The sequence below is a fragment of the Buteo buteo genome, chromosome 17 (genome assembly GCF_964188355.1).
Source record: "Buteo buteo chromosome 17, bButBut1.hap1.1, whole genome shotgun sequence".
NCBI lineage: Eukaryota > Metazoa > Chordata > Aves > Accipitriformes > Accipitridae > Buteo > Buteo buteo.
Genome location: NC_134187.1, coordinates 26,266,245 through 26,317,510, shown reverse-complemented (window position 1 = coordinate 26,317,510; position 51,266 = coordinate 26,266,245). Strand labels below are relative to the sequence as shown.

General features: G+C 43.6%; 1 protein-coding gene across 3 annotated transcripts; it reads left to right on the top strand.

Moving 5' to 3' along the window:
* The first annotated feature begins 11,653 nt into the window (after positions 1-11,653).
* ELOVL5 (ELOVL fatty acid elongase 5) lies at positions 11,654-50,178 on the top strand. Of its 3 annotated transcripts, none has more exons than XM_075049296.1 (8): positions 11,654-11,709; positions 33,216-33,284; positions 35,215-35,402; positions 42,458-42,535; positions 43,171-43,342; positions 44,906-45,030; positions 46,935-47,069; positions 48,542-50,178. In XM_075049296.1, the coding sequence occupies exons 2-8, from the start codon at positions 33,227-33,229 to the stop codon at positions 48,671-48,673; spliced, it is 888 nt and encodes a 295-aa protein (XP_074905397.1). In that variant the 5' UTR covers positions 11,654-11,709; positions 33,216-33,226; the 3' UTR covers positions 48,674-50,178. The 3 variants fall into 3 exon arrangements, with proteins under 3 accessions (XP_074905397.1, XP_074905398.1, XP_074905396.1); XM_075049297.1 differs by having other exon boundaries at positions 11,686-11,709; positions 33,219-33,284; XM_075049295.1 differs by lacking the exon at positions 11,654-11,709 and adding an exon at positions 20,991-21,152.
* The last annotated feature ends 1,088 nt before the right edge of the window (positions 50,179-51,266 follow it).

The following is a 51,266-nucleotide window of genomic DNA, read 5'->3' as shown; positions in this document are numbered from 1 at the left end:
TAAATAAGAAGAGCGATGCTTTCTGGCCATCTCCCAGCTGAGTTCCTGAGTTCCCGGGCATGACCCAGAGGTTAGCACAAGGAGGCATCGCTCTCCACCAAGAGGCTGTGTGTGGACACCCCGCTATGGGTGCTCACTCTCCAGTGAGCCTGACAGCGTGGGCGCGGGCATCCTCAGTGCCAGAGAACAGCCTGGGGCAAGTCTGATCCCCTCGTGTTGATGTAGCTTTCTGCAAATCTTCCTTGCTTGTGCTGGGTTAGATTCCAGCCAAGGTTCAGCCCCAAGATCAGGTGAATAGGAATGAGGGACATCTGGAACAAACGGCTGCAGAAAGTGATGGGTGAAGTAGCGGACCAGGCCTTTGGCGGCAGCCAGGCTAAGCTAACTGTGGAACTACAACCTGGAAAAAGAGGTCACAGGCACTGTTGAGGTGAGTAAGTGCAAGGCTCTCCAAAGAAGACCCCATCTTCTTGGGGAGAAAGGGATCAGTGGAAAGCAAAAGAGAAACAGAGAGATCAGATAGGCCAAGATATTGCAGGGATCTACTCCACAGCTATAAGCATACAGTTGCTTATTCCAGCCCCTCCTTAGACTTTCAGTTACCAGGACATCCATTAAGTTGTTAGTTTTCAAGGGAAGGGACCCATCTTACTGACCTGTGGTCTGCTTGATGCATTCTGGGGTTTACCAGGAATGAAAATCATGCACATACAGCCCATCAGGTGAAAACTGAGTTTAAATAGCCAAGCTTCATTTTTCTAGAAGTCTTTACCCCCTGTTTAAGCTAAACCAGGCTCTGGACAACAGGTGAACGTCTTTACTGCCCCCTACCCAGGCAGGTTGCTGGCACAGTTCTGCACGTGTGCTATTAGGTGCAGGATGCTGTACTGCGATCATGAACTAGGGATGCATATTTTATAAAGCTAATGTTATGCACGTAATCCATTTGGGGACCGTAAGCTTCCCCTGCTGATTCATGACAAAATACACGCTACGTCTTGTAGAGTATAACAGTGCAGTAAGAAACACTGATTAATGTACCTATTAAACACAGAACTAGTCCGTGGTGCTAATATACAGAACAGAGTGGAGTTCAAAGACTGTCAGTGCCTGTGTGGCCCGTCCTGCCACTCCTGGGGACAGACATCCTTTAAAGCTCGGGCACTGGGAACGCTAAGCCTCATCGTCAGAGCGATGCTCCAGCTGAAATTAGACGACTGCGGCTTTTGAGTCGGTCTGGCAGAGGCTAGGGTTGAGGAAAGGGCAGGGGAAAGGCAAGCACCGTATCTTGAAATGAAATGCAGGATCCAAGCGTAACAAAGCTATCTGCTGGAAGCAGGAGGGGCAGTTAATAATCCTGCCCCGGGTCACGGCCCATGGGAGCTTCTCGCCGATGGGGCAGGACCTCGCTGCAGCAGGCACGGCGCAAACGCGGCTGAGGAAGAGACGTGCCGTGTCAGCCCGCCTTAGTGTTCAGGCACTCGCAGGGCCAACGCACATTCCTGCTTCAGTGTCAGAAACCAGCCAGCTATTATTAACTGAAACCCACTTTCCCGCTTTCCTTTAAAGAAGACAACTCTCCACGATCAAAAGGGGGAGTTAGGCTCCGTTAGTCTGCAATTCTGATCTTAATGGGCTTCACGCTGTTGCTGTTACTAGACAAGCCTTTACCATGTGGGTGGAAGCAGAAAGCCTGCCAAGAGCTAGGAGACAAATAAGAAACTATGTGAAGAATGGAGGTTTCTGATGAGAGCCTCCGACGATGAATCCCCTGCTCCTATGCTCATGAGAATGGGGCCAGAAGTCTCAGCTCTGAGCTGCCTTTCCTCTGCCATCAGCTCTGTCACTGCAGGGTTGGAGCAAAAATGTGATGGTGATAAAAAGCGACATGGTCAATGATCCATACAAGGGATGTAACAAGGCAACTACCTTGTCAAAATGATATGAGGAGGAGCAGTTATAGCAAAAAGCAAATAGGCCTCGGTGATGCTTTTTTATTTCCTCATAAAAGTAGGTTGAAGAAACCAAGATACATTGAAGATGACAGTTTATTGAATTTGGCGGCAGTTCCAAGCCAGAACCTCATGTCCATGCTGTGCAAAGCTCGCACCTGCTACCTGCAAGAGGTAAGGGATGAGGAGCACAGACACCTCACACAGAATAAAGGAGTGAACTGATCATTCTTCCTGAGTTTCAGAGGATGATCTATGCAGCCCCCAACACAGAAAATAAACATATTCGGTGAAAAACTACTGTAATAAAATAACAAAACCTTGACACTTAAGGCTGGCAGGTGGCATAAAGGTATTATTTTTATTGAGCCTCTACTCCTTCTCCTGGTATATAATAAAAAGACAAGAAAAGCTGTTTACAAAGACCATCCATGCATGTTCCGTCCACACAAACAGCTCCGTTCAAGCGAAAGGTGAGGAGGGTGTGAGGATACCACCTATGCTGAAGCTAAAAGCTTCAAAGCACTTCTTCTCAGCAACAACTGCATCCAGAATTTAGCATATTTCAGCAATAAGTAGGAGCTCAGACAATTTTTAACTTGTCTAATTATAGCAAGTTGGTAGCGATACTATAATTATGAGAACACACACACTCTCATATATATGCCTAGAAGAGCTTCTGGTGCCAAGGAGAGCTGTTAGCAACCTAAGTGTCCCCAGTATACACTGAGCTAATTTAGTTCTTGTTATAAACATATGGGGCTCAGGCACCTAAGCGGTCCCTGCAGCTGAACAAGTCTCTGTGCAGAAGCAGTAGCTAAAAGCCCTCAGTCCCCAGCAAAAAGCAAAGCATACTAGCTTTGGTCTGCAACGATTTAGGCTGATGTGCTTCATTTCTCATTTCCAACAGGAAGTAAGAGCACAAACAACTTATTTCTGCGGTTGAAGTGATGTGGTAACTCATTAAACAGCAGTAACTTGGCATTTCTGAGTTCCAGCTGTTTTGTCCTGTCACAGAGAAGCCATCCCAGAGATGAAAGGGTCCGGGGACATCCCACAGCAGCCGTTGCCACACGGAGGCTGGAGGCAGCAGTGAATGAGCCCCAGCGACTGCTCAGAAGTTTTTGGTCCTTACCGTGTTTTCATGAAATACGTGATGACGAGGGGGCCTTAAGGAAGGAGCTTTACAAGGCTGACATGAGCTGAAGGTTCAGAAAGTCTGGGATCATCCAGCTGAAGTGAAGTAGACCTTAAGATAGTTAATATCCTTCTTATTTTAATAGACAACCAGAAACGGGAGAGAAAGAAACTCCTGTGAGTCTTCACCTTTGTCACATTGCAGGAGATAATGACACTAAATACAAGCTATTTGCCCTGCACTACTGCAAAATTCAAATAAATTGCCGATTTTGATATATTTGGGGTTCTTTAGTCAATTTTTCGGAGCACAAAAAACCCACTTCTGGTTTCTGTTTGAAAACACAAGAAAAACCTCAGGTTGGATAGATGTTGCTACTGTTTTCAATTTTAGAAAAATACAGTGCATAAAATCAACCCAACAGTAAAATAAAAACAGCTACTAGTCCAACCATACTAAATCTCTTATTTTTAAATGAGAAAAAGACAATTACAAGAATACAGAATTCCTTTAAATTTGATTACATAAAAACTTGGTATTTAAGGTTATCAAATAATAATGGTACAGCTATTAGACATGGATACAGCCAAACCAGAAAATGAGATCAAGTTCAGAAACAGAATCTTTTACCACAGAAATCACTGAAGAGATAAACCTTAAATGCAAGAGACAAAACTGTAACAGGACTCAGAAAGAGGAAACCTGCCTCATTTAAAATGGAGTTATGTGGGAGAAATAAGGACAGACAAAAAAACAAGGACTGGGTCTCATAATTCCAATATTTTCATAAAAGCAGCTGCTCACAGGTGTAGATGTACTAGCCACCTACTCAGGCAAGCAGTCAACACAACCGACATCACATCATCAGCACGCTGCAGCTAAGTAGGATGGATATTGGTGTGAGAGGCTAGCACATAGTTTCTGATTATAGTGTAATCATGCCATCCTCCTATAGCTTTTCAAATAAACCAATAAATGCCAGAAACCCTAATAATTGTTAGTGGGACTGTTCAAGTACTAAAGTGAAAGTTTGTGTCAAAAGACTGGAACCAAAGACTGCGGCAGACAAATGAACAGGTTTTAGCAGACTACAGCTTGGAAATGTTAGAAATGCAAAAAAAATTAAGAAAGCAGGAAGTTGGAATTAAGATTATAAATCAAATTCTGTACCAGAGGCACAGGAGAAATGGTAGGTGTCATCAAAATAAGTGTAAGGCTTAATGAAAAACTGTAAAACTAAAAAGGACTGAAATCTCAAATGCATTTGTTCATAAAAGAAGTCTTTGGAGAAATGTCACCTCAGCAGTACGAAGAAAAACACCTTTGGAAGCAAACCCAAGTATATTAAAGTACTGCTTTCATGCTGAAGTCATAAGTAGTCACTAGTTATTTTTAATTGTTGTTATTATTGGTATTTCTTTGGTTAAAAGACTTCTGAGGAAGGCAGTGGGTTCAAGAAGAAATTAATGAGGCTGACCAGGGCATTGTTTTTAATACAATTTATTTTCAAAAGTGTACATGAGGCTTGTTTCTTTGAACAACAGCAGTACTGTGCTCCCAGAGACAGCAGCCTCTGCTTGAACCAAGAACTTTTCTTCTTTCCCAGGACCCCACCATGACCTCCTGTGGACTTGAACACAACGCCTTGGTTGGCAGTCGCAATCTCAACTGATACACTTGGGACATGGTGATCTGTGTGGCTGGGGATGTTCGGTTTGGCTGCTTAACCTTGCTCAGCAGCAATAGTTTAGTATCTTTGGCTATGCTCAGGAAAACCTCACTGTGCCTAAAGGTGAGGGAATGGATTCGATCACCTTTAAGACCTTTCCTTACTTACAACCTCATGATGAGCCTGTGAGGCCTCTCTGGAGAGCTACCAAGACTGTACCGTCTTCCCTTAGAGCTCCTTGGGTCATTATCAAAATGACTGCAGGGGGTGCAGCATTTCTATACCCTTCTCCCATCTCCTAAATATTTGAGGTCTACTCTGCATGCACATAGTGGGAAAGAGTCCCTGCCCTGAGTTTACAGTGTAAGTAGTCAAAACAAGCAAAGGGTGAGGGAGGAAGAGATGAAAATCCATCTTTATTTATCTCAGTGTCTACCTATATCCAGCTGGGGAAAAAACGCATTTCTAGGAGAATAAAAGCCAAATCACCCCTCCTTCCCAGGGAAAACCAAACTACTTCTCATCTAACAAGAAGCAAGCTTATGCTAAAATACCCCCTACACAAAAACTGACCCAGATTGGTGGCTATATGACTCGCCAGAGATTATTCCCAATAGCTGGCAGGGTGCTGCTGGTAGCTTGCAGCTGGGGAACCCACCCAGGGTCCCCCCACAATTCTCCTGAGGTCAGCAGCAGGGCTGGAAACATCAACAGCAGCCATAGGTTTGGGCACCTCAATTTTCAGCTGCACATCTTCAGAAGGCCCTCTGAAGATGGTCAGTGAGAAGGTAAAAAACCCTCAAACACTGGTTATTTTGAATGTTTAACTTGGCTTTTTTTTTTCCAATTGCCCGTAAAATACATTCCCAGCCTTCTTTCTTCCCAGGCCGTGCACGCAGAGGTCCCAAGAAGGCAGCAGAGACCACAGGGCAAAGGCAGGTTCTGCCCTCCCAGCTGAGAGCTGGAACAATCCTTAGAAGTGAGAAAGGATATCTGAACGCTTTCTATCAGGCAGAAAGATTACTCTTGCCTTGGGACACGGGTTGAGCAAGTAACAGAGAGAGCCCACTGGATTTGCAGTGAACTGATCTCCTGGGAAGATAGGCAGGAGACGGCTCAGTGTTGTGTACTGAGGCTTTAGGATCCTGCAGCCAGGAAGGGAGGCTTTGGGCTGGTCTGCATACAATAAAACAGACTATTAAAATCATATGCAATAGTTTTAACTCAGGACAAATGCCCGGCTATAATGGTTTTCTCGAAATGCAGAAAAGATCTTCTGTGAACACTTAAGACTGAAAGAGGAAAGGAGCTATAGCAGGGTCTGAGTGCTCTGTAGGGAAACAGCCTCCTCAAAAACACGACTGCAGTAATGACTTAATAACTATCCTGACTACCAGGTCAGAGCTGGTGCCGCAAAGTTCGGCAACAAGGCATTTTGAATGGACTTAATAATTGAAAAATTCCAATGCAGAATGACAACCATTCAGATTAGTGGATGTGTTTTCAGATAGATCAGAGCATTTACAAAAATACTTTCCCTCATCTCTTCTTTTGCATTAAGACAGCGCGATTTACTGTTTGCTCTAAGCAGTGAGACAATGTTTTCTCTCAACAACAGGATTATCTCAGTTTACACTGGCTGTGATTAAAGAGAAAGGGATAGGGAGCATGGCACATGAAAAGGGAATGCAAACGCTGCCCTTAACTGCTCCTCCAGACCAGAACATCTAATACTTTTAATGGAAATACAGTGTTGTACTCCTCCCAGCTCCATTATACTGAGTAACATGACAGGTCCGAATCCCGGTCCCACTAGTTTTGAGATAAAGCAGAAAAATTGGTGACAGGCTGGAGTGGACAATGAAGGGTTTATGATGTTGTTTTGGAAGAACGAACATTGTTTTGAAGGATTAGATGTTGTAATCCATACACTAAGTCAACAAAAAGGCACCATAACAGGAAGAGGCAAGGAGCAGGCATCCAATTACTAATGCAAAATAATGCAGTTTATCCTTTATTCCCCTTACCATGATTGCCATTAGCTCTTATAAAATCACTCTACAGCAGCAGAGGCTGCTTGCTAGATGAAGTGACAACTCACTTTCCCCCTTGAAGAGCTTCTACTCTTAACTGCAGATGAGCCCAAATCATGAGGGGAATACCGAAAAGCAGTCAGGGAAAGTGAGCACAGGGCCGGGGTCCCGGGGCTGGCTGGGGTCACAGCAGAGCCAGGGGGACAGAGGAGTACCAGGGCGATCCTTTCATCCCACTCCATCCCTCGCACACTGCAACCATCAGCAAAAGCCATCAGATACAGACTGGGGAGGACCCATGGGCATTACCCACCTGGGTTAGCCGAGTACCTGTGCCTCTGGGTTAAGTGACCGCTTTCTTCATGCCCATTTTTAAACTACCTGCTCCTTTACTACTACTTTTAATTCTCCACGTGTCTCCTATTAGCAGCCCCAGCAGCTGCCAAGTGACAGCTGTCTAGCAGTGCCATAGGCGCAAACCAGCTAGTATATAGTGGCAAGATTCCCGGGTCTTGTTATTTTCTCAGCTCTGGGCAATTAAATCTTTAGCAGCCAATTGACGACACCAAATAAAAATGCACATATCCCAACTAAGGTAAGCAGCATTGACAAGGGTGGACTTTAATCAAATTTTCTCTCTGAGATGATGAGCAGCATGGTGAGAAAGAAAAACATACTAACACCAATGACAGAGAAGACTTCCTAATTATTTGACCTGTTTGGCAAGAAACAAAATATTTTGCTCTTGTGGGACACTATTTGGGGTAAACCTGGCTCTTAAAACACACTGCAAGTTTGGTGAGTTGGTGCAGGTCTTCAGTCCTATTTAATCATTTGCCTACAGCACTGCATACTGCAGGGAGATATAAGAAGAGGAAGAGAAAATGCAGAAAAGTAACTGCTGTTAATGTAAAATGCGTGAAATTGGATTAGGAACACAGTTAGGGCCAAAAACCTGCCTCCACTCTAGCTTGTGAGAATTTTGCCCTCGATGGCAGAGCGCAAAAAGCACCCTCGAAAGTTAATGCCAGTTTGTAACACAATCATACCTCGGAACAGAGTGTTAGTGTGTTCACACCAGTTTTGTGTTGGAATCTCAAAATAGCAGCTTCATCCAGCCACTTGCTTACGAGACCTGCCAAGTACAAAATTGTGAAGAAAACCTCGATTGGAAGCTTTTTCTATGAAGATCAAGTACTTAAAAGTTAGACAAAGTTGTACAAACAGCATGAAGCATTTGTGGTTTGCGCAACAGAAGAAAACGCTGTATTCAGGAGAGAGAGATGCTGAAATTTCAAGCCTGATACTTTAGTCCAGTGCCTGATTTAAAGACAACAGTAATCGCATCCCACTTACCTCACTGATAAAGAACATGGAGCTGCTACAGTCAGCCTGGAGGGAAGCCAAGGCAAACCCAGGAAGAACTGAAAATTCCCATTAAGATGACTGAGTGGCAAACAATGGTTATTTATTCTAATCAGATTGTTAATTTATTTCTGGAAAAAATGTATTAATTTGTTTCTAATCAAAACAAGGACCTATTCATTACAGTGTGTATGATGAACCACTACTAAATAGGCATAGCCAGGATTTGTAATAGATTTTTTTAAGACGACGACAGATTTGGTAGCTCACCCCTCCAAAAAGACCGTTCAGGCTCGTTTCCCTGCAACACACACTTTATCCAGGGTAATTTCAAACACCACATTGATGGACCTTCTACTCCAAACTCTTTCATCTCCCCAGTGCTGCAGCCCTCGCTGACTCTTCGCTCTGCTTTCCGTTGTTCCAGCTGTTCTCCTCCTGCCCGTACTCTCAAACGCTAGCATCTATTTAACCTCTTCCCTTTGCTCACCATCGATTTAGTGAGGATAAGCAGATCTGCGGAGGCCTCTTGTCACCTCTGCTGCTGCAACCTAGGCTGCCTCACTTAGGACTTGGCTTTCCGTAGTGCTTAGATTCTGCCTCTTCTCTCTCAAAAAGCAGGATTACAAGAGTCGTGAGACACAGGTAAAAATTAAATGCAACTTATTTTAAATCTGCCCTAACGATCTTTCTGTCTAAATCCCTAATAATGTTTAATTGGCCCTTCTCTGAACTCCAGCCTCATTGATCCCACTCTGATAATGAGGTCTTTGAAGCCCATCCTGAGCAAACAGACGAGCAATAATTTCATCAGTGCTTGGTGGAGAGGCCAACGGCGATGTCTTCACTCCTGACAAACTTGCAGCCGCTCCAAGAGGACAGGTACAACACCGAGACTCAGTACGTCTGCAGCCCAGAACGACACTGGCCAGCCCCTACCCCTCGTTAAATGCCAAACTTTTAGTGCCAAAACATTTGGCATTGTCTGCTTCGTTCTCTCAAATGGGTAATTCCGAAATCACATTTCGCATGCTGTGACCTTGCTCTTGTTCTCTGACTGATAATGGCACGAGTGCTTTGGAGAGGCCAGGAGAGGGAAGAACCGGCAGCTCCATGGGTGAGCAGGGACTCTCGCGCTGGAGCCAGGCTGGCAAAGCCAAAGTTGTCCCCCCCCCAGCTTCATCCTTTCCCCCATCAGCAGCTGTGTCCCCCCTCTCCAGCGGCAGCTTCTCGACACCCCAGGCATACAGAGCCCCATTAAAACCCCACCATCAAGCGAGAAGAGCAAGCTCCGTGGCGGAGGGAGCCGAAGCGGGTGTGTGCCAGCCTTCGGCAGAATCGGGCAGAAAACGGCGAAGGGACCTGGCAGCGGCACGTCCCTCCCCTGGCCAGGGTGCCGCTCGCTTCCCAGCCACCACCCACCTCTCTGCCTACATCCCTACGCCCCGCTCCGTCCCTTTTTGCATCTAAAGTTGCAAATGGTTCTTATTTTTAAACCACCAGATTGAATCTTAATTATTTAAGCACCTTCCAGATTTAGAAAGCTGTTTTGGCTGTGAAAGGAACAGTTGGTGCAATCATCTCTCATCAATAAACCATGGAAACAAATGTGTACGCCCGTTGGGAAGCAACTTTATTTAAAGCACATTGAAAAGTCAAGTTCAGATTTACAGATGTGAAAAGACCTAATGCTGGTCACGTTTCAATGAGCTCAGGACATTTTAGCTCAAGTGAGAAAAAATGGGACTTGTGCCTTCTTCCATTAATTTCGCTAAAAATTGCTTGACTCCCCTCAAATGAGAAGGGATGCCTTGGAAACATCCAAAACACAAACTTGGGCAAAGGGCCTTCAGAAAGGCGTGCTCGCTTGAGAGTTGTGCTGGCTTTCGTTTGTTTTTCCAAAGTGTTAAAACACGTAGGCGAGGACAGTTGTGAGTGCTCACACCTTACTGAAAACTGCTACAAAGCCTCAAATCACGCACACAAAAATCATACAGGGTTTTGGTCCTTCAAAGAGAAAGGGAAATGGAGACTTGGGCTTTAAAACAAAAAGAAAAAAAACCCTCAACCCAAACCAAAAAGCGTTCCTGCTAACACCTTACTCTAGTAAGAAATAAATAAGATTAAACAAAAACCTATGGCACAGCCTCGATGTCTACTTTGGAGAGAGATTTTTTTCTTGTCCCAGTAAGAGCTTAGGGAAGATCATTTCTGATCCCACTGGGCAAACACGCTGCATTACTGTGCTGCCTGTTTGCAGCCCGGCATCACCTCTGGGAACTGTTTGCACGCTGAGCTTCAGCCAGGTTAGGTGAGGTTGCAACACACGTTTACCTTCACCTAAATGACCGTGGACATGGGACCGGTGCGTTACTGCCCAGGAGAAGCCGCTGGACGTTGGGTTGGCATGAACCTTGATGGCTTCACCTGTACGGCCACCTTCTATAGCCGCAGAGGAAACTCCAGGAAATCCTTTTTCCTCCAGCTTTCTAAAATTGCTGACTGCTTCCCATGGAAGGGCAGATACTTGATCTTGAATAAAACCCATGCAAATTGCTGCTCGACTCCTCTCCTTTGCAAAGCAAAGCTGCTCTTTATTTATGTAACGTTTTCATTTAATTAGCAAAGAGACGGAACAAACTCTTGGGGGGGGGGGGGAAATTCAAAGGTCATCTTCCAGCACGAGGGAGAATGTGAGAGATGGAAAGAAACAAACCGCTTTCTTCCCGTTGGCCATACTAAAGACCCTCTCTATGGCCCCGTTAGGACCTCGTGGAGGTAACGAAGTGTCTGGAGCAGGTAGCGGGGACTTTCCATCCTCCGTTAAGCATCCCGGCCGTTGGAGAGGAGCCGAAGAGGATGCTTCAAGATTCCTTCCGCCGACATCCGACACCGGCTTGGTATGTGCATCCAAATCACCCCAAAAAACCAGGGGGTTTATCGTACGGCCGGGTTAAAATCCTACCTATTAATTGCACCCAGAGCTTGTATTTAAAACCACTATAATGCCGCAAAGCCCGCTACTCAAAACACAGGGAACAGATCACCGACGTCTGCTGCGACCTTTAATTTAGGCGTGCGGCTCATCTCATCGTGACAGTCTTTAATTACGTGACCCCGTACTGGTTTTCACTGGGGCCTCCCACTTCCACCGCCCGGCCCCGGGAAAACCCTGCCTTCACCGACCCCCGCTCCACATTCCCTTTCATCCTCACGAGTGGGCGCCGGGGCCGAGCGCCAGCCCCGCGCGGACCCAGCCCAATTCCCCCCGCCCCGCTCCCGAACCTTCCGCGGCCGCCGGATTGGCCCTCGCCGGCTGTGACGTCATAGCGGCCTCCCCCCCCGCCGCCACCACCGCCCGTTAGCCCCCCGCACCACTCTTACGTCACGGTCAGCCCACGGCCGGCTGGGGGGAGGGGGCGGGGCCCACCCTCACCCCGCGCCCGCCCCCGGCCCCGCCCCCGCGGCGCCGCAGCGTGACAGAACCGGCCGGTGCCCGCCCGCCCGCCCGCCCGCCGCCCCCAGCGCCGCCGCCGCCGCCGCCGCCGCGAGGTAGGGCCGCGTCCCCCGGGCGGGTGTGAGGGAGGGCGGGCAGCGCCGGGGCTCCTCTCCCGGCGGCGGGATGCGGCGCGGCCGCCTGGGCGAGGAGGAGGAGGAGGAGGGGTGCGGGTACGGGATGGGGGCCGCGGGGGGCGCCGCTCCGCGGGGAGCGCAACAAGTGCGGCGGGCGAAGGCGGGCTGAGCGCCGGGGGCCGCGGCCGGGGCCCGGGCCGGGGCCGGCAGCGGCGGGCGGGCGGGCCGGCCGGGGGGGAGAGGGAGGGAGGATACGGGGCGGTGGAAGGGCCGGGGTTTTCGCCGGGAGCGTCTTTCCCCGGTGCAGTTAGTCAAGAGCATGATGCAATCTCGCATTGCCATGGCTACTGCATCCCCGGGCGGCGGCGGCGGCGGGGCCTTCCGCCGTGGCGGGGCTCAGAGTCAGGAGAAATAATACGGGCAGGAAGGGGGGAAACACGCGCACACACACACACACACACACACACCCCCCCCGGCTGCCTTGAACGGCGAGGAAACGGCCCTCGGCCCTACGCTGCCTCCCCGGGGAGCTGGGGGGAGAGCTGAGCGCTGCTATGGCTCCAAACAAAAAACCCTGACCCGTCTTCCCCTGGGGTGTGAGTGTGCACCCTCTTCTTCACCCTCTTCTTCACCCTCTTCTTCACCCTCTTCTTCACCCTCTTCTTCACCCTCTTCTTCACCCTCTTCTTCACCCTCTTCTTCACCCTCTTCTTCACCCTCTTCTTCACCCTCTTCTTCTCACCTGAGCCCACCGTCTTGCTTACCACCCCCAACAGCATTACTGGTTTAGAAATGGAGCCGCTGTACAGTCATTCCCGGGTTTGTCTGTGGGACAGGGCAAATGCCACATTAAACTAGCGCCATGGAGATGTGCAGTGCTTCTAATAGGTGCCTACCCGTTTTAAAATCTAAATGATTAAAGAGTACAAGCATTAGGAAGTAAGTAGAAAAGTGCATGCGATGGAAATGTGTCAGTATGTCAGCTGCGTGTGCAGGGACTTTCTTAAAAACTTTATGACTTTGCTCTTATCTCTTCCTTCACCTGGAAACCCTCGGGCATCAGCAGCATTGGATGTTGGCAATGCTCAGGTTATGCGGAGTATTGTCTTGGGCAATTTAAGTGTTTCTCCTTCCCTGCCTGTGCTGGCTGCTTTTCTGCCTTCCTCCTCCTCCCGCCTCCCAGGGACGCAGCAGCTGAGGATCCGATCCGGAGAGCTTTCCGGCACTGATCCATGCTCTGAATCTGCAGACAAAAGGCCAGTTTTGCAGACCGGGGCAGGAATAGTAACATCTTGGTTTTCTCAGCAATGACAAGAGGTGTTTCTCCCTCCGCAGCTGGGTGTACTGCCTACTCAGCGTCCCAGCCACGGTTGAACGGCAGTGCCCCGTATGCCTAATTTGTATTCTCAGTGCTTTGGGTGATCGCTGGTGCTGGGGATTCGGTACCGCAGCAGAGTACTCGGGGCTGCAGCGAAAAACGCAAGCAAAGAGCTCAGCCGGCTGCTAGCGATGACGAGGGAAAACAAGGCAGGGGCACGGCTGCAGTTAGGATGCTTCCGATCAGGAAGTCTCCAAAACCGCTCTGTGTAAATGGAAACACACCCTGCAGCTGAAACCAGAGGAGGGCAAGCGGGCAGGCGTCTCCGGCGGCGCAGCACAGCTTTTTGCCCGAGTTTTGGGCCAGGTTGCTTCCAGGCTGAGGTTATCTCTGCAGGAGCAGCTCTCCCCTAGGACTTGGCAGCTGCCGGCCTGCCGTAAGCGGTCAGCGTAAATTGTTGCTGGTGGCCCCGGCTGGATGGAGGGTTTTGTAGCTGTGAAGTTTTTGTAGATGCGGGCTAATGGTGTTGCTGCATCAGTTTTTAGCTGCTAGCATAGAGGGAGGGGCTTTATTTATTTTTAATATGAACTTGTGAATAACGCTGAAGAGCTTTGCAATATAACTCTGATATTTCACTCTAAGCCTTCCTCGTTCCTTCAGTGCAGTCGCAGCCTGAGGTTTTCCTCTGCTGTTAGAAAACTCCATGGCTAGAGATAAATACTGGTGTATCCTCACCGCTGCTAACAGAAGTTGAAGCTGCGTCACGGAGAGTAAGCCTGTGGCACGCATAGTCATCTGATGCTGTTTAGCAATGAAAGCTGGAGTTTCTTATAGAAATATTCATGTATTTGGGGTGCACTAGACGTAATCTGTTTTGAGAGCAACGAGTAGCCAAGGCATGTACTCTGCCTGGGGGTAACCTGTCCTTGCACGCATAGAGTGAGGATTTCCCTTGAAAACTTGTGGTGCCTGGAGGTGGCTGGGGTCAGCTGGGTGGAGATCCCTTTCCAGCTTCACATGAACTGAGGAGCAGACGAAAGGGACCACTGTGCTGAGTTTGCTGAAGTTAAGAGTGGGTTTGCCCTCGAAGATGCTGTTGCCAACTGACATGGGTCAAGGATGCCAAAAGACGTGCCAGAATTTTGCTGGATTTTACTGAATTTCTTACGAGATACACGTTACACCTGTAATGCACGCTGGAAGCCCTTAGGAACTTCTTTGTGTTTTTATCCATAAGTGGCTAAGTGAATTTATCGCAAGTGATCTAACTGTAGTCTCCTGTATTTTAATGCAGGAGAGAGCAGTGCAACCAGAGAGAGCAGCAGTGAAATTAATATGCCATGGAGCTTTATCTTGCAAGCTGGGGAAGAGTCTGGCTGCTGGTCTGTTTGCCTCACTGTGCTTTCTAAAAGCAATTGCACTTTGTGTAGTTTAGAATCTTTTACATACCAGCAGCTGATCACATGAAGTGTCTTTGACTAAAACTGGTGCATATTTGGTACATAAATATAGCATCATTGAGGATACTTAGTTTATGTGCTGTCTGACCAGTCTCTGGGTATATTTATTGCAGTATTTTTAGTAAGTTGATGTTGTCTTTACATTTCTCAGCAAGAATTCCTCTTGTTGCATTCCTTGCCTTTAGTACAGCCAGAATTGAAATAAAATATTTTGAATTCTCTGGTCTAATCTCTTCTTTCCCTGCTCACCTTCATTTTGTGTTGTTTACAAGAGGAATTAACTTAGAGAAGATACTATTAATGGAAAAAAAAAAGTAAATTGGAAATAATACTGTAAATCCATCAGGCCTCTGGGCAGCACCTTTGATTGCTCATTCTTTTGTGACTTGCTAGGAGCAGATTTTTGGAAATATCTTTGAAGATTCAGATTTTTGGAACGATGGTGGAACTGACCATATTCTAGGATTTCAGGTTGACCTGGTGCTCAAGTCTGGCAGCTGCAGGTGGAAAGCCTGGCACTGAGAGCAATCCAGAGCTGTCCTTTGGGGAGCATATTCCTTGTAAGTGACATTCAGTTGGTAATTGGTTAAACGCTCTCAAGTACTGGGCTGACCTCGTTCCTTTACCTTCCTCATTTCTGGGGCAGCAAACATTGCAACATCAAACGCTTCTGTTTCTGCTGAGCTCAGAAAAAAACCCACCTGTATAGATCAAGGCGGTGCTGCTTTCAAGGTTAAAATGCTCATCTTCTGCCTGTCTTCTAGTGGTCTCCGCAGTCCTCGCTCTGTGGCGGATGAAGCGAGTCTCCCAGTTAACACTGTGTGCATCCTACCCGAGGCAAATCTTTGGGAAAGAAACAGCAATTGCATACAGTCCCGTGTTAAAACAGCCTTGTGCCTCTGTGTCCTGTTGTGCCCTCTGTCCCTCTTGGAGCTAGCGCTAGAAGGGTGTCACTAATGAGTGTTCATCCTTGCTCCTGCCTGCCGCTGGGCAGGAGCGGTATGGGGGGCAGCCATCAGGCAGGAGGGTGGGCTCGGCGGAATTTGGGTGTCACCTTGCTGCCAGCACAGGAGATGGCTTAGGCACTGCTCTGCTTGCTGCCTGGCCGGGGGTTTCTGCCGCGGTGGCAAGAAGCCAGAGCTCCCATGCCGGGCACAGGGTTGATTCCTGGGACGGGTCGTGCCAGAGAGGCTCCTTTGGACTGGGAAAGCCTTGCGGAGCAAATAGGCTCTTGGTGGTGTGGGGTTTTTTTATTCCAGACATTGAGGGTTTGTTCTCTGACTGCTCACAAACGGAGGCAGGGATACTCTTTCATTGTTGAGGAGCAGAGCCACAAATGCTTCCACTTATTATTTCTTGGGGTTTTGTTTTTTTCCTCTCATGGGTAGTATGCTGTCTTGAGGTGGGTCACAGGCAAATTCTGTGGCCTGTTCAAAGCTACTAAAGCTCCACATAGATTTGGCAGCTCTATGTATAGGTCGTGGAGGCATGTATAGGTGATGGTGCTGTTTGCTATAACCTCCCCTGCGTAACTGAACAACATGTTCATTTTGTCCTCTTAATCTCAGTCCACTTTTGCTACCTTTTTTCATTGCTATGTCTGAAATTAGTCTTATGGGGTGAGATCTATAAAGCTGTTTAAACACAGGAATACTTTTAGGGATGTTGGCCTAAGCTCTTTAGAGGAATGCTCTTGTTTTCCTCTTTTTACAGTGTACAAAGTGATGTTCTTCCAGGTTGCAACACACGCTTTTGAAGGCTGTTTGACTACATAATAGACTTAAGAAATTGATACTTACTGCATGCCAGTCAGAGCACGCTTCCCTGTGTGCATCTAAATGCTTCACAAAACTGACAATAATCCTTGTAATCTGTAGCTGTTTTGTCATACGCAATATAGTTGCTAATTTGTTTTGTGATTCTTAAATGTGTTAAAAATGCAGAAGATTCCCACAATCCAAGCAGCTTATGCATGCTAGCATCAGAAACACTTTTCCCTTAGATGGAAGATCACACACAAGGACAAATGAAAAGGATAATCAATTAATTACACAGAAGTTAGTCTGTTTAAAAACTCAGTGTTCAAATTGCCTTACTGTGGCCTTTCCTAAGGTTGTTTAAATTCAGTATTGCAGCAATACAGTTAAGAGGGCATTGCTTTGGCTGACATCTCTGGAGTTCCTAAGTGCTGATCGGTAAAGTTGTTCGTATCTGGGTTCCCAAGGGTGCTGAAGCTTGTTCCCTGTGTCCAGCAGCAGTTATATCTCTGTTTGATAAAGGTATTGCAAACAGTGACCTGGATAGATTTTTTTTTTTTTTTTTGATTGACAGGTCAAATAAGTGCTGCCTCCAGTCTTACTGTGGAGATAACTTGTAGAGTTGCTGTGGACTGTGTACTCAGTGGCTCTCCCTAGATCTGTTTAATGAAATTAATCTCCTAAATTTATTGCCTTGGTTTCTCTGTTTGTGTTTTTGCATTTAGGACACATTACATCTTACAGGGTAAACAAGAGCACAAGAGCAAACTTGTCCAAAGTATGTGGTCGGTAAATACTTTCCTGGTGTGTTTGATGCGTTGGAGGATTATTTAATTTCCTCGATGAAAAGGTTGATTCGTATGAAAAACAAAGCGTCAAGCATTTAGAAAACACAATGGCAGTGTAATAAATCCCTTCACCAGGTGTAGAGATTTTAGATGCATGCTGCTAAGTGTAATTGTCACTTCTCCAAGAACAAATGAATCATGCTACTTCTGCTGAACTCAGTGCTGTGAATTAAGAGTTGGTCTTAGCATCCCTTTGCATCTCGGTATTTTGCATGTCCTTATTAAAGCATTATTAGCTGTAGAGGTTATGCTTCGTTAATGATAGCTTTGTTGATGACCAACAGCATATTGAGCAGATAGAAATATAAAAACCTGCCATGAACTTGTGTTTATGCTAAAGTTGTCTGGATTTAATTGACCTCCGTGTCAGAGCTTCATACCAAGCATTTGCCTGCCAAGTGAGATGCTTTGGGTGATGACTAAATGCACTGAGTTGCTCTAACATTTACAGGAGACAAAAGTTGCTTTTGCCAAGCTACAACAAATGTGGAGGAAACTTGTTTTTTCCCTGCATTTTCAAATTCTGCCCTGCTCTTTGATCCCTAGGTAACCCTACCCTTTGAGACATCAGGTCAGTGATTTGAACAAAGTGACTATGCCTCTTCTGTTATCGCTTAGGAAGCACTCCTCTCCCTCCTGCTTGTGACCTTGAGAAAACTGTTTGTCTTCTTGCTAGCTGTCTTTGCTGTGACTGGAGGGCAATTGCTTTCTTCCAATGCACAAGTTCAGGCTCTCTGCTCTAAAACAAAGGACATAGACTTGACGTCAAATAACACTCCAGCTTTTAAGGTATATGCATGCTGATGGACATTTCTATTGGTGTCACGGTTCTTAAAGATGTTACCAGTGTTAGATGAAAACTATCAGGTAGTAAGTTGCAGAATAATGTGTTTTAGCTTATTAAAGATAATATACCTGTCAGTGTCTTAAGGTTTAGGCCATGTGTTTAGCTAATTAATTCATAAGCATGCAAGTTTGCATTGGTGCCTATTTTGCTCTTTTTTCTCTCCCCCCCTTCCCCCCCCCCCCCCCCTTTATGCTGTTACAAAAATGCTGGGAAGCAGTTTGGATTAAGGCAATGTTTCTGCTGTGCCCTTGTTGGCTAAGGAGCCACTAGCAAGTGCTAGTTATGGGAAAATGTCTTCTTCCCTTAGATGCCGTATGGTTGTGTTTTTGGAGTAGACCGCAGCTTCGTGGAGGAGCTTCTCTGCATCTACTGAGTTAAAACCATGGTATCCGTATTCAGATAGAGGTCTTGAAGATCAAATCAGGTCTTGAAGCTCTTAGAAATGAGCAAAAGAAATCTGCTGGTACGTTTGCCACTACTTTATCAGTTGTCAGCACAGGGATCTGAACATAGGGGTCTAGTTCTTGAGCTGGTCCTGTGTCCTCAGGTTTGGTTTCACTCGAGTTGATGAAGTCTTGGGGAACTATAGACCTTTATGCCTTAATCTTTATAGGCTTCCCCTTAGACATGCTGTTTCTGTGCATGTGATTTAATCAGAAAGCTTCTGTTAACCATTTCCTGAAGGATTATCTCCTGCTCCTGGGTGCCTTTTAAAAATGCTGATGTTTTGAATCATCATTTTGAGAATCATCTCCTAGCCAAACAGTAGGGAGAACCTTTGACTTAAATAACAATAATTAAAACTTTAACTGGTTAGGAGGATGACATTCTCCGATGTTTAACATTGCCCTGCCCTTTGGAAAAAGAAACTGGAGAAACCTTTTTGCATGCTGAAGTTCAAAGGGCATGCTAGTTTGGGTGCATGGTACGTGTGCTTACCAGAAAGCATCTACGTGTTCAGTTCATTCATGTGGCTGCTCGCATGCTTTTGAGCAAGACCTCACGTGGTGGCTGCGGGACAATGTTGGTAGAGGCACAGGAATCTGGATTTGTCTTTGAAGGACACAATGATAGTTAGTTGTGCTTGCATTTTTATGTATACAGTTATGTGGATTGCAGGGTAGCAGATGCTTATGGTGAATGTCTGATTCCGGTTTGGTGGTTCATTTCTCTTTTGCAGTACTGGCATGGAGAAGTTGCTCTTAGCTGATCACAGACCCTGTGAACTGGTGCAACCTCTCAGCTGTTTGTCCTAAATTAGGCTCATGCATTTATCCCTTGCATCATGTATTTCTCCCTCAGTTCACTCATGTACGGTGGCCTTTTGGCGTGTTGTTAAGCTTTACGTTAGTCTTGTGAGCTTGACTTATCGCACATGTGAAGCCTCATTAATGGGGAAAATACCTGCACTTGTAATGTGTTTCAGAATCTTCTGGATTTTATTAACATATGTGAGATAGTGACAGAAAATAAGCTGCTAGTCCAGCAGGCCTGGTTACTTACAGATTTTTCTCTGCTTCCTTAACAGGCCTAAGCAGAAAAGCCTCTTGCAAAAGATTTGAGCAGGTTTTTTCATATTTTATTGAATTCTGACTTGTGTGCCACCCAGAAGGTGCAGCTTACACCACAGTCGCCTCTGCAGCCTCTCATTTGCTCCAGCTAGAGCAGAGGTGGCTGGGCTTGCGTGGCCCCAGCTGCTGGACTTGACCGTGGGCTGGGAAATTTTGGGTGGGTGTCCCCATCACCTTCTGCAAGAGGTTAAAACGCGGTGTGAGGGCTAGAGGAAAACACAAGTGCGAGGGACAACAGCAATATATAGGGTGGCAGATCCATTACATAGAGATGGAGAGAGATAGCACTAAGCAAGTCAGTAAGGAATACTGCATTTGGCAAGCCTTGCCTGTTCAGTTAAAAATGAGGAGAAAAAATATAATGCGGGTAGTCACAGAAGGGCCACCATGTTTCAGTGTAGATCATTGCCCTGCTAATGCATGAGCTGCTGCTGCTGCCTCTACTTGATTATAGATAAAAATTGTGCATGGGCATAAGCCATTTTTAGAGCCAATGATGGTGTCGGACCACTTGTCATGAGAGTTTAAATGGTTGTAGTCTTGTCCTCTGGTTTTGGAGCCTTCGTCAGGTTCCCGAGTAGTTCTCCAGAGGCCGTACTTGGTCCTTCACTTTTACTTGACAGGTTCCTGGAACCTCTAACTTCCCTACCCTTTCTTCTGCCCTTTCAAAACCATAGTCATCTCCCTTTGAAGCAAGAAAAAACAGGCTGCAAGTCTGGCTGTGCCTTGCAGAACAAAAATAACATCCATTGGTACTTCTTTATATTGATTTTTTGTTCTATCACCACTGCTAAGTGGTTGCATTAAGGTACAGGAAGGGACCACTAATGTTGTTTTCAAAGGTTTTTCTCTCATTTTTTGAAGTTCCTCTAATTGGCTCATTCCTTCTACATTCAGTGCAAAGCTCGTTTAGATAAGATACTCAACTCTAAACTCCAGTTGAGCAATTGCCAAGCTATCCTGAATTTCCACCAACATAGGTATCAGTTGCATATAGCACAGTTTAGTTTTCTAAGCATTTGTGGGGATTGACTTTGTGTCTTAAAATACACATTTAGGAAGCTGCTAAAATACAGATTTGAGTCCTGTAGGACACACTTGGTGAGAACACAGGAATGTCGCCAGATTTTAACCATTTACAGTGTGTGAAAAACAATCGTCTTGGAGTGAGTGCTTTACATCCTTTAGTGCTGTGTTGCCTCTGAAGGAGAGATGTATGGCCTTGGGAGGAGATGACCGTCTTTGCACCTACAGTGGCGGGGACTGTAAGTGAGTTGCCAATTGCACGCTGTGAAGGAGCTTAGCAATGAAGTTAAGGGCTTTTCCAGCCCTCTTCCCCCTTCGTTTTTCTTTGCTGCTCCTCTTCTCACTTTCATGTTTCTTTCTGTATCTGTTTTTCAGGCTTTGCCTTTTAAAAGCTTATTCACCCAACGCCCTGGGAGCTTGTTTTGCGGAACAGAGGAGCAGGGCTGGGTTTTGGGCTGAACCAATGAAGGAACATCAGCCATCGGCAGCTCTGACATGTCCCTCCTTACAGCAGCATCGGTCTGCCGAGACCCCTACCAAATTCCCACCTAAGCTGTCGGTCATTACCGTGAGAACAGAATGTTAACCAAATCTGGTTGGTTGGGTTTTGTTTTTTTTTTTCCTTTCTTTGTTCCTCCATTGTGTAGCAATTCCTGCGTGAGGCCATGAACTTGAGCATTTAGCTTCCCTGGTTCAGACTAACAGGTCTATTTAAATGAAGAGTCCCTCTGTTGCTGTTTATTTTAGAGATGACACATCTGTGTGGAGGACTTGTATTCCAGAGAGATAAAAACTTTGTGGAAAAATAACCTCCAACCACTGGAACTGTCTTTTGATATTTGAAAAATTGGTTCATGAGTTTTTTTGCACAAAAGCATTTTTTGCTTTTAGCATGCAGTAAAAATAGAGCCATGGTGGTGGTGAGACGCCAGAGGGGGAAACTTCAGAGAGCTGCCAACATGAATAAGCGATTTCATTGCCTGAAGCATTGTTCTGTATCCTACACGGTCTGTACAAACCATATATGAAATAGATGCACTCACAATATAAAGGCTTGGTTTTGCCTGCTAAGCAACTTTTAATATATTGCCATTAGTGTCATAGATGCGCACAGAGTTTTACTGTAGAGGCTAAAAAGCTTGTCTTTTGCCCAGAGTTTAAAGAGCTGCTTTGCAAGTGTGGCAAATGAAACACAAATTAATTCTTTCCTACCTTTCACTCCCAGCAAAATATAAGCGCTTATAAAATACACAGTAAGTTAGGTTTTCACTTTGCTGCAAGCAGTGTAGTAAAGCAGAAAGTTTTTTTTTTCCGCGTGTAAATAATTTTCTAATTATCTAGCAGTTTGTTTTTCTCATATAATTAGTTTTAAGCTCTGGGCGTAAAAAATGTTTGGTATTATCAGAAAATCAAAATTCTCATTGAAATTTAGTCTTAGGCTATTGCACTCGACTTGCATCTCATATCACTGGTAAGGTTGTTGATCATTGTTTCTTATTGTATAACATTCTTTAAGGCTGAGAATTAAAGGAGGTACTTCCCCTCTGTCTTCAGGGTCCTCCGCTTCAGGCTCAGCAGTGTGTAGTAAGAGTTTTCAGTGATATTCGCTATCTGCTTAGCTTTTTATTTCAATCTTTTTCTGTGTATTTCTTTTTATAAGCTGTGTTTCTATTGGAATACTTTTGCTGTGTTTAGATTGAATAAAGGATTCAAGTTGCCTTTTTTGGGGAGAAATCTGGTTTTGGTCTCCATCTGTTGGGTCTCTCGATGGTTACCGTTCTTCCCCTTCCCCTTGAGTCTTGCCCTCTCACATCTGACCTGCCTTGAGACCATCCTTAATCCTGCAGGTTTTCAAGACAGAAGCATAGTAATGCATCTTAAAATCTGTCTCCTCTGTATTCTGAACATTTCAGGGTTGGACCTGGCTGAAAGCTGTTCTTGCTTGGCTGGTTTTTTGGGGCTACTTCAATTTTTCCCTGCCTCCCTCCACCCAGGTAGGGTGGAGGATGGGGAAGGAATGAAAGCACCCCTTGCAGCAGCGTCAAATCTGTTCTTGGTTGCTTCTGGTTATGCCACACGCCCTGGGTATGGTTTTATAGCTATGGACCTGGCGGAATGGAGAAGTTAGAGCAAGGCTGAGGTGATGTGATGGCTGTCAGCCTGAGGGTTACCCGTGGGCATGAGCTGTAACAGGCGTGAGCAGGAAAAAATGCCTGCATGGAGGGGAGCTTCTCATCTTTAGGAACAAGTAAGTTGCCGAAGACATTGTTGGAGAGACTTTGTGCAAGCGGCGAGGCAGAGGCGGCATATCTGGTAACCCCTTGCCTTTCTGGTACCCTTCTTGTCTGCTGCTTGTGGGGGTATTGGTTTGTCCTGTATTTAAAGCAGATATATTATAGCAAATTACAGTACTGACCCTGCCTTTGCTCAGGTGCTTTTGAAAGTATGAAGCAAATGTAGTAAAACATTCTGCACCCTGGCACCAAAGCTGGGGTTCAGTCTAGCTGGGTCCTTCATTGGAACAGATGTTAATGGCAGTGATGTTTCCACTGCATCAGGAATTTGTTGCCTCTTAATGAAAGAAGAGTGGCTAAATTTTGGAGGAAACAAACTTATTTTGCTGGAATTCCCTGCCTGACTTCTGCAGGTGCCTGTATTTTTTATGTTATGAAACAGCTTGGCAGTTGCCAGATGTGTGGACAGTGTGGTTTTTTTTCCTCCAGTAGTCTTTTTAAAGCTCATAGAAAGAGTCAGTGATAAGATCACACTGAACTTTACCACTACACTATTTCCTTTTAATTAGTTGGTTGGTCTTTCTCCCCTTAAAACAAAGAATAAAATACAAGAAACTGCAATAGTTACATCCTGGAGCAGGGTCTTCTGATGAAGTAACATTTAGGAAAATGCTGCCAACATCAAACCAAGGAAATGTACAGGTAGAAATGCTTTCTTTTCTAACCACTCTAGGAGTCAGTCATTGTTTTCAGGGACCCTTGTTGCAGCGATGATTTGGTACCCCAAAACTTGCTGATCCTCAGCAGCTGTTGGTTTGGCATGGGTCTGGCACAGGTAAGGACATTCAGCTGCTCAGGACCCACCAGGCTTTTCAGCCCTGAGCTTCTGTGACATAAATGCCATCAGCTGGCTGTGTGTTTTTTGCAACACTTTGTTTACAGATGTGCTAGGGGCCTGTGTTGTACAAGAAGGGAAAGGGGAGAAATCATCTGACTGATGCATCTGTAAGAAATCTGCTGTCTCCTCTTCTTCTGCCCTTTTATGAGGACATGTAGGCTTCATTCTCAGTGCTGCTTGTCAGTCCTGGGCAGGAAGAAAAAAGGATCAAAATCTTGCCTTACATAGTGTTAACTCCTTTGTCCTTTGGAAAGGAGATTAGATCTTCAAAGGCAGTTGCGTTTCTGAATGATGAACGTATTATTTTTGTACTGTTTTGAAGGCAGAGGGTTTAACAGAGCACCTAGCAGCAGGGTTTTGTCCTGAGCAGCACAATGCCATGGCATAACAGTTGTACCTGGAGTCATTTTTCTTCATTTCTCTCAGTTCTCTGAACGGTGGGAAAAGTAACATTTTTGGTACTTTCTTCTATTTAAAGCTAGCTGTCATTTGTACTTGCCTGACTCTTTTTTTTTTTTTTTTTTTTTTTTTTTTGGTAGTACAACTGTACACAGTGAACAGTACTGTCTGGCATGATGTTTAGCATCTTAAAATGAAGGCACCAAGTATTGATGCAGCTGTACATGATTAACTCACGTCTCATGGGGGTACAGCAGGAAAATAGAAAAGTTTTAAGACTGACTTCTCGTAGGGTGGCTGGCTGTATGAAGAAACAGCAGAAAGACAAGCTGTGGTGTGCATTTACAGTGTCAGTATGTGTCTTTTCTTCCTTTAGGTAGAAGGGTAAAAATTCACTTTTATTGAGGAATGTAACTAATTCAGTGTATTACATGTTGGGTTTTTTTGTGTGTTATGGCCCACCAGGGAATTTCACTTTTCCCGTAGCATTCCAGGTACTACCCCATGCTCACTGGAAATTAAAGTAAACATGCAAATAAATACTTAAAATACTGTAACTTGCCTAAGGGTAGCTTGTGTGTGTGCTTTTTCAGTGTGATATGTTTCCCAAACCCAAGTGATTCTCCAAAAGGTATTGTTTACCCATCTGAAAACAGGGGTTGTAGCTACACATTGCAGCAGGGCATCTCAATCCAGGTTTTGTATGTGCAGTTATCCCTGTACTAGTCAGATTTGCACGGTGTAGCATAACCTTCATGACTGTCACCCTCAGCTTTCATGATCTTCCTCTAATTTCTCAGCTTTTTATTGGGTTGCTGTATCTGGTCAGCACGTGAACCCCAAATAACCCTTTTATAGCTAAACCTTGTTTACTGGATAACTGCACACATCCATTTCTTGCTTTCCTGCACGTGTTTCACATGTGCAGGAGAATTGCAGGTGCTTTTATGGGTCGGATAGCAAGCTTTTGTATGTCAAGCTAATAAATGCAAAGAAGATAACCAAGAATCGTAGATGTGTCCTATACTTTCAGTTTTATTCTTGAGATGTCCCCTGGGCTCAGACCTTGGCACAGCAACGTTTTGGCAGGGGGAAGGGGCAGGCTGGTGGCGGATGCTCACTCGGTGCCACTGCTGTGGGGTGTTGGAGGAAATGAGGGTTCACGTGGGACGATGGCCCCACTTGTAACTCTTTTTTTTTTTTTTTTTTTTTTACCTACTTCTTGCTTCTTAAATTTTAATATGAAATTATGAGATGTGGGCATTTAAAAAAATAATAAATTGAAGCTTACTGTCTTGAAGCTATACAATATTCTTGAACTCTGCCATTAGGAACGGTCATGCAAGATGGGGCTTCTCTGTCCTTCAGACCTGTTGGCTGTGGTCTCAGCAGCTCTGTTGTTGGAGAATGCAGCCTTTTGACCAAGAAGGCTCATTAAAACAGGCTTTTGGGACTGTACCTTTATTTTTCTCTTGTGGAAATAAAAAGTTGGTTTGAGTGAAGTGCACAAACAGAGATTAGAGGAGTCCCTTTATTAAAGGGGAGAGGAGGAGTTTTTCAGACCTTCTTGCAGGTGGCACTTGAATAAGAGAAAGGAGACCCAAAATGAAAGCTGCAGTCCTTATGGCATTCTGGCCTTAGTTTTTGACTCCTTTATCTTCTCAGGTCTCTCTCTTTAGTGTCTCAGGCTTCCTCTGGCTAATTTGCCATTGTGAGCTACAGCTGGCAACATTTTCCCAATTGCATGATCAGCACAGCCTTTGAAAAAAGACAGAGCTTCAGATTAAAACAGTAGCTGCTAATAAAAACTCACACATTGCTTGGGGAGGAGGGCTTTGGAGCAAAGGTATATAGCAAATGCTGTGCTTTGGCTTTCCTTCCAAAAAAGTCAACTTGTAGCTCTTGTGCCATGTACATATTCTCCCTGTTTCCATCTAACCTAGTTTGCTACAGATCCTCTCTTCTGTTTCCCGTTAAGAAAAAAAAAACAAACCAAAAACCCAAACCAGTTCTTTAAGCTCCAGCCAGGAGTTGTCTGTGCAGTGTCCTTGCACATTTTATAATTGCCTGCTATTCCAAACACTTCAGTTGAATAAACCTGCGTGCTTTGCCTTTTCTTCCTCCCTGTTTTATTTCTGTAAATGCTTTTGCAATCTGCACTCTATTACTCTAACAGCACCGTGCTGTAAGCTGGCAGCGGTGAGGCAGTTTCCAGTATTGCAGTGCTGGGGTATCAGCGTGGCGACTGGGCACAGGGTGCCTCCTCAAATGTTTTATTCCAGAAAAATGCGTGCTGTTGCAAAAAGCAGTTTACCGTAGCGCTGAGGGATGCCAGATCTGCTGCTGCTAAGGGGGGCTTTGCAGCTCAAGAGATCCTTATTTGTAGCTCAATGAATCCTTCTGGGATGGAGAGGCGGTGGTGTAGCATTTTCCTCCGATTCTTAGTACTTCCATGGGTGCATTTGTGTGGTTGAGCTCTTCCTGCTTGGCCTTCGCCCTCTGTGTTTTCCCTCTGGCTAAAGTTATCCTGTGGTGCAGCAAGAGCTGTTGACTGCAAGGGGCTGAAATGCATGTGAATGTCCTAATCCTAGGACGCTCAGATCCTAATTTGAGCTAGGTTAGATCTGCTCAAAATGTGCATGAAACTGCAAGGACCTATGATTTCTCTTAACTCGCCTATCTGAAGATTATTAGATTCTGGTTTAATGAGGTATTGGGTATTGAGCACAATTAGTTACTCCATTTTGCAGTATCCTTTCTTGTATTTGTTTCTGTTCTGTAAAATACTTTAATTACCACAACTGTATTTAGGTATGAAGGTAATAATTCTGAAGGATTTGGAGAGGGTGGAATGACAGGAAAAGTAATGGCATGAAATCATCCCCCTAGTTAACTGGCCAAAGTCTTCCTTTACTCCCTGCATTTTCGAACATTTTGACGTACCATTGAGGTTAAACTGTTTGAGACTAGCTTCTCCTTTGTCCTGCATTTTTTATGCTTCCCTGAGTTTTATACAAATCATTTATTTCTAAACTTCCTTACGCTGGTGCTGCCGGTGAGCGTGAAAGCTCAGCACTGTGGGTCCCAATGAGTCAGCAGCAGGCTGGAGGATTTGCCACTGATGCAAGGTGGGCCAAAGATCTCCATTGCTTTGCTAGAGATACAGTTGCAAAATAAAGTTTAAAAATAGTTTCTTGCATTTTAACAAAACTAAAGTGCAGAATCTGCAGCACTCATGCTTCACCTGTTTTCCCATAAAATAGATGTACTTGCACTTTCAGATCAGTATGGTCTATGATTTATTCTGAACTTTTTAATGCTATCGTAAAGCATGCTTGGGACCTAAGAAGGTATTCAAAAAGGGCGAAAAAAGGGAATCTGGGGTTGGCAGCAAGTTGAAAGGCAAAGGGAATACATGCAAGGGGCAGTTAAGACCTTGGGAACAGAAAGGAGAAACTGGGCAGCTTTGGAAAGTGGACAGAAAACAGTTGACAGCTTTGATTATCGGTGCTGTCTTCCAGTTCTCAAGCAGCTGAGCATTTTCAATTCCAGTACATTTACAAAAGCAAACAGCAGCTTGATCATTGTGTTTTTGGAGGAGGGATAGTTTGTACTTTTGGAGGAGGGAAAAGAGGAGTCACCTCTGCAGTGGCAGGGACTGGGAAACATCATTTTAACGAGAAAAGACAATTAGAGATTTCCAAAATCAAGTGCCTAAAATTAGGCTTCGAAGTCCTAATTTAAGAACAGAGGAAGTGGCTCTTTTCCAAGAAGGCTGAGCAGCCAGGCCTGACGGCGTGTTGCTCTCATAGAAGCCACCATGATTATTTAGATGCCTATTTTGGGGATTTTTTTGGAACTCAAGTTCAGGTACTTAAATGTGGAAACTGGGATCTGTCGTTTCAGGGAGTTCTTGAGCAGCAGGGTGAGAGCTGGAGGATCCTGCTGAAAGGGAGCAGGCTCCCAATCAATGCTTTGAGCTTTCAGCCCAAAATGTTTTGTTGCTGCTCTTCAGTTTGCTTAAAGAGGGTGGCATGGGACAGGGGCCAAACCTTTATATTTTCGTGCCTTATCTTTGCACTTGGAAACTGAAGTTACTCCAAGAAGAAACTCAAGAAACAACATTTAAGAATTCTTGGTCACATTTTAATCACTTTTTGGCATAAACCCCCCAGAACATGTTTTCTGTGGAAAGCGTAGGAGAGAATTTCCTTTGAAGGACAGGAGCCGGTGAAATACTTCAGTATTTAGTAGCCCTTTCCTCAGAGAGTAGCGATGTGGATTAGAAGAGCAGGTTATCGCTGCTGGTAGCCTGTATGAAAAACTAATATAAATTAATTTAAAAAAAATACATACTGCAAGAAAAGCACATTTCTGTGTAGCCTTTGGCCTGTATTTTCAGTTGCCCTGCCCCAGGGCCATCCATGCCCGGACTGAGTGGCCAAGCAGAGCTCACCTCTTCTGCCCAAACACATGGGTGGCCACTGGAGCATAGTGCATGTCCCAGCTTATAGCACCAGAAGTGGAGAAGGATGCAAAATGTTCTGTGGATGTTCAAAAAAACCCTGTCTATCTAAATCCAGAGGATTTTTGAAAAAGTAATAGTTTAATGGTGGGGCTCAATCTTGTTGGGGCAAGGTGCGACTCTAGCCTTCATTATGTTTGTGTTGCAGAATTGGAAGTCCAGTAATTTTGTTTTGTTTAAAACATCAGATATGCATTTCCCTGGATTAAATATTTGGACTTGAAGGAGTAGAGTGTCTTTCAGGTTGTAAGCCTGAGTGCTTCCAGACTCTGATCCAGCTTGCCCTGGTGTTCAGGGACCTTACTGCACTGGTAAAATTTGGTGGCAGAGAGGATGATTTCTTTACTGTCCATTGTAGAAGGGCAGGTTAGGAAAAAATAACTAGTGTATGTAGAGGTGCAGTGTGTGGCATAATTGTGTCTTTTTTTTTTTTCTTTTTTTTTTCTGACCGTAGGTACTGAATAAGGCTACAGATGTCATCTATCTGGACTTCTGTAACGCCTTTGACATGGTCCCCCACAACATCCTTCTCTCTGAATTGGAGAGAGATGGATTAGGTGGGTGGAGTGTTCAGTGGATGAGGAACTGGTTGGATGATCATATCCAGAGCGTAGTGGTCAACAGCTCAATGTCCAGATGGAGATCAGTGATGAGTCCCTCAGGGGTCTGTACTGGGACCAGTACTGTTTAATATCTTCATCAGTTACATAGACAGTGGGATTGAGTGCAACTTCAGCAATTTTGCAGATGACTCCAAGCTGAGTGGTGCCGTTGACATGCCTGAGGGAAGGGATGGCATCCAGAGGGACCTGGACAAGCTCGAGAAGTGGGCCCATGTGAACCTCATGACATACAACAAGGCCAAGTGCCAGGTCCTGCACATGGGTTGGAGCAACCCCCAGTATCAGTACAGGCTGGGGGTGAAGGGATTGAGAGCAGCCCTGAGGAGAAGGACTTGGGGGCACTGGTGGGTGAAGAGCTGGGCACAAGCCAGCAACGTGCACTCGCAGCCCAGAAAGCCAACCGTGTCCTGGGCTGCATCCGAAGCAGCGTGGGCAGCAGGTCGAGGGAGGGGATTCTGCCCCACTAACCCGCTCTGGTGAGAGCCCACCTGGGGTCCTGCGTCCAGCTCTGGAGCCCCCAGCCCAGGAAAGACATGGACCTGTTGGAGCGGGTCCAGAGAAGGCCACAAAGATGATCAGGGGGCTGGAACACCTCTCCTGTTAAGACAGGCCAAGAGAGTTGGGGTTGTTCAGCCTGGAGAAGAGAAGGCTCTGGGGAGACCTTATAGCAGCCTTCCAGTACCTAAAGGGGACCTACAGGAAAGATGGGGACAAACATTTTAGTAGGGCCTGTTGTGATAGGACATGGGGTAATGGTTTTAAACCAAAAGAGGGTAGATTTAGACTAGACATAAGGAAGAAATCTTTTACAATGAGGGTGGTGAAACCCTGACACAGGTTGCCCAGAGAGGTGGTGGATGCCCCATCCCTGGAAACGTTCAAGGTCAGGCTGGACGGGGCTCTGAGCAAATCGATCTAGTTGAAGGTGTCCCTGCTCATGGCAGAGGGGTTGGACTAGATGGCCTTTAAAGGTCCCTGCCAACCCGAACTATTCTATGAATCTATGAATAGCGTGCCTTGCTGTGGGATGACTTCCAGGTAAGGGAGCATTGCTAGCGATCTGCTCGTGTATGTGGTCAGCCACAGAATTTGCTTACTTTTAGTATTAGGAAACATGCCGATTACAGTGTTTCGAATGGCCACTGGTTTAATTTTTCTGGGAGTCGATGTTCCTCTGAATTGGGAAACTATTCTAATTAAAAAAGAACCCTTGTAGTTGCTGCTGTTGAAGCAGTGTTTAATGTTGTGTGGCTGTTGGCAGGCGACTTGATGCATTTTCACATGACCCCCTCTGGAACAAAAGCAGATTGTTTCCCTCTGTTTTTCTGTTACACAAATGAGTTCCTTTTGAAACAATTTCTTTTTCTGCAAATTCTGGAAATCGACACCAGGAGTAGTTCTTCCTTCGCTATGCCTTTTACAATCTGCTGTCTGATAATGCTGGCACAAAAAGCTGCTTGGGAGTAGCAACCCAAAAGAGCGGAGACCTCTGCAGAAAGCCTTCTCTTGGGGAATGAGTTTTTCCTCCAATTTTATGGAACGGTTGAACATTGAGTATCATTTCTTGCTGTCTTTGCTATAGCTAGGTGGAGTTTGTTTCTGCTTTCTTAGTTGTTTCATTTACATATCTGCATTTTCAGTGACCAGCAAACAGCAGTATAGAGCAAGTCAGTTCTGAATTGAGCTTTTTTGTATATTTTTGTACAACGAACCTTTGTTTTTGAAAAAAACCTCTCCGATCTGAAGTCTTCCTCTGCAAAAAGGGGAGTTGAAGTCAGGTGCAGATGCTGGGTTATTGGATGATGCAGTGCTGCGTAACTAAATCAATTGGTACTGGATCAAAGGAGCAACAGACAAATTGAGTAAATGGGCATTTCAAGCAACAAAATTAATTATCCACTGGGGAGTGCTTTTCCTGGTGATACTTAATAGCTGACAGATTTAAAAAAAAAAAAGATGGGGGCAGGAGGGGAGGGGAAGAAGAGCTTGCTCTGAATAACTTTCTAGTCCTTGGAAATTATGTACTCATTTCTCACAGTCTTCCTGATGTTCATACTTCTGGTAGCATAGCATAGCCTTCTCAGTTAAATTTCCTTATTCCTAGGACACCAGCATGCCAGTGCTGTGGCCGTTCATGCAAGTGCTTGCAGTTTGTGTGTCGTAGCTGGTGAGACGACGTAATCCCCAAAATGCACCTTCTTGTGAAGGGTGTGCTTATTTGGGCCAGGCTTCTTCAGTCAGAAAATAAAACTGGCGTGAATCGGGACTGCAAAAGACTTTTAACACTCCCGGTTATTTTAATCAAGCTCTTCTGTTTGTGCCTGCTGACCAGATTCCAGGGACATTTCTGTGCCCTTGCGTAGTCCAGCGTGGTACAAAGACTTCATGCATGCGGAGGGGAAAGTCCTCTTCTGCGCGTGTCCCCGAGAGCCCTGTGGGAAACAATGGGTTGGGGCTGCAGCCAGAAATCCTCGGTGAGCGCGTCAGCCTCCTGCCTGGAGCCCTGCGGTGGAAGGGATGTGGGCTTACACAGATGACCACGCGATGGAAGTGCATGGATCCAAACCCGTTGTGTTTTCTTGGTCCCATTGAAGTCGCAGCCCCTGCGGGGGCCAGGCGGCAGGACTGGGGAGGGGGTGTCATTTGCATCCTGCCTGGCTTTTCTTGCTGGACTCGAAAGAAATGGAGGTGTCAGTCCCAGCTGACTAAAACCAGCAGACCTACTATTCATTTTACTTGCATAAATCGGAATTCCCCTAGGGGCAGGGTTTTCACAGGTGGAAGGGACATGTTTCTTTGTAACTACAACCAAAAAAATAAAGATGAACTTTTTTGTTGTTAGCAACTATGCGTAAACTTGCGTAGTCATTTCAGTTCATGCTGTGGATATGTTGACAGCTTATGTGTTGCTTACATTATTTCCCTGTAACTAAAAATTGCCGTTAATCTTAGTACTTCGGGGGGGAGAAACATGAAGTGAAAACTATCCTATTAAAAGAGGATAAAATAATTCTAGTGAAGGTTCAGTACAGTTCTGGATAGAAAAGAAGAAATTGGGAGGTGTTGGGTTTTGGTTTTTTGGTTGGGTTTTTTTGGTGGTGGTGGTTTTTTAATCAAGAAGAAAATGACCTGCTTCTCTTGAGAATGTCTTCATGTGCAATTGTCCCTGCTTGTGGAAAGTGTCGCTCCTTCTTTCCTGCTTTAGCCTTAGGGAGGTACGGTGGCTTATGTACCTCAGAGTATATACCAGGTGCTACTAATAAATACTGGCCATGTGAGGAGCTGACAGATAACATTTGAATCATTCTACTGTACTGATGTTGGAGGAGTTTTATCTGGTAATGTCTTGCCAGTAAGCAGTTTCTGGAACTGGAGATGTTCATGTCACGAACTGCTATGTTTTCTCCCTTGCCTCTGCAGCTCTCTCTGTCATTTCGTGACTGTTGATCTCTTGGTTTTATGGGCTGTTAATCAGAGGTGTAATCAGTCACCTGGCCGCAAAAGTGATAGCAGAGCCAGTTTTCCCTTTTTTTATCCTTCCCTCCTCCTCCCCAGCTAGTGTTGCCAGCTATTCAAGGCTCTTTGTTAAAAGAGCTTCATAGTATTTATTTGAGAATTTCAATGTTGCTGGCTTTCTCAAGGTCCAATTCTCTTCCTCCTCCTCTTACTCCTTGCAGAGGGATCTTGCAAGATGTCATCCCGTATTTGCACTTAAAAATACAGAATTAAATTATTTTAAGCTTCTCTGTATCTAGATTCATGATTAAATACTAAAGTGGGAAACAGTGCTCTTACACCAGTGGCTCTCTGAGACTAAAATAAACTTTATGAACTTTATATATGCTGGTAATGTCTAGTGTATCTGCTGCAATTTTTGCATATTAGTATTTTCATTGTTAACCCTAACAGATGGTATTCAGATGATTAAACTATTTCTGTGAGCTGAAGAACTAACTTTCTTCTCTTCTTTCCATTTCAGTAGGTTGTAGAATGGAACTTCTGGATAAAACAATCAATAGCTACCTTGATGTTTGGCTTGGACCCAGAGGTAAGATTTGTCAAAAATTAAATATGTAAATAAAACTGATATTTAAGTGCAGATACTAGAGCATAAGAAACAGCTTCCCTCTAACATCCTGACTTTGACAGGTGACTACTTTCTTTAGTGTCTGCAAAGCATCAAAATGTGTGATTCTGTAATAAATAAAAAAGTCTACTCAATGCTTCTGATCTTTTGACTTGAAGAGCTGCTTATTTTTCACCTATGACAATCATAGGTGCTATTCTTCTTACTATCAGTTAAGCTTGTGTTGTTAGTCTTAGTGAATGACTTATCTCACTCAGATCTTTGCCGTCTTTTTTTTTTTAGAATTTAATAATAGATTTTATTTTAAAAAATCTTATTTTTAATTTCCATTTGATGAAATAAAAATACTCTTGCCTTCATACCTAGAGCTGCTAAGAAATTTTTCACTAAAAAAATCTGTAGTTTTTGGAAACAATTGCTTCTTTGAAACCATTCTTTTTAAAGAAACAATGGTTTTGGTAGGTTTTTCACTGGGAAAAAGTCTACAGGTGTAGAACAGCAATCCTGGTCAGCGTGAGGAAGGGAGAGGCAGTGGGACCGGGACAGGTAGTGGCCTCATGGTGAGGGTTTCCAGCTAGGGTAGGGATGGCCCTGTTCCACCTGGTCCTGACCAGGAGCGATTAAATGTCATCATCCTGTATGTAGTGTGCATAGCAGAGCTGCTCAGTGGCATGTACTTTTTTCCTCCGATTACTTCAGTAGCGTCTTTTCTACCTCTTTCTTGTCCCAGTGAAACACCGGTGGTGGTGCTGCTTCCTTGCAGGACAAAGTCCACAGGAGGTGAAACAAGCCTCTGATCCTTCAATGTGTGTTTTCTGTTTGCTTTTAGTAGGTTGGTGCCCTTGTTGCCCCACTCTTCATACTAAGCCCATTTAAATTAGTCTAGATGTTCTGAGATAACTTATTGCATGTGCTGGTATATAGTCTATATTTGCCATGTCTTCAAAATAATGAGCCATAAAGGTAGCAAATCCAAATGATTCCCCGGCTTTCTTAACTACTTCCCAACTTATATTTTAAGGCCTCAATTCTCACATTCAGGATCCACATATGACTACTTTAAAATTAAGTCAGGGCCGTGAATGCCAGCAATACTTGAATTGTTCATTTATGGTTTGGTAAACTTGGTTTCAATCTTTTGGGTCGACTTTAGTGAGAGGAGTGAAATACCATGCTGTTGCTGGGTATGGATAACACAGTTGTGGTTCAAAAGGATCACGCACTTGTCCCAAGTGTTCCCCTGAGATCCTCTTATTTGGGGTGGTTTATGTGCTTTACGACATGTTGCCAACCGGACTGGTTAGTCAGACTGGACTGACTGCTCTGTGTTTCATTGCTCATACAAGGACTCCAAAATTTAATCCTTTTGAGTAGCACATACGTAAGTCTAATTGGGTTAGCATTGATTAGAAAATAATCGTCAGGTTCATCCACCAATAACCACAAAGGTATCTGCTTCACTCTTAGCTTTGCTGGCTTTGTGAGGAAATAAGGTGTGTACTGTTGGGAAAGGTTGGTTTCAGAGAATAAGGGGGAGATAGTTGTTGAAGCTTTTCTTTAGAACTTAAGCTCATCTGTGGTATTCAAGATGGACGACAATTCTGAATGGTAATGAGTATTTAAAAATAATAGTGGTAACAATTTAAGAATATTTTCGCCTCAGGAAGGTAATTATTTCTGCTTTCTTTAACAACTGTGTAACTAAAATCTTGGTGTTTGCAAAGGTTGTTTGTAATTAGCAATGTGGCCCTTAATAAAAGGGCTTGCTGCTCTTCCTTCATCTTTCTCCAGTATTCTGGTGCTAGAAGCATTTTGGGTACAGCTTTTTCTGGATGCATTGAACTCTTCCCCTTACAAAATCTAAGTGTTTGTATGTTTTTGTTTGTTTCAGACCCCAGAGTAAAAGGATGGCTTCTTCTGGAGAACTATACACCTACCTTTATCTTCTCAGTCTTGTACTTACTAATCGTATGGCTAGGACCAAAGTACATGCGGAATAAGCAACCATTCTCATGCAGGGGTATTCTAGTGGTCTACAACCTTGGACTGACACTGCTTTCTCTGTATATGTTTTATGAGGTAAGAGAAAAGGGGTTGGGTCGGGGTTATTTTGCAGTATCTGTTTTAATTATATTGGCTTATGTTGAAAATGATGTCCAAGGACAGTCCTCCTAAACCTGGGGAAACATCTGCAGAAGTGTTGCACCCATTCTTCAATGTCACTTGTCAGGGGAGAAAACCATAGCTGTAATGTTACCACTAAGGATGGTATGAAACAAATCTTGCCTTAAACATCTATGCTGACCTTGGTTAGCAATGTTTCAAATGCCCTTCTTTTGCTCAGTGCAAGTGAAGGACTGATCTTTCAGCATGAACCTGGCTACTCCTTCAGTAACTCCTCCTTGCATAGAAGCCACACCAACGTGATTGTGCTGGTGTATTGTACAAAGTACTTTGTAGCAAAACTATGGCTTGATTTGGAGTGCAAAATGTGTTTTATTTAAATGTCTTTAATCCTGCATGCACTCTTCACATCTATTTCTGTAAGCTTGCAATAGCTTCTTTTGTGTCCTCTTAGTTTTGCTGAAACAATTGCACTGATGCTGTTGTGATTCATCTGTTTCTTGGAAGTTAAAATCTGAACATACAAATATATTTCAAACTGAATTGGACTTTCTGGGGACTTATTTTCTTTCCTAACAAAACAAAGATTTAGGCAGTATCAAGTTTTCCACTTCCCAGAGAGCACTTTAGTTGCTTTTACTCATAATTGTATGGCTTTTATTAAAGTGAAAATGAAGAACTATGGCAGTGTAAATAAGAATGTGGTCAGAAAATGATTGAGTGTGTGGCTTTAATGTACAGAATACTCTGGCTTGCTTTTAACCAAAAGTGTTTCTCCTTTCTGTAAGGAGAGATTTCATTTTCAACATGCGATTACAAGCTAGAGCTAAAACTACTATTTTCTTTTCTTTTGGTTTTTTTTTTCTTTCTTTTTTTCCTCTTGGCATTTGCTTAGAAGTATATGCAAGCTGTAATCCTCCTTTAAGTTTGTAGTTAATTCTGTAGTGTTTTACAAGGTGAGTGTTTAGATAGGAGGTGATTTAAAATTTAAAGTTATTTCTCTTGCATAGTGAATTGTCTAGTCAAAGGTTACTGAGTTGGGTTATTAAGAACTTTGATACTTAATTCTTCAGGGGGAGCAGTTTTGGATTCAGTAGGTACTTGGAACAACTTGTAATCTTGATGGGTTTACATTTCTAACCTCCCTGTCAGGATGTTATAATCCAGAAAAAATTGTGTGTTGATCTGTTTAATTTGTCTAAAAGTAGTGTTGCTGTGGACTTCATGTACAACATCTGCATTATTTTATGCAGATATTATTTATAATTATATAATAATCTATTGTTTTAATCTCCAGTTATGTTATTGAGGATTTACAAGTGCAGACTTTTCTTCATTTGTACTAAGTGTGGATAAAACTCTCAGGATAGCCAGTCTTTTTTCCTTGAATACTTGGAATAATACTCATAGTTTCCAAATGAAAATTACTGTAACATTCTGCATGTTGCAGAACATGCTGATAAATTTAAACAATAGAAAAGATCTGAACTGTTGATCTTATAAATGCCTTTTTCTTGCTAACAATGAACTGGTTACCAAGAAAGGACTATTTATTGTATGCTGAAGAAGTCCTCATACTTGTAACCAGCTGAATAGCTTTTATATTGTGAAGGAATGAGACAACTAAAATACAGTGAATATTAAGGCTCTTCCTTCCTATATAGTGAAACACTTGACATCAAAGTGAATATTGCCCTTAACGTAACACTATCTATATGGAAGTGTTCATTGGTATTGTTGTAAATATACTTTCTCTTTATAAGTGGGAATACACAATACTACAGTGCTATGAAGACTATTAAACTCATGATAGTTGCAATAGAATGCGTTTGACAGCACTTACAAGCTAGACATGAGGGCAAGCCATGTTCTGCAACAAAGGACTGATCCCATAGAAGTGCTGCCAAGTAGAGAACTGTGCTGACATAACGCCATGCTGCTTGATGTTTGCAGGGAGAGAGCTGAAGGGCCAGGTGATAGGGAAAAAAAATCAGCTTCCCGCACCTCCAGGTACGTTCTCTAGCTGTAGTGCCTTCGCAATTACCTGTGTCACTGCAAAGCAGGCGAGACTCTTACTCAGATCACGTCAGTCGTGGAAATTTGGCTTTGAAGGATTAGCCATACATCAGTAGCACTTTATAGTACACATACTCACTTTTAAAATAAAATGGTGAAGAGCAGCATTCAAAAAATAAATGTAACTCCCTGTGCTCTTCCTTGTTGTCACTTTAAGTTTCAGCTGGATTAAACTTCTTTCAGTCCTGGTTTGAGGAAAGTCATAAAACATCACCACTTATGAACTTGTTTAGTAGCCTGTCTGAAAATAAGCTGCTTTAATAGCTTGCATATGATACACCTGAAACACTGCTTTGGAGTTTTTCCTGAGTTACGGCTGTGGTGGTTCAGGTCATGATTCATAGCATCACAGCTCAATTTAAATATTATGCGACCAAACCAGGATGTTAAGGTGAGGCATCCTCCCAACTAGGATGAGAAAGATGACCTACTTGGTTTTCTGGCCTTTACATCTGCATGTTTGTATGCAATAATGTGGGGGGGGGAAATTTTGCATTGTAGGGTTTCTATAATTCTAGTTATTATGTACTTGCACCATTTGGTCTACTAATGTAATGTAATATAACCTTATCTTAAAATCACTAGAAATCTTATACTTCTTATCTGGAATTCCTAAGATAGTAGTTTCTGTGTGTACTTGCTATAAATTATTTATTTAGACATTTAGTGACCGGGCTGGGTTCTGGTACTAGCAGAACAGAGTAGTGGCCTGTGCTTGTCCCAGACGATATAAAAGGCAAGGCAGACCTAGGGGAGCAGGAGAGGTTTCTCCAGGCTGACCTGTCACTCCCCTACTTCAAGACCAGGGGATGCTCATTAGGGGCAAATAATGTTTTATTCTGTATAAATCTACAGGGCTTGGACTTTGAGGGGAAATCACACTCCTGCCTTGGGCAAGGGCAGGAAGGGGTGGCCCCCTGCGTGGTGGAGAAGGTGCGTAGCGGGACGGCTGGCAGAGGGTTATAGGACAGGGCTTAATCGCCCGCTGGCTGGCACGGCTGTATCTGAAAGAGCCGCAGAGGCAGCGCTGCTTCCACCCGTCTCACGGCTCCACGCTGGCATCACAAGTCGAGCTGTCCCGCAACGCTGCGAGGAGGTTCCGTGACTCTCTGCTCGAGTCTCGGCTGGGTAATTCGGCGAAGTAGGGAGAGTGCCAGGTACCCAGTTATATGGCACGCAGACCTATTTTATTTTGGGAGTGCTTGTTAGCAAAACTATCCAAGTGATCTGGACCACCCGGACTTACATTCGAGAAAACTGGTCAGCTGCAGACTTCAAGTCAGACTTTAAGTCACCTCTTTACTGTCTTTTTTCTTCATCTAAAAAATGAATTCCCTACTGAATCTGCCCGAGAAAAGCCTCAGATTTTCCTGATGAGGGGTGTTGCATAAGCTGAAGGAAGGGCATCCTAAGAGCCGCAACCTGTTTTAGGATGGATGGGACTTGGTGAAGGGGAGCCGTGGCACCTGAGCCGCGGGTGGTAGCTCGTTGCCAGGCTGCTCTTTCCTCTCCCCTTTCTTTGTCTACAGGTCCCGAAGCCCTTATCTCTGTCCTGAGGTGACTGCGTTCATGTAAAGACAAAATTTCCTATCTCTGCAGGCATTTGCTTTCTTTGCTTGGACAATTCTGTTTCTTTTCACTCTAATCTAGCTGTATTTTGAAGCTCTTAAACCCATCACACCTTGACAGTGTGATACAGTGCTGGGTCCCTTATCTGCCCCTCTCCAGCGAGTCTCAGACTTTGGTTTTATCACAAGACAAAATCCTGCCCAGTAACACTTCTCCTACAGCCCAGTCAGACTGGTGTTAGTGTGCTGCTTTATTTTGGTAGCAGACTTGATTAAAAAAGCACATGCCACAGCATTTTAAAGAATTCAGCAATGGAATTACAAAATGGAAGCAATATAAAAAAGAAGATTTCAACGCAGGGGAAGGAAGTATGAGTTGCTTGAGCACAATAGCAGCTTTGAGCTGCAGGGTTTTTCCCTGAGCTGAGGGAATTAACATTGACTTTGAGTACTGTTTTAATCGGCCTATGAAGGAGCTGTCTCTTTTTGTGTCATTTAAAAAATCATGTACTCTGGTGAAAATTATTGTAGTCAGACTTTTCTGGACAGGTTAATTTCTCAAGAGAAGATGTGCCTGTGGTTGTGCATCAGCAGTGCCATTAGCAAGCCTGGGCTCCTGCCAACCTGAAGATGAAGGACTTCCTCGGGACAGCGGGCAGGGAAAGGTTGCCTCAAGCCTGGGGTGGCTGAGGAGCCACCAGCCTGTTGCTGGGCAAGTGGAGGTCTGCTGTACAGTAGCTGTAGGGAGAGGTTAGAAACTCTGGCCATCCTGGAAGCCATTTATGACACCTCTGTTTATTGCCTTCTCGGTGGCACGTAAGCAGCTCCCCGGTGCTGTACAGCCAGCCCCGTGCATAAGAGAGCCATTTGGGAGCCACTCGTGGTCAGGTCTCAGAGTAGCCCATTGGTTTTGTTTTCTGAAGCCTTCCAACATGTGCTGAAAGTATTGTGGGTGCAAGAAATAGTGGTGTCAGGCAAAGAAGCAGCTGGCTAACTCAGGAAAGGGATTATCTATGAGTTGTACGTTGCACCGAGCAAGGTTTGTGGGCAGCAGCGGCAGTTTGTGTGCAGTGGTAGCAGCTTTTCACCATTTAGTTCCTTCTGTAAAGGGAGGGATTAAATTATTTAATAATAAATAATTTATTAATTATTATTTATAATAATAACTATAGTAACTATTTATATTATAAAAGACGTTACCCTTTCCTACAAACATTGCTTTGTTTCTATCATTTAAACCCCTGTGGCTGTGAGAGTATTGCAGCTCCTAGCACATTATTATATGCTCTTCTGGAAACAAGGGAGCACTCGAGTTTAGCTGAAGCTACCTATAGCCACACTGATGCCTTTGCCCTTCAGAGAGCTGAGATCCATCCAGACACCTTTGGTTGCGTTACGCGTTAGGTAGCGAACCTGTATTGTTTGCAGGGAAAGCTCTTTGGGTTTCACTATGCTAGCCTTTCCTTGGAAGAAGTTTATGGGCTGCAGCATCAGTGATGGATGCTATTTGGATTAATTACAATATAAACATTGTAATTATCCCTCTATTCCTAACACTTCCTTGAACTATGAGAACTGTATGAAAACATCTGTAAGCTCTTAACAACATGATCACAGTACAATGTGGTCTTCTGTCTGAGGGACTGGCGGGCACTCGCGAAGCCGCACAGGCTTTTCCTCGGTGCCCTAAGAGCGGTTTGGTGCAAGGCTTGCTCCAGTCCTTTAGTGCGGTACCACTTTTAAACTGGTGTGCTTTGCACAGCTGTGCCTGCCTTATGGCCGGGAGAGGAGTCCTCCCATGGCTGTGTTCCCTTTGCTGCTTGGATAGAGAAATTGCTTGGGTCTGCAATTGATGTGCACGGCTGCCCTGCTCTCACTCTGGCAGGGTGGTATTGATTTATCTCTAATACATGAGAAAATTCCAGGTCTATATGTTATGATGTAACTAGATGTCTTTTTTTTTTTTTTTCCTAAATAGTGGCAATAATTCTGTCTCAGAAGGTCAAAAATAATGACCTAGGCTGACTGGGTATTTTAAAAGCTAATTTAGGGGGAAGATGAGGCATGAAAGAAATAATATTAGGAAGAGGTAGATCATTTAAGCGATAATCTTTATTGTACCTTTCAGAATTAGCTTTCCATTCACAGTTCTGAGCAGCATTTAATTGTACTAGTTACTGTAGTCTTTTAATCAAGTGATGATTTTAAATGACTTATGGTACAAAGAGTGTTCCACCGTGGCTTTGCAAAGCTCTTTTTTATTCTGCATGAGCATAGTTAAGGCTAAAAAGGGACAACTTGCTTGTGCAGGACTCTGTCTCTCCCTTTAAAATGTTTTTTGGGGATAGCTGACAGTTCTTTTTTTCACTTGGGAATTGTCTAAATTTGTTACTCCTCTCCTCATGCTACTCCCACGAGGAAAAACACCTTTATAAACAACATCCAGTGATCCCTTCTGTTGCGATATTAAAGGGGAGCTCGCTCCTGTCCTTGCACCCGCTCCCTCCTCCCATCCCACCCTCGTCCTGCCCCTCCATCTCCCCTGTCCCTCAGCCTCATCCAGAGCCCGTTTCAGCCTTTCCCTCTGCCTGGAGGAAGAGGTGGGACATGGACATCCCGCTGGCCTCCTGCTTCTTCGGAGGTTTCAGCCAGCCCCTTGGCAATGGGCTCCCCGTCATCCTCTCATGACTAATAGCAGGTCGTTACTCTTAAAAGCAATTCCGTCATGTTTGGGGTGTTATTTTTTATGCCAGGAAGTCAGGCAGGCAACGGCGTATCCTGCCGAGGAAGTCACTTGTACTGGGAAGAATGTAATGTACTCAGGATGAGTGAATTATTTAAAAAGATCTTGAAGAATTTCAATAGGTAAACCATCAGTCGTTAGCTAGTAAGGATAGCAAAGCTGAAGATTTGCTCGGTTACACAGTTGAAAAAATTGTAGTCAGATCTCTGTGTATAAAATTTCTTTAAAATTCTTTAAAATGTAACTTTTTCTTTCCAAAAATAATCAGAAGAAAAATATATTTACTTTACTTTGGTTGTTCACTTTCTCCAACAATGAGATCATCAGCCAAGAAGGAAAGGTATTTCTTGATCATCTGTCTGGAATACACCTGTGCAAAACACACACACTCTATGTGGGATAAGATGCTACCTCCTATTTTTATTCTGGTATACCCCAATTGGAAGAATTTGTTAATTCACCCTCCACTATGATTCGATCACTGCTTGGAGCTTGAACTCGACCTAATGCCACACTTGGGTGCCCATGAGTCTCTTGACACCAGATGTCTCGGCAGACCTGCTGTGGAGGTTTGCATGTGCAGCCTTCTCCCCAAATAACACTTTATTCTTTGATCTTCTCAGCTGGTGACAGGAGTATGGGAAGGAGGATACAATTTCTTCTGTCAGGATACACACAGTGGAGGAGAAGCTGATATGAAGGTAATGTACAATGAGACTTGTAGTTAATAACATTTTAGATTGTCTGCTTGTGTGTAAGTGGAGAGCAGAACACTTGATTATGGGGATTTTGTTCAAACTATATGCTTTTTTTCCTCCTTTTACAATACAATGGGCAATGTATTGTCAAACATAATAGTTTATCTACAATATATTCATAGTTGGTATTTTGGTGAAATTATCTGTAAATTTTCAAGTGTTCCCAGGTCAAAAAACAAGGGCTTGGTCTTCAGACTCTATCCAACCACTGTGTTGTGACTCCCCTTCTTCTGGGATGTGGTGATGATTTCTTCTGGTTACTGTTTGGACCTCTCCTCTACAGAGAGCACTGCAGGACCAACTCTGGTTAAATATTTTCTTGTTTCTCCCAGGACACCTCTGGTGCACAGCAATAGCTTCGTAAAACAGTCTTTGTTATCCTGTTTTCAGCTGTAGCTATGGGTTTGTACCTAGATGTCCTATGGAGAGCCCTGAGGCAGAAGCATTACAGAAGATCTTAACAGTGTCTTCAATCCAAGTAGTGCAGGACAGAATCTGGATTTTAATTACTTAGATAGCAAAAGGCTTGAAAGCCCCCCAATGTGCAATGCTTCTAAAACTTGTTTCCTCCTTTCTAGATCATACGTGTCCTCTGGTGGTACTATTTCTCCAAACTCATTGAGTTCATGGATACCTTCTTTTTCATTTTGCGGAAAAATAATCATCAGATCACTGTTCTGCATGTCTACCACCATGCAACGATGCTGAACATTTGGTGGTTTGTTATGAACTGGGTGCCTTGTGGTCACTGTAAGTACGGGGTTACAATGGGGAACACTTGCAACAAGGGCCTTGTTTTGGTTTTCTTTTGGTCAAACCAAATATCTCCGGTACCTTCAGCTGCTGGTTTTGTTCTGTCCCATATTAAGCTGCTTTGCTGAATTGCAAATATTGCAGATAGTTGCAGGATCTAAGCTGCCTGCAGAGGCTCTAGAAAAGGCATGCCTACATAGTTTGAAGAATTTTTGTGGCAGCGTGACATTTATCAGCTGCAGTAGTCCAGGTCTGATACCTGTCAACCTTGCTTTCTCTTTTTTGCAGTGGTTGCAGACCCTCTAATGAAACAATACTCTTTTCCAGGTCAGGACTAGAAGCTTGTTTCAGCGGCAAGATGGCTAATAGTGATTCTTGTCCTTGTATCTGTCAAGTTCACTTGAGATGTTACTTTCTTAATTTAATCTCATTATACCACTAGCCATAACAAATGATTTCAATTAAAGTCTTGTCCCCTAAGCACTAATGAACTTGACTAAATGCATCTTAAGTGGAAGATTTCCATGTCTCTCTTGTCTAAATCCTGCTAACCTCTGGCGATCTTGCTTTGATTCTTTAATTTCATTGCTTTTAGCTGGCATCTAGTTTCCTAACTGCATTAGCATGGCTCAGTTGTGGTTCAGATGTGCAGCTTATAGATAACTGGCTTTGTTGAACACTCATCCAAGAGAAACCATTTCAAATCCAGTGGATGTGAACTACAGGCAGCGCAGACCAAGAGGCTGCGTTGCTCAGGAAGGCTGGGTTGCTCAGGAGTCTGCTTTCTGAGCCAAACAACATAGAAACTCGTATTTGTTTCATGTTGTTGGCACAACAGTGACTAACGCTGAACTTATAAAAAGTGTGCATCTGGAACCACATTCTTCTCCAGGGAAGTCAATCCCTGTTTATACAACAGTCAAAAGCGCAGATACTTAGAGTCTATCTTGTGTTTGTGTGGTCTTGAAAATACTTTTGTGCTATTTCTAGTGATGTGTTTTTCTTCTTCCGTTCCAAGCTTTATGTTCTGCTTGGTCATCACAGTTCTGTGCAGTTTGGTGTTAAGCTAAAAGTTTCTTTAATGACTAAAGGTGCTGTAAACAAGGACAAATAAAATGGCTAACTGGCAGTTTCTGAAGATACCTGTTCCTTTTGGTTATAAATGACAAAATAGGCTCTTGCCTGGAAGGAAGTGAAATAAGCCTAAAATGAGATGGGTAAAGCAATCGATTGTTGGGCATGTTTACGTGCCTCCTTTTTATCAGCTTCCTCAGTTTCCCTGAGAAGCTGTAATGTAGATGTGAAAAAGAAGAAATTGAGGAAACAAACCCAAAAGGTTGGTATAAAGTGCACAGCTGCAAAGCAGCTCAGCCACTCTGTTGGGTGAGCAGAAATGAAATCGGGGGGGGGGGGGGAGGTATGTGCAATCTCTTGCATTTCTTCTAAGAGAAATCATATTTTAAATAGTAACATTTTGAACTTGTTATTTTTGTAGGTTCCATGTAACAGCGTGTTCCTGGTAATGCAGTGTATTTTTTTTTTCCTTTGCCCTTTTTTTAGCTTACTTTGGTGCCACACTGAACAGCTTTATCCATGTCCTCATGTACTCCTACTATGGATTGTCTGCTGTTCCAGCAATGCGTCCTTATCTGTGGTGGAAGAAGTACATCACTCAGGGGCAGCTGGTGAGTGATTAGCTCTTCAGTGCTTCAGCAGGCTCTTGTATTTGTCATGAGGTCCTCTTGTGTTTACTGAGTTAGAAAATTTTGGCAGGGGGTAGAAGAAGGGAGAATGAAGGCTAGTACCTTCTACATCTTCAAGCGCCTAAATCACCTTAGATATCCAGCTTCTGCACCTCTGTTTGCTCTGTTTTCAGGACGATGGGGAGCTGGGGATTGATGGTGAACACAAATCAGTGCTGAGATCAGTGGGATCTTTCTCCACCCCCCCATGTTGTATGGCTAGATGCATTTGGGAGTTGCAGTGCTGGGTTTCCTGGGACTCGCTAGCCAGGGAGGAGGGAGAAGCTTTTCTTCCAAGCCTGCTTGAGCTAGCACACTCTTCTCTGTGCTTGATTGCTCAGGCTGATGTTGAGATGACAGACCAGAAACCACTGCAACACAATCCACAGCTAACAAGGCTCTTCATTCTAGTCCTGTGGGACAATGGCTTTTCTGTCTCACTTTTGCATGCAGTTGTAAATGGTTTATTAAAAACTGTTCAATATTTCTGGTCTCCTGCACTTTAAATGGGCAGATTTTTTTTCTCTTGTAATTCTGTGTTGGACTCCTTGTATCCATTTGTATTGTTTCCTGTGTGTACAGTGATAAAGCCCGAATGCTGTGTGCTGGAGGTGAAAAGAGCAATGAAATTAAGCATTATGGCAGATGCTGTAGTGATACTGCACAAGAACCAAATTTCAATGTGTATAGCAAGACAGAATACCACAAGGAAATGTGCATGGGTGTTCTCTCTTCCCCATTTTGTAGGTGGGGAAACTGAAGCCTAGAGATAGACTTTTTTGTTATCTTTCCCCCACCTGCCCCTCTTAGCACCCTCTCAGAGCTGTCAGTAGGTTTATTAACATTTGCTGGTGATGACTAATAACATTTGCTGCCAGCAATTCAGTGTGTTGATTCTCAAAATCTTTTTTTTTCTTTTTTTTTTTTAAGCACCCTTCCTTCCTGAAGGATGGCAAAGTATTGTAGCAGTGGGCATCATTGTTTGGGATAGGGGGAGGCTGCTTTGTGGGTTTGGGGTTTTTGTTGGGGTTTTTTTTTTCCTTCCAGATTTAGGCTCTATTCTTCATCCTGGTTGTTTGAGTGCTACAATGTGCAAGTGTCTTGGTGCTTCGGTTGCTCCCCTGGCTATTGTCATAGCTGCTTTCACTTCCCTGCCTGCTCTGCATGCATAGCTGTTAGGGCAGCAAAATAGCAAAGCAGAACACAACAGTCTTTCCCTTTTAAAATAAACATTCCCTAATCTGGTAGCCTTCATGTAAGGATGAATTTTGCCTGAGGCCCTCTGCAGCACTTAAGCCCAAACTCTGTTTTTCCAAAAGAGTTAATTGAGAGTAATTAAAGCCTGGTCCTCCTCCCTGCCTCCCCAGCTTCCCTGCAGCCTTTACCCCAAAAATTCTTCCCCTGGAGCCATATGTCAGGCAGTCCCTGTCTGTGGGAGGGAATCGTAGGATCTGTGTGTAGACCCAGTGACCTCAAATCTTTTGCAACTGAAGCAATGAGATGTAGATCTACTCTGTTAGGATGGTAGAGTCAAACCCCAATGAGTTCTCACTAGGGAGAAGGTGGTCTTTGTTCCTTAGTATATTTATAAATCAATTCTACGTAAGATGCTCTAAAATGGAACAATATTAATCAAATAAAAACACTTAAACAACAGACTACCACAACCTGAATGTCTGCTAACTTAGGTTTACATTGTTAGTAAGACAGAGAAGACAAACTTGTCAAACACAAAGTATTACATATTCTGTAATTGTTTTGGAAATAACTAATGAGATTTTGGTCACTAATGGCTTTTTTCCTTCTTGCATTAATGTGCTTCATTTTTCTTTTTTCTCTCTCCCCAGACTCAGTTTGTCCTGACAATCTTCCAGACCAGCTGTGGTGTTGTTTGGCCATGTGCGTTTCCTCAGGGGTGGCTGTATTTCCAGATTTCTTACATGATTTCTTTGATTATCCTCTTCACAAATTTCTATATTCAGGTAAAAGTAATATTCATTGACTCTGTAACATTCTGCTAGCTGTATCTCATTGGAAAGCTGTTTACAGAAATATATGCTTGAAATACCCTTTTGCTATTTTCCAGTAACGTGCATACGTTCTTAAAGTACTATACTTGTTGGTCTGCCCTCCAGTTTCGAATCTTCTTATGTTTTGTATCCGTTCTGTAATCAGAACGATTAGTAATTTCAGCAAGTGGAGTGGCACAAAAAGGCATTTTAGTAATGCAGATAAGGGAGAGGAAGAGCTTTATGTAAGAAACAGCTTTCCAGTCTGGAAAAAAACCAGCAGCCTGTGAACCTGTGAAGCACCTGAAGGAATTCTTCATTACTGCTCTTACAAGGGGAAATGCTGCTTTTATATCCAGGGAAACTTCCCAAACTCCCAAGATACAGAAAACTGGTTTTGGCTCACCTTTACAGGCATTTGTTTGTATTTCCGTATGGAAAATTAGCATTTTGAGTTGTGTTTCTACAGAATTCATTTCATGTCTGAACAGATCCAGACTTGGTATATGTTCTGAGGAGTTCATAATCAGGCTTGGTGCAAAGATGTACCCATCTTCAGGAAATCAAACCAACACAGCCTACTGTCCCCAAACAAGCAAACTCTGTTATATTATTTTAAATGTCTCTTGAAAGATTTGAGCATTGCAGGTCTGGTAGGAGTGATTCATGGGGGGGAAACATAGCAGGCTTCCCTATCTGATCTTCCAGTACTACTTAAAATCAGTTCTGTGGTTCATATCACTTGCTGCATATGAATTTGCTAATTAAACATGATAGTATAATCCAAATATTACTTGACTTTCTTCATCAATTTTACTCATATTTTAACTTTTAACCATTTAACTTTCTTTCACACACACATTTTGGGAAACACGTTCTTGTCAGGCAACTGAGCCCCTTTGTCAAAGACTAATCCATGTATATTTTTTCACTGTCTGTAATTTTTTTTTTGGTGTCCTGCGCCTCCCTGATCCTGTTAGTTTTTGCTTCCCATGTTGGCCAGTGCAAATTCCTTTGACATTTCTGTCTCTGAAATTCACTCACTGTTCTCATTTACCCACTTCTTGTTCTGGCTTTGTTTGAGATGGTCACCTGCAGTGAATCAAACCTCCTTCCTCACTTGTCATTTTGAGTATATTCTTCTGCCATAGTCTGTTCATAAAATTGCTTCCCTGGTTTCTAATTTACTGTTAACTTAACACTACCAATGCTGCCATCATACTACCAAGCCTTATTCTTTTATGATGAACTAATTCTCTTGCTGTGATGAATGAAGGGCATAGTATAGCCTCATATACAAAAAATGCTAGAGCTTGTTAGACTTTGCCACTGGCACGAGGTCTTTAAAAGTGATGGACGCAAGTTTACTTTTGGATTTCTTGAGTTATTTTGAGTAAGTGGTTATTTATATCTATCAAAACCATGTGTCTTTCCATATATTCTAGACTTACAACAAGAAGGCATCCTCGAGGAGGAAAGAGTATCAGAATGGCTCTACGGCCACTGTGAACGGGTACACAAACAGCTTTTCTTCCCTTGAGAACAATGTGAAACAAAGGAAACAAAGGAAGGATTGAAGACCAAACTGAAAAACCATTTTGATAACCCCAACAACAAAATCATCTGATTGTAAGCACAATGAGTTGTGCACTAATACTAACGGCTACTGTAACTATTCCTGCCTAGAATAGTGTGATTTATGTAGGACTTAACCAGTGCAAACACCCTAGAAACTGTATACAGAACATAAAAGTAGGTTAAAGTTTAAAAATAATTCTGGGCTGTCACTGACCCCGCTATAGACTGTGGAAGGGAGTATTATCATAGTATCCGACACTGCTGTTGCCTTACTAGTCAATATGATAGGTGCTGAATTATGATTCACAATTTGAGAACACTGTAATCTAAACCTCCATTTTTTTTACTGTAGATCATGCATGTGATTGTAGAGGTAATTTGTACGATGCTGGTTTCAGTAGATAAACACACATGCCTTAAATTAAAAAGCAGGGCCCAAAGCTTATTACTGGTTTAAAAATTAGGGTATGTTTCAACTTTTCAGTTGACTGACTTTTTATTAAAAGGTCATTTAGAAGAATCCATTGATCATTTTACTGTTCTGTATGTGATACATGATGTTATGTATCTCTTACGTGATACAGTGAAATTGGAAATGGCGCATTTACTTTTGTGTATTTGGCTTTAACTGACTAAACAGTCACAAACCAGATGGAAAAGTTATTTTACCTTTTTAATAGATCTTATTTTTTTATTTGAAGTATGTCACTAATGTAAAATTAATTGGCGCTTACGCAGTCCAGTAAGACTTAAATATTGTCTCTAAGGTTTAGAGTATATACAGGGTGGACCCATCTTTTTTTTCTCGTTGTTTTTTTCTTTTCTTATTTCTGAGAATTCTTAAATGCTAAATGAAGAGTGGTTTTTAATATGGAAACTGGCAGAATTTCAAGTGTTATTACCATAGCCATATCCACATATTAGGAGCTACTGTTTTAAGTCTGTGACATATCTGAAAGCGTATTTAAAAATGAAGACGGAAAGATGCTTTTCTGATGGAATTGTCTGCATTTGAGTTGGTATTTGTACTTCTCTTCATGTAGCATATGTTCATTTTTGAAATGTGCCTAACACAAACGTGTTTTTTCCCCAAACAAGCAAAATTAAACAGTCTAAGTCATACCTGATGTTTTTTAAACGTTACTGAAATGTGCTGGAAATGTGTGTTTCTGTAATGTGAGTTGTGTATATCACCGGTAATGTCTTGGCTTGTTATCCGAGGATTTGGTTTGAGTGCGTGTTAAAGTTACTCCTTCTTGTAAAATCTTGCCTTGCACATATGAGGAGTCAGTTACAAAGCCAATATCTATTGCTGGTATTCTGGTATCTGCTGTGGTGGAGTTTGGCTTATGAATATTTTATTCATTAAGATCTGAAAAATTGAATTGTGCAAGACATTCTGCTGGTTGTTGCTCACGTTTAACTATTTGTTTTTTGATATTTATATAAATGCCGGTTTTAACATGTTTAATTTTTTTTTTTAAATTAAATCTTTTTAAAAATTTTTGCACATCTCTTAGGGAATTAATACGTTCTCTTACTAGCCTTGTGGGTTTTCATTCCTTGTTTTGAAGGAGACAGTGTCTGTTATGTTTACATTATCAAAGCTTGTGCGTGTGTCTTCATTTCTAGGTACTGGTTTGCAGAGTCTTTACATAGCTCAGTACAGCAGCTATAATGTTCAAAATAGGCTGTCTAAATGTGCTAGAAATAAACCCTTGGCTCATCTGAATATACCTACATTGTTAATGTTTGACATGGTTTAATCATTAAAACACTTTTGATGATCTCTGCCTGAATTCTGGTGGGTTTGTACAGGTACAATGCATTGCCCCATCCTGTGTCAGGCCAAGGAGGAGCCGTTGTGATGGAAGGACAGCTGCAGATATTTGGAGAAGTTAGCGTACCAGAGATTTGGTAACAAACTCCTTACAGGAACCTTTAGCTGTTACTAAACGCTGTTCCCTTGCCTGGCTGTAGAAATACTTGTCCATGTGATGGATTAAACCTCCTGCTAGGATTTCTGACTCACTGGATGCAGAGCAGCCCGAATGGCTCCAGGACGATGAGTGTCAGCAGCAAAGCTTAACGTGGCCGAGAGGGACTTTCCGCCTCAGATATCCTGTCTATAAAATGGGACTAATACCTTTCTCCAGAATGGGAGCATTTTTGCAATTTCCTTATAGCTCCCCTTGCTGTGAAGTGATTGTTTCTGAGCCCTCTCCAATTTGAGTGTTTAATCAATGCGTTGCAACAAGCCCAGATAGCCTGGTGATGGCCTTAGTAAAAACAGAACTACTTACATAGCTGTCTTCTCACTTGCAGGGTCTTAAGGAATGTAGATGAGGGAAATGGGTTTTGCGCTTTGTGTGAAAGGTTTTGCGCTTCATGCTGTGCTCGTCTCCTCTGGGAGGGAGCTCCAAATACCTGAGATGGTTGCTAAGACAGTTTTGTCTCCTCCACATTCAAAATCAGCTTTGAAATTGAGTGTTTTTCTAACCCGGGCTTAGTAAGGTGCAGTTGTTTGGATGATAAGCCAAATCTACAGGCAGTACCTAGAAGGCAGAAGCCACAGCAGCAACCTGGCCTTCC

Bases quoted from the DNA above. Each gene is read 5' to 3' on its own strand.
- ELOVL5 (XM_075049295.1), top strand. The intron at 33,285-35,214 runs GTAAGATTTGTC...TGTTTGTTTCAG, and splicing joins TGTTTGGCTTGGACCCAGAG to ACCCCAGAGTAAAAGGATGG. The intron at 35,403-42,457 runs GTAAGAGAAAAG...TGATCTTCTCAG, and splicing joins CTCTGTATATGTTTTATGAG to CTGGTGACAGGAGTATGGGA.